The 52,500-nt window shown below is 41.1% G+C and overlaps 2 protein-coding genes across 2 annotated transcripts; one reads left to right on the forward strand and one right to left on the reverse strand.

The window, feature by feature from the left end:
• Nucleotides 1–2,337: 2,337 nt before the first annotated feature.
• LOC139652046 (GTPase IMAP family member 9-like) lies at nt 2,338–7,867 on the forward strand. Its single transcript, XM_071528980.1, has 3 exons — nt 2,338–2,347; nt 5,966–6,799; nt 7,258–7,867. The coding sequence occupies exons 1-3, from the start codon at nt 2,338–2,340 to the stop codon at nt 7,653–7,655; spliced, it is 1,242 nt and encodes a 413-aa protein (XP_071385081.1). The 3' UTR covers nt 7,656–7,867.
• A 3,508-nt stretch (nt 7,868–11,375) lies between these two features.
• Nucleotides 11,376–32,699, reverse strand: LOC139652047 (dual specificity testis-specific protein kinase 2-like). Its single transcript, XM_071528981.1, is given in 14 exon segments — nt 11,376–11,435; nt 11,438–11,726; nt 11,728–11,870; nt 11,872–12,081; nt 12,166–12,602; nt 13,737–13,830; nt 15,152–15,238; nt 16,049–16,132; nt 16,505–16,595; nt 18,901–18,983; nt 20,239–20,385; nt 21,557–21,605; nt 22,318–22,439; nt 32,496–32,699. Coding segments are annotated over 14 exon segments (2,100 nt in total).
• Nucleotides 32,700–52,500: the final 19,801 nt, after the last annotated feature.

The following is a 52,500-nucleotide window of genomic DNA, read 5'->3' on the forward strand; positions in this document are numbered from 1 at the left end:
CTGCCAAATCTGTCCGGGCACTGGGCTTTGGAGTGAAAGCCGGCTAAAATCATATATCTTTAAATTAGTAAATTACTGAAGTGCACTATTAAGGTGACGAATCTTCATCTGGGTTTGTGTAAATGACACTTTACATAGAACTCATAAACTCGTAAACAACGTAAACTGTGCAACATTATGCACATTCTAAACATTAATTTACCTCATTACAGCGTCCCGTTCCTATCACAGGAACCAAGAACCGATCATTTCGGGGGTTGTTAAGAATATTGTGTTCATATTTCGTAAAGGAAATATGCGTGCATGTCACGGAAAATTTAATTATGGCCATAGGCTGTAAACAAGCGCATATACGAGAACTGGAGGATTCCGAACAAAAATGTATCTCATTGTTCCACATGCTCGAAATACATGGTGTGTAATACAATATATCATTTATGTTATTTCATAACCAAATAATGGTTATTATAGCCTGCCCTCATTCTATTTCCTCAAAACGCCAAAAGCGCCTCAAAAGCACCACGAGCTGTTAAAACACTATAACGCTGATGTACACGTATCTAGAAATGTAGTTTTGGTTCAGAAACGTTGAGATTCTACATATCCGTGGTTTGCAGAAACGTAAAATGCCAACATTTTATTCTGGCGACTGGGTTGGAATGTAAACAAACCTTTAGTATACACAAATGTCTGGAAGAAGGTGACCTACTTCTAATTCCCTGAATACTTGAATTTTGTCAAAGCGTCTCTGCCGGGAATCGAACTCACGTCTCCTGCTTGAGCGTCTGCAGTCTAACTCCCTGCGGCCCATGTGACCCACAAAGTGGAAAATTAAGATATAACAAGATAAAATAATTTAAAAAGATACAACAAACACCATCAGTTAAGAAAAAGCCATAAGATAAAAGTGAGTCTTAAGAAGAGATTTAAAAGAGGATACTGAGTTTGCCTGCCTGAGATCCCCTGGCAGGGAGTTCCACAGCTGAGGGGCCCGAACAGCAAATGCCCGGTCACCTTTAGTGACAAGTCGAGATTTTGGAACCATTAGTAGGGCCCTGCTGGAAGATCTCAAGCAGCGATCAGGCTCACAGGGAGTTAGCAGATCACAGATATAGGCAGGAGCCTGACCATTCAAGGCTTTAAAAAAAAACAAGCAGTAAAATCTTAAAATCAATTCTAAAACTCACAGGGTAACCAGTGAAGGGCAGCGAGGATTGGTGTAACGTGGTCGCTTCTCTTGGTACATGTTAAAAGCCTGGCAGCAGTGTTTTGTATCAACTGCAGTCTGTGGATGTTTTGCCTGCTGATACCAGAATAAAGTGCATTGCAATAGTCAAGTCTGGAGGAGATAAAAGCATGGATGACCTTTTCTAAGTCTGCAGAGGAAAGGAAAGACCTGATCTTGGTTAGCTGTCTCAGTTGGGCAAAGCAGGACTGCACCACTTTGGTCACCTGAGCATCAAAAGACAACTCTGAGTCAAAAATAACACCTAGGTTGCGGGCCTCTTTTCGAACATTATTAGATAAGGCACCCAGACTAGAGGAGAGACAGGGTCTGGCTGGTTGCTGGAGCAACTAGACAGGGCCTGACACTGGAGGTCTGCAGCCAGACTCCTCTCCATATGCCCCTGCTGTCGCGAGGCTAAAAATACCCATGACTGTGCTACACAGACGTACCAACTCAGCGTACGCAAGTTTGTTGTGCTATCACCATATAGCAGCCTTTACGTATCATGGCTGCTGTCGGTTTGTTTGCTGTGAAAGAACTGCAGCCAGTTCTTGTAGATGCTGAAGGGAGGGGTGAGCAGGACGGGATGTTTAAAGTTGATAAGGACTGATATCCTGTACGTGCTGCTGGCCTCGGTAGTAAAGCTATGCTAGAAGATACAGCAAAAAGAAAGTCATAAGCAGGGGAGTGAATCAGTTTGTTTGTCGTTATTATTTCAACTTAACATGTTTTGTTTTATTGTTCAGTGTTCTGATTTATAATTCTTTTATAAAGCAATGAAGCAATGTCATGTCACCTATTATGCTAAAACAATCAAATGCCTGTAGACACATGCACGCATTCTTCGACTCAGTAAGTTCAGGAAAATACATGATGGAAACTTCATTATGACATGGTCACAGGTTCCCACTACAGAGGAGATGATCTGATTATCTGACTGCATGAGTTTGCATATTAATACGGAAAAGCTGATATTACTGAAACTGCTATAACTACTTAAAGCTGTAGAATATTAATACTGCCTGTGTGTTGTGGGATAGACAAGTAGTAGTAGTAATAGTAATAGTAGTAATAGTAATCACTATGCTTTGCTGTCCATACACCCATATATGGGCGTGGGTTGGTGGAAGAAGCCATTATATAAACAGGGAGAGCTGTAGAGAGACTCTGAACTCTGCATCTACACCCCAGCAGCACATCTACTCTGCACTCCCATATGGCCAGTAAACATGCCCAATATGGTAAGTCAATATGTTACTCTAGTCATATTGTTCTTTAACAAATATTCTAAGATATATTAACTGAAACTTTTATTATGTTATGGTTTTACATCAATGACGGGCAACTGGTGGCCCACAGGCCACATCTAGCCTCAGCATCTCTTAAATAAGAAGAAGAATAACCCAGATTAAAGGAGTAGTTCACCCAAAAATGAAACTTCTCTCATCATCTACTCACCCTCATGCCAGTTGAAACACAGGTGAAGTTTGTCCATATAACACACAGGGAGGTTGCCAGCACAACTCCATAGCAGCCTTCTCCAAAACAACTAAGACCTACAGTATATTTACACCATCATTTAGTGCAAATCTTAACTACAGCTGATTGATTTGCAACAAATAATGGTGTATAGGTCTTTCTATTCACAGTGTGATTGTTTGGCTGTTTTTGTTTTGGAACTCTAAAGAACAGGTCCCCATTGACTTCAGTTGTTTTGGAGAAGGCTGCTACCAAGTTGTGCTGGCAACCTCCCTGTGTGTTATATGGACTAACAAATTTCATCTGTGTTTCATTTGGCATGAGGGTGAGTAGATGATGACAGCATTTTCATTTTTGGGTGAACTATTCCTTTAATTTCTTCCCTATATGAGCACTAATAAGGATCAGTGGCAAAACTGTGATCTCTGGACAGACACAGACTTGCAACAGGCATGTACAGTATTGCATGGTACTTGAAAGATACCTTTATTGCCTTTTGTTTCAGACCTGATCTCTTTCACATGAGCATAATGGACATCAGATATGCAAGTGACCTTCCCTTATTTTATCTCCTCTGTGTTTGCCTGTGCTCATCTGGTGACCACCCAGAATTTCACATACTATTATCTGGCTACTTACTCTGGGATACTTACATAGCTCTTGCATTTTGAAGGGAAGGTGAGTTGAGTTTTTTTGACCAATGTAGTGTATGGTAAGGATTTTGTTCACTTATAATGCAAAACTGATTATTGCAACAAAAAACTATGAACTCTGCGAAATGTAGTATGTAGTCTTTGTATAGCACTCTATTTAGTGTGCAAAGACTATGTATAGTCTTTGCACACTAAATAGAAAATTTTGATATGAACCAATGCAATTCATTTCAACGTGTTCATTGCTTCAATCTATCTCTAATAGCCATTTAATTCCTCATGCGCAAGTCATCATTTTTGGTTGTCCTCCTAGGAATTAATTTATACAGTATTATTTCAGAAATTCACTTCCTTTACCAACTTAGAGTAAAACAGCCATATTTCTTATAATTTATTTATAAGAATTCATTGACGTATAGTCTTTCACTTATTAAAGAAACTCTGATAGATAGCAACTGTCACTTCATTCTGTGGAACCTTCCTCTAGACTGCAAGTTATCAATTTTCATAAAGGAACACAACAAAATATACTAAATAAAAAAACTTAGTTAGTCAGAGTAAATAACTGAAGAATAAAACTGAAATAAAGACTATTTTTCCATCAGCCGATTCAGTGTTCTATTTAATAACAATAATAATAATTTTATTTATATAGCACTTTTCTTAACAGTTACAAAGTGCTGAACACCAGATGATTAAAATAATGACATAAAATAAACACAAGAAATAGCATAAAAATACATTCAGATAATAAAAGCCAACAGAGAATAAAACAATTCAGAAAAAGCATGTTTAAAAAAGTATGTTTTCAATTGTGATTTAAAAGCAGTGACAGATTCGGCCCTTCTAATATTCTCGGGTAAACTATTCCACAACTTGGGGGCCCTCACCGAAAAAGCTCTGTCTCCTTTGGTCTTAAGTCTGGACTATGGAACTGACAACAGAGCTTTTCCAGTGGATCTCAGTGAGCATTGTTGCTCAAGGGGAGTTAAAAGTTCAGAGATATGTTGAAGCCAAACCATAAGTGGATTTAAAAGTCAGTAAGAAAATTTTAAAATTAATTCTGTACACGATAGGAAGCCAGTGGAGAAAGGTCAATATGGGGATAATATGCTCTCTCCTCTTTGTTTTAGTTAGCAGCCTGGCAGCAGCGTTTTGAACAAGCTGTAGACGAGACAGAGCTTTTTGGCTTTACAGTGAATAGCAATAGTCCATACATGAAGAAATAAGTGCATGAATCACTTTCTCTAAATCAGAAAATGAAAGGAAAGATCTGATTTTAGAAATATTCCTTAACTGACAGAAGCATGATTGCACAACTTTTTTAATTTGTTCTTCAAGTCTGAGTCAAAGATAACTCCAAGATTTTTACATTGGTGGAAAGGGGGCCAAGAGATTCATATTAAATAGTTTGGATGTTATTGGGTGGGCCAAATATCACCACTTCAGACTTGTCATCATTCAACAGCAGACAACTGTGTGACATCCAAGATTTAATATCTGCCAGGCAACGTTTTAGGGAGTCAACCAGCAGCATTGGGCTTTACCGGTAGATACGACTGAGTATTGTCAGCGTAACAACGGAAAGAGATATTATGTCTTTTACTTATATGGCCAAGAGGGAACGTGTACATTGAAAACAGAATGGGGCCCAGGATGGAACCCTGCAGTACGCCACAAGTAACAATGCTGATTTAGTGATGGCATTGCCCAGAGAATCTTCTGTCAGACAGATATGACATGAACCATTCAAGAGCAGTGTCTGTGATACCAACAAAATTCTTTAGCCGATCAATTAAAATATTGTGATCAACCGTGTCGAATGCAGCACTATGGTCAAGTAATACGAGTATGGAGCAATTGCCTGCGCCCCTTGCTAACAGTAAATCATTTGACACTCTTACTAGTGCCGTGTCAGTGCTGGAAACCTGATTGAAACTTTTCGAACATTTCATTATTGCTCAAGAAGAAAGTCAGCTGGTTATACACAACCTTCTCAAGTACTGTTGAGAGAAAAGGAAGCTTAGAGATTGCATGTGGAGGTAATGAATTTGTAGTTTGCTTGACTAATGATACATGCCTGGAGAGAAGTGCACAGCAGAAGTACTGATACAGTTCTTTGAAAAGGAGTTAAGAGTTCATAGAACTCTCCTTTCTGTGATTAGGTGCACATAAAATCACATGAGGATACATAATAGACACATGGTAATCAATATTCTAAAGAAAGCAGATATCCTAGCCTAAAGCAAGACATTGAATGCAACTTTTCTCCACAATAACCAAGTGTGGTTGTTAAACCGTTTTTTCAATACTGCTAATTTGGGTGTTTCACAAAGGGTTTATGTAGAACCATTTGAGCCATTGGGTGCTATAGAGAACATTTCTCAAAGGGGTCTTTTCTGATACTAATATAGAACCTTTTTGTAAAGAGACCAGGAATATTTTCACCCATAGGTCTATGCATATTGTCCCTACATGTTCATTATATACATACATACATATGTCTCTTCTGTCTTCTCAAAGCAATTGGTGTAGGTGTATGGTACAAAATCTTATGAATACCTAGTGTTGATTCTTAGCTAATGTTATTCATTCTTCCCCTCAGAACACACTAGCCATTATAATGAGGAGCTCAGGATCGTCATGGTCGGGAAGACTGGAACTGGGAAGAGTGCCACTGGAAACACCATACTGGGGAGAAATTGCTTTGAAATTGCTTCCCCTACGTCTCTGACTGAAGACTGCACTAAGGCCAGAGGTGTGGTGGATGGACAGAAGGTTGCTGTTATCGACACTCCGGGCTTGTTTGACACCAGGCATTCCCTGGAGAAGACAGTTAGAAATATGACCCAATGCATTTCTTTTGCTGCTCCTGGACCCCATGTGTTCCTGGTAGTGATCATGCTGGGCAGATACACAGAAGAAGAGAAGCAGACGGTGCAGAAGATTCAGGAAACCTTTGGAAAAGATGCCGACAAATACAGCATGGTTCTCTTTACTCATGGTGACAACCTTGATACCTCTATTGAGGACTTCTTGATGGAGAGCGAAGACCTGCAGGAACTCGTGGACAAATGTAACAGCCACTATCACGTCTTCAATAATAAGATTAAGGATGGCTCCCAGGTCACTGAACTGCTCAAGAAGATCAGAAATATAACAGAGATGAACGGAGGAAGCCACTACACCAACGAGATGTTCCAAGATGCTGAGAGGGCAATCGAAGAGGAGAAACAACGAATCCTGAAGGACAAACAGGAGCAAATATGCAAAGAGCAAGAGGAACTGCAGAAGAAACTAGAGGAAAAATATGAAGAACAGCTGAGGAAAATAAATGAGCGAGCCCAGGCTGAGAGGGAGAGGGAGAGGAAGGAGAGAGAGGAGGAGAGGAAGATGGAGAGGGAGGAGCGGGAGAGGGAGAGGGAGAGGAAGGAGAGGGAATGGAGGGAGATTGAGGAGGACAGGAGGAGGGAGATTGAGGAAGAGAGGAGGAGGGAGAAGCAAGAGAGAGAGAGGGAGAGGAAGGAGAGACAGGAGGAGAGGAAGATGGCGATTGAGGAGATGGAGAAGGAGAGGAAGGAGAGAAAGGAGGAGAGGGGAGAAGGAGAACGAGGAGAGGGAGAGGGAGAGGAAGGAGAGGGAATGGAGGGAGATTGAGGAGGAGAGGAGGAAGGAGAAGCAAGAGAGGGAGAGGGAGAGGGAAGATGGTGAATGAGGAGATGGAGAGGGAGAGGAAGGAGAGAAAGGAGGAGAGGAAGAAGGAGGATGAGGAGAGGGAGAGGAAGGAGAGGGAATGGAGGGAGATTGAGGAGGACATGAGGAGGGAGATTGGGGAGGAAGAGGAGGAGATTGAGGAAGAGAGGAGGAGGGAGATTGAGGAGGAGAGGAGGAAGGAGAAGCAAGAGAGGGAGAGGGAGAGGAAGGAGAGACAGGAGGAGAGGAAGCTGGTGATTGAGGAGATGGAGAGGGAGAGGAAGGAGAGACAGGAGGAGAGGAAGAAGGAGAACGAGGAGAGGGAGAGGAAGGAGAGGGAGGAGGCGAGGAAGAGGGCCAAGGAGAGGGAGGAGAGAGAAGGTGAGAGAAAGAAAGAGATAGAGGAGAAAGAAAGGGTGATTGAAAACATGAAGAAAACATTAAAGGAAGAGCGTGATAGAGAACTCACAGAGAAACTCAAAAAGTTGGAAAGAAAGCATGAAATTGAGGCTAGAAAGAAGGCTGAAGAGAAGAATCCAATAAACAAAATTGTGAAAGGATTGAAATTAGTGTGGTCTGGAATTAAATGCATTTTTTCATAATTTCTGAGACTGATAGAACCACTCGCATAGTGTTGAGTTAAATTAACACTGTCTTGCTGTGTGGAAGTGAACTCCCATTGGGAAATGTCCGGCAATCGCTCTTTTTTAATTATAGCTTTAACTTGTTGTAAATCCTCACATTGTCTGATTCAGTTTTCCTGTAGGTCACAATATGTAATCACATCAGTGAGTTCATGGGTGTTAGCAATAGAGATGACTTACAAATATACATTTGTGCTATACAGATTTACAATAACAAGTATGTGTTACAGTGCTTAAGCGATCTTGCAATAAAAAGTGATATCTTATTGAATGTGTAATCCTTTATAGAAGCCATAAGGTTGAAATGTGAATAAGTCTACTACAGGGTTCAAAGGTCATCAGTCTTTGAGCCTTAGAGAGTTCTAGTGGTGAACGTGCTGAAATAAAACAGCACTAGTTATAATTAATTTGCCAAATTACACACACATTAAGGCCACCTCTGAAGCCCCAGTCCCATTACTTCCAAATGGCTGTAGATCAGGAAGCAATTCCTCCTTCAAGCTCAAATATCAAGAGGAGCAGAAGTATTTAGGAAAGTGACTAACACAACTTCTCTGAAGGGATAACAAAGTCTGCGCACACACACACTCACTGTACAAAGGGGTGATTGGGTCACAAATTTTCTAATGACCTTTCCTAATGTTTGGTCTCTAATTAGCTGTAATGTTAATTCTCGTTTAACCAACTCCTGCGTTTATTGGCTGAGAAAAGACTCAATCATTCCAATGACCAATAGGAATGCCCATTTACTACACTGAGTGCATTGTTCCTACCTAATTTTCTTTCTAGTTAGTAGCACAAGTTCAGGGGTGTTTTTTTTTCTCCCTTTTAATATGTTCTACCTGTATAACTCATAGCATTATTGCTGAGATAATTATTTCTATCCTAGTGTGACGTTGTAAAGCCTTTTTGCAGTGTTTTGGAATATCATTTCACGGCCTGACGGCACCTTTCTGCTCCACTTGCTGCGTGGTACTGAATTTACACCTGTCTCCATCCCACTAGGCCACATTATTAACTTGCCTGTTAAGCTTACTTTGCTCCTTTGTGAGTATGTCTAATGTCATGTATAAGAATTATACATGACATTAGCCATTGTGTAGAGCTGATATTATATGAGCTCTGCATTCATTGTTGCTGGGTTTGTTTTCAAGTTAGTTGCCAATTTTGATGTGCTAGTAATTGTGAAAATAATTCACACACTGATTTGTCTGAAAACGGACAGAATTATTGACTGATAGATTTCTGTCCATTGGGCTGTTGAATGTGGAATGTCAACATGGTGGGAGAGGCAGAAATACAGTAGCTTTACTCATAACGGTGCTACTTCATGGAAAAAAAGAAGAAACAAACTATACAGTATAAATTAAATAAGAAACTGACCCGAAAACCTCCAGCCATCCCAACGATATACACCAGGTTTCCTCCGTTTTATATTTGTTTGGTTGTTCAGTTGTGTCTGTGATCGCTGCTATTTTTTCCAAAACAAACTCTCTGATTGGCCTTTGATTGGCCAACAGATGGTGCCGAATCCGTCCGTCCCGAAAAAGTTAAACTGGGTTGAACTTTCTGTCTGTCAAAACCGATGGAACTCTGACGGAGACGGACGCATCATCAGAACTGTACGGACAATGAATTGAAAATGAATTGAAATGAACGGAGACGGACAGACACAACGGATCAGTGTTGCCGTTAACGTTTGTAGGGCAGCAGGAGACGTGTGTGTCTGTAAATCAACGGCGGAGAGTGTGGCTCGGTGTGTTGGAGCAAGGGTCAGCGGATGTCTGTTAAATTACCTATTCCACTACGTATTCCACTAATGTCACCTAAATACCACAATAACGTTAGGGTTAGGGTTAGAAGTCTATAGAATCAGCCGATTGCCAGTTCAGTACCATAACATGCCAACCTAAACTTTGATGTGCTTTAGCCCCTAAAAGATTGAAGGTGCAAACCATGTAACTGCAATGTCCTGGGTTCGAATCTGGCCCAGGACCTTTGTTACATGTCATCCCTCTCTCTCTCTCCCAGTCTTTCCCGACTCTCTCCAATTTTGTCTAACAAAGACAAAATACCCCCCCAAAAAATGCAGGATAGGTTATGCACAACCATATTTCTTTAATATCAGATTATTGCACACAGGTTTCTAACCGAACAGAACAGAACATGGAAATGACCAGAAAATCATGGTTTAACATCTGAAATGATGGGATAAATGTTATCTTATGAGTATCCATCACTCTATCTTTCTCTCAAATACACATACACACACAGTGTGTGGAATGATCTGTACAATAAATAATCATACCTGCTTAACATGCCATTTTTAAAAGTTACAACAATGTAATAAAAATGTGCACACATACGCGCGCACACACACACACACACACACACACACACACAATACACATGTGAAGGAGAGTGGATGTTAAAGGATGAAAGGCTTGTTGTTTGATGGGTCAGAAGCACATACTCATAAAGCACCAGTAGCACATTATTGTATAGCAGCCCGGTGTTTTAATGCAGTGCTTCAAACACAGGTGCAAACATGAATAAGTTAAATGTGACAAAAAAGGTTTCTTCCTTTAAATCCCCCAAACACACTGAGATCACACACACACACACACACACACACACACACGCTGCTATAAAAATGTAGGAAGTATATCATCTTTATTAATATTATAAACATTTCTCCTGTAGCTACTGTTAATCATAGAATATTAAATAGAATCAAAAACAGTTACAGTGTATCCACATATGGTATGTACCTGCACATACTGTGCCGGATTTGTCCTTTTTCTGCTGCTCAGATACACTGAATGTGGGACCAGGCCATTGCAGTGCAGTGCAGCAGTGTTTCCATTATTTTCCACGAAGCAATGGTGGGCCTGCAAAATGTCACTGCCATGACTGCTATAGAAAATTTGCACCCATAATTACAATGATGAAAATGTGTAAATAAGAGGGCTTTTATCACTGCAAACCTTTATTAGAACCATGACAAGCAGCGGAAAAAAGTTCCTCATCCACCACTGTATAGAAAACACTGCAGTGCATTACAGATTAGTTCAGTCTGTCCTGTTCACATGCTGAATAATGTTAGATCAGCTCTGGTCACGTTTTGTTCTTTTCCACTGCAGCTCCAGAACTTAACTAAAACATGTGATCAGGCCAGCACAGTGCAGTGCAGATCAACTTCAGTTTGATTTAGTTCAGTAGAAATGAGACAGTGCATCACTAGAAGTTCATCTAGCTGCTCTGCTTAGGTCAGCACCATGACAGTGGCCGTACTCTGTTGTTGTCCCTGACTGTTTCAGATCAGCTCAGTTCAGCCCACTTCATTCTTTAGCTTTGTGTAGTTTAGTTCAGCTGTTTTTGGCTCAGCTTAGCCCCATTTCAGTATTACACAGCCTTGACTGTCAGTGTTTTTTGTTGTATTTAATCCACCAGCCCACCAAGTGGCGCTCTCTAAAATGGTGATCGCATTGACACACTACCCCACTGTTGGCAATTTGTGATTTCAAAGGATTAACAGCACAAGTGTTGCAAGTGTTGGGAGTCAACATTGGGTTTTCAATAGTAGCATAGCAACAATTCTGTGTTTAGTTGCTTGCTACCAACATTTAGTGCTGGTGCATCTCACAAGTTCAAAGCCAAATCCATTGCGAGCTTCGCCTAAGTCTGAGCCTCTGGCAGAGACCGGCCAGGCTCACAGGGCACTGAGGGAGCGGCCACTACAAGTCCATTGTGCTGCGACACAGCAGGGCTTTGGTTGCTGTGGCAGCTGTTGTTGACGAGGAAGTGCTGCCGCCAGTGACGGTACCGTTGAGGTTCCGGTACGGTCGCTGTCGTGGTAACGAAGCCCGTCGCCGGGGGGCAGCCACGGCGGCCGAACCACGGAGGCACACAGAGGGAAAACTCAGACCCACTAGACAGCAGCCCGGACAGGAAATGACCTCGTCCTGTTCAGGAGGGCCGGGAGGGTCAGAGGCGAGGATCTGGGCTCTTCCGTAACCGTAGCCCGTCCCCCTCCTCCCACTGTGCCTGCCGTCCAATCACAAGGGCCGAGCCGTTGTTGTTGTCCAGTCGCGGCAGGGGAGGCAAGGAGGGTGGTCCGTTGGAAATGGGAAGTCGCCAGCCATTGGTCCGTAGCAAGGAAGTGGAGGTGGAGGGTGAGCAGAGGTCTTCCTGGTGTGGAGGCAAGGACTCCCTCTACTGGCTCTGGGGACTTGGTGCAGTCCATTGGCTCTGTTAGACATACACCTTCCTCCTCTTCCTCCTCCTCCTCAAGCCGTTCCAGAGACACCATCTCCAGCTCAAGCGGAAGACCCGAATCCTCTCCCATCACCACCTCCTCTTCCTCCTTTAACAACGCTCTTTTCTCCTTCTGCTCTACCTCCAACCTTATATCCCCCCTCTCCACCTCCTCCGATCTCCCTTTCATCTTCCTCAAGTCATTCTCTACATCCGCCTCTATCCTTGCTTTATCCGCCACCATCTCATCTTCCTCCCCCTTCCCATCCATGCCTCCTGGCGAGGCTACAGTCCGGCCAAGCTCCGGGGTACAGGGGAGCGACTGACACCTCCTCGGGGGAGCTCTGGTCCCCGGGGTCCCTCTGAGGAGGTGGGGCGAGGCACAAGGGTCATGAGGAGCTGGGAGGGTAAAGGTCAGGGAGATGACAGACTTGCTGGGCGTGTCTAAGAGTTTACAGCGGCCGCCGTTCAGGTCCTGTCTAAGAGAGAAGGGATTGACCCGCCCAGGGGTCCCGAGAAGGGAAGGGGTCAGGGTCGCCGGGGGCAACATGTCCGACTGGCTCCTTGACAGCCGTTGCTGGACGCGGTCGCCGGCATGACAAGGAGAGCTGCGGCGTCGGTACGGACTGACTTCTGCCGCCATCGGTGCTGAGAGAGGGAGGAAGGGAGAGAAATATGGGAGAAAGGTGGAGATAGAAAGAAAGAGGCAGTGAGAGAGACCAAGGGAGGCAGAGAAAAAGAAAGTGGAGGTTGTACAGGACGTGTTAGCAACAGTTCAGCAGCAGTCCAACAAATAACCTCAAGTCGCATTACAGCTGGAGACACACTATGCAACTGAAACACACTGAAAACACTGGACAACACACACTTAGAAGAGTAACTAAACCTGGGTGATGTCACCACCTGTTGTACTCTATAGAAGGTGACATCACCTGGCACCAAAGACCAGCCAATAGCAGATGGCCACTTCAGTACCCCACTTTTCACCATTAGATGTCAGGCTTCACCACAGATTTGGGTTTGGGGTTTAGTTACTCTTTAATGACTGGCATTTGCAGACTATTCATCTTGTGTCGTTGAAGAGAGACAGTTGGTGACAACCAGTTAGATTTGGGGATCACATGCTTGACGACCAATTGGATTTGGGAATCACAAACTACCTGAGTTCTTTAGTCATGCAACCGTCCAATCAGTTGAAAACATGAGCTCTCATGCTCCTATAACACACCACCATGGAGTATTTTTCTTTTCACACTTCCTGCATTTTTTATTCTCTGGAACTCGGCTCTCATTGGCTATTGCCAGTCTCCATTCAGATTTGAGTGGTTGGCCAGCTCACACTACAGAGGGGGATCAAGACTTGTCTAGATCTGGCTTTTAAAAATCAAACATGTTTGAAAGAATGGTGATGGTCCTGACGAAATCAAGAGGCAAGAGATTAAAGTCTTGAACCCTCACACACTACTAGATCATCTGTACAACTAACCCAAGCTAGTGCCGAAGTAAATTAGTCGTTATGACAAATCTATGATCTACTATGATCAACCTAGTGATCTAGTGTGTCCCCAGCCTAAGGCACTTGTTTTATAAGGCAATGCAAACAGAAACCATGTCATCAAAATGAACACTTTCCTAAATATTTCAGCTTCCCAATGCATTTGAAACCCATGATTAGCAGTCATGCTGCCTTAGCTAGCTAGCTAATAGCTGTATCAATAGCACTGTAAAAATGTCTCCAATTCAATGATTTCGTTTTCCACACCAATAACCTGATCCATTTACCAAGAGTGATGGGCTTCTCTCTCTCTTCTCCTCGCTCCATCTCCTCCAGTGTAAAGACGATGTCAGAAAATGAGGGACGCCTCACTGCACTCATCTGAAAAAATGCAACCAGGGGAGAAAAGATGAAAACATCATTTAAAGGTGCTACATGTAGCATTTTAACATCAATGAATCATAGTATAATTACTGTTAACAAGACTATCAATGAGAAGATTGTCAGCCTCTACACTGAATTGTACACTGTAGCACTGGGTTGGATATGGAGGGAAATTGTTAGAGATTGCTTTACAGCACAAAACAGGAAGAGGGCGCTGTTCTTCCAGTGCAAATGACCTAAAGCTTTCAGAGTTTCTGGCAATGGCAGATGCTGGAAGGAGTGAAAGGCTGATGGAAAAATCACTTCCAACATGTTTACCTCTTCAGTAAGACAAACCATTTGACATTTGACCAAAGAAACAAGTAGCAACGTTCTCTTTGCAACAGGAAGCAACAGGGTTTATGGGAAATGTAATTTTAATTTTGAGAAACACTAGCACCAACTCTCTCGACCATGGTCTCATTTGTCTATGGTAATTTTACCAAGGTATCACAATTAATCTAGCAATGATATATTTATGTTTAAAAATGAAACACAGCACCTTTAACTAAAAGGAACAAAGGATTTTAAGGTGACATAACACACCCTCTGGGGGCCATATTGGAGGTCCACAGCTCTTCAGCAACAGTGGCTGTGAACAGCTGATTGTGTATGACGCAATGATCACTTCATCACTGATACATTTGATATTTTTTTGTGTTTAGATAATGTCAGCTTGATAGCTAATTAAACCATAGTATCTGGCCAGCTAACCGTCACTGTCCTGTTAATACATCTGATGTGTGCACAAGCTAATGTATTTAGGAGCTAGCATTAGTAGATAAGATTACATTACATGATAACATTAGTGTCTTTGCTAGAGGAGCCTGCAGGCTTTAAAACCAAGTATTTGTTCAGGTTAACTGCGCTGACTCTTCTCAAGCTACAACTTAGAGTGTTTTGGAGTAGAGACTAGGGCTAAAGACAAGACAGTTTACTGTGTCACAGTAACCTACATTTGGAAACAAATCCACCTTATCACACTATTCACTTTTACTGAGAACATTACGGAATGAATCTACAGCTACACAACAACAATCTTATTCAAACATCTTTATTTTTCTTGCCTGGTTGTACATTGAGACATTATTATATAGTCCACAGCCAAGTCTCCAATGGACTTCCATGATGGAACCACTTGTGGTTGCTAGGAAATTTGTGACACAACTGCAAAGCCTCTAGGCTTTTTGCAACCTTGAATGGAGCGGCTGTGTATGGATGAGAAAGCGTGTGTGTGTGTGTATGAGTGCACATGTGTGTGTGTGTGAATGTTACTTACATTACAGCAGGTGACAGCCAGGCTGAAGAAGGCAGGTGGGCAGTCTCCAACCATGTTCTCAAAGGCCTCCACATCCAGTCCAAAGTCCTACACACGTGCATACACACATGCACAAATGCATGAATAGGTATATGCACATGCACACACACACACACACACACACACACAATACACATATACAGACAAAACAGAATTTACATTTTCTAGACATACAAGAAATGCTCTCTCTCTCTCCCTCTTCCTCTCCCTCTCACAGAAATACTTGTGTTTCACTTATTCCAACAGTATAATGTATTCATTCTTTATGCATTGATGCTGTGACACAAACCTGGGATCAAAACCGCAAATCACAAATGTGACTATCCAGAGAGCATAGTATAATGGCTGTGTAAAACCAAACTAACATGTAGTTCACAAAAATTCCACTAGGTGGGGTAACACATTGCATTATCCTTATAATCAGACATCATGCACGTGCACACACGCCCGCCACTGCAGTGATTAAATATTCAGGTCTTTTCACCGCAGCAGAGATCATAAGTTAGGAAGAAGAGAATTCTATCTTCATCTGGGTCAACGAACTACAACTACTGAGTTAAAGTTTCCATGGTTTGCTCTTGTTGTTCCCATTTTCAGCAAATCATTTAACATCTTGTGTTTCCCTCCAACACAACATACAACATTCGTAACATGTTTCTATGTGTGATCCTATTAACGCATGTTTGTATTGGTAAAAGTTATATAAGGGGGTTGCGGGTTGACAGGTAAGAGTGTCAGAGAGCTGATTTCATCTTCCCTTTATTATTCCCTTTAAACATCCCATGTTTGATACATTAGTCTGAATCCACACACACACACACACACCAACACACACACGCACAAGGTGAAGATTCCTACCTCCGTCCTGGGTAAAAAGTCAGGGTCGGCTTCAATCCTGGCAATGATCTCACACAGGATGATGCCGTATGCAAACACATCCACCTATGGAGAAAAGAGGGAAGAAGCATGTTAGCTCCGTCCTGTATATTAGCTCTGACCAGGCTAGAACAGGTTAGGATTCAAACAATATGGGTATTTGAAGGCTGATAACGATACCGATATTCAGCATTTTTAACATTGAGGAGTTTCACGCCAAAAAAAAATCTGTATTTCAGTCAGCCAATATCCGATTTTTAATAAAAGAACAATATTGGCAAACATTATGCCGACATTATAGCAGACATTATACCCGGTCTTGGCATGAGCACAGGATGAAAGAGTCATAGTTTAGCATAGGAGTCTATGACAGTTGTACTGCGGTAGGTGTTCACTTGAGCTGGGCAAAGAGCAATGACCAAAGTGACCTAGGTTTACCTTCTCATCGTAGAGCTCTCCTCTCAGCACTTCTGGGGCCATCCAGTAGGGGGAGCCCACGATGGACAGAGGCTGCCTCTCCACACCATCACTTGGAAGAAAAAACAGAAGGTTTCCCATGATTTCAAGTGGAATGCTGCCTTCCAATACGACTGTAAATATCGTAATTTTAAGTGGTCCGCGAATGAACGGCCTAACAAAGTGATAAATGCAGCTGGGAAAGTCAGGATTTACCACTTGATTTCTAAAATAAACTGCCACCACAAAGCGACTTTTGTTACAGGGTCCATACCGTTATCATTTCTAACCAAAATCACTTGAATGTGCAACAAGTCATATTTACGACTTCTAAACATGGAAGTAGGAGCTTAGGAAGAGACCTTGAAGGCAGCAGAAGTTGCGCCAGAATGCCTGAACACGTCATACAAACAAGTGGTTAATGTAGTGAGATGAGCCTTCAAGCCTTCAAGCAGTGCTAGAACCAAGAAAAAGACCAAAACTGAACACATATTATGACTGACAGAAAAACCACTGTTATCCAACATTACTGCTATGCGGATGCCTTTTCTCCTCTTGGGACCTTTTCTGTTGGTCCCGCTAGAGAGACACTTTTTTTGGGCATCCCTCTAAACTTTTCCTCCCTCCTTTCCTCCATATCGCCTCCTTAAACGTTACCCTGTTCCCAAAATAGACTCCATTAGAGAATAGAGCCAGACACTCAGTATCAGGTTTCTGGTTTCTTTTACATTTCCGTAACAACTTCGAAGAAAAGCCGGGAGGCGGTTTATTTCGCTTGACTCGGCATTATTTGAAATGACCGCGACACCAAAAATGTGGTCACATAAATGTGACAATCATGGGGGTAAATTCAATGATACTGTGATGTGTGATATAAACGACTCAGTTATTTCAGGTGTTGGATGAAAACCCTGCATCTGCAAAAAGACGGATTTCAGTCATTCATACCTACATGTGTGATGCCCCAGACACGGAGCAAGACGAGTTAAACCCTGACCTTTGACCCCGAGCAGAGCAGAGTTTGACCCTGCTCTCAACACTGAGTTGACCTTTTCACACTGGAGGATCAACCTGCTGATTTCCCAGGTCACTAGTCCAGGGATGGAAGAAAAACGTCTTCATTTACCAACAACCATTTTCTTTTTCTTTTTTTTTAAACTGGGATTAATGGGCCCTGGGGTTTTAAATGGGTTTCTATTGTGAGTAAACACATCTCATGAATTGGGATGGTCTGATGTGGATTTTGGGGGCCAATACAAATTGCCGATCTTGTGTAAGCAGAATCAGCTGGTACCTTTGCACTCGATACTCTATGCAACAATATGGATTCGCAAAACGTTTAAACTGCCTGAAACGTGAGTAGGTGCAGAGACTCTGTGCTTTATACTGGCATTGTGTTTTAAGTGAGGGAATTGGGCTAATCAAAATTGACTCAAGCAGTTTTGTGAATAATAATGAGATCAATAAGATTCTGCACTGACTCAAGTCTAAGGTCTATACTTCTTACAGTGTCTTCTCTGGCAGAAACAAAAAAAATAAATTCTTGAGCCCTGTGCCAGAGTAGGAAACTCCCAGCACAAACAATTCTTTGGACAATAGTAGTTCATGCTACGCTATATTACATGCAAAAGACATTGGAATCATTTTGCCTTAAGCCTGCGATCTGCCATAATGCTTAGAACTTGGCCTTGAAAAGTCACTTTGCCATACTCAAAGTTCAGCTCTTTAACCAGAGTTGCTCTAGCTGATGAAGCGTTTGCTGTGAAAAGGGCAAACTGTTGGCAATGTTTTTGTAAAAAACAAGCGATGGAGCCCTTACGCCCTAATCCCCTACATCCTGAAAGCACTTAGTGTCAGAAACCTACTCACACTAAATCCACTTTGTGGTAGTTTAAGCTAACAATAGTTCATATCAAAGACATAGTACTATCTACCACTACCCAGAATGCCACAGGGTATACAATTGAAATCAGTTTTGCAGCAACCAGTACAACAGTGATTATATACTTTTACCACATGTACAGAAATTTGACTCACGTTTCTTACCACACATATTTTGAGTTTACCGATCTAATAATGGGGAATGAAAATCAGGCGATATGCATTTCAGAAATACATAGATCATATTTCTGTACTGGATATTCAATACCTCCCAGGTTTCTCAGATACTGATATACTCGAAGCCTATGGAAGTGATGAATCAGATATACTGTAATCTCCAATCATTGCTAAGAATGACACTGAACCTGCATACCAAAGACTCTATGGTTGTCCTTTAATTGAAGGTTCTGTTGTGTGGCTGTTATATGGTGATTATGGTTGCATCATTTCACTGTTCAGAAAAGGCACTGAGCCTCTCTGGATATCATCCTACTCACCTGTAATCAGGGATCTTCTCTGCCAGGCCAAAGTCTCCCACAACAGCAGTGAACACACCGTTGTCACAGCGAACCAGACAGTTCTACACAGGAAAACAGTAGGAGATCTGAGGTTAGATCTAGAACCAAAGAAGCAATCAGAGGACTACAAAATTCTATGCAGCTGCAAACCCCTTGAAAAGGTCCTTGAAACTGCAAAATGAGTGCAGGCCTCCTGTACTTCTAGATATGTTATTTCATTAGGTCAACGCTCTGTTGGTCACTGATAAAAAGCAAGTGTGTAGGGTTTACTCCCATTTTTAACTTTCATAAATCAAAAAATGTTATCATAAAACTGCCAGACATACCCATATATCATTTAAGATAACTTACTATTTAGCTTTACAAGTTCTCATTTTCTCCCTTTGGAGATTATGCTAGTGGCCTACTATCACTCAACTTAGTGTATGCTAAAATGTTAGCATGAAGCCTTAGTGTATGATAAAGTGTTAGCATGGAGCCTACTATCACTTAACATAGTGTATGCTTAAGTGTTAGCATGACGCCTACTCCTACTATCACTTAACATAGTGTACGCTAAAGTGTTAGCATGGAGCCTATTATCGCTCGACATAATGTATGCTAAAATATTAGCATGGAGATTTACTATCACTCGACAGTGTATGCTAAAGTGTTAGCATGGAATCAAAAAAACAAAAGAAAATTAAAAAAAAGTGAACATGTTAAGAAATCTAAGCAAATATGTTTTGTATCAAGCAATGTTTCGCCGCAATTAGCCTACCTCCTGGTTTTACCATTTGTTCACAAAATCCAGGTTTTTCATGTAATTACTTGACACAATGAAAAGCATTTTATTTTTATGTATTTTGTCCAACACACATTTAGAGCCTCAAAACCTTCCTCTCTGCCCCATAGTTACACATAAATGCTGAAAGTCGACTTTTGCTCTTTTACTACCCCAAATATATTCTTAAAACTCTAACCTTATGCAACTTTACCTTTAATGTAAAAAACAAGATTTTGGACATAAAAAAAAAAAATCACGTTTTGAACTTTACAGAGATAAATACTTTAATAGATCAACACTATTGACTGCAAAAGATACAGCACAGCTTAAACTCTAAGACTAAAATCAACTAAAAGTCCATCTGACGTAAGTGACAGAAATCGCTAAGTGTTGACAGAGATCTGACAGTGTTGACAATGGACTATTAAGTAATTTTGTTATTTTAATTCTTTTTTTTTTCAATCCAACGATTATATACTGTAAACCTTACAATTAAATAAAACCTTGAAAATCATCAAAATATACTGTGTGTCCTATACTGCATGCTGTACCTTGGAGGTGAGGTCTCTGTGGAATATTCCCTTGCTGTGCAGGTACTGCAGCCCTCTGGCAATATCCAGAGAAAGATCCATCCTGACGGCCCACGACAGGTACAGATCACTGTCCAACAGCTGCTCCAGGTTCCCACCATTTATATACTACAGGGAGAAAGAAACACAACGAAAGAGACAATACAAGAAAGACAGATTAACATCGGAGAAAGAGGAGCAGACCGCATCAAGTGCACACATCAATAAAGAACGGCAAAAGACAGATATTCCAAGTCAAATTCATCAAGAATCTGTGTACATTATACATCAAAATGTCAACAACAAATCCCAGAATGGGGCTTTAGCTGATGTGCTACACTGCTGAACAGATACTACACAAACCTGCCACCAACATCCGTCAAATTATATTTTAATAGTTTCAAAACCGCTGACGCTGCCATTCCATCAAAATGTGCACACTCACACACACTCACTTGAATGATTTATTTATAGCTGCAATGCACAACAAATGCACAACAGTCAGAGGCAGACACAAAAACACATTAATCATTTATTACCATTTGCAAGATACGACCATAATCGCTACTGTCAGTTATCGGACTTGTCTTATGGTGTTGCCATGGATACCACCCTCTCCCAGAAAGTATAGGGATGGATGTATGTATATTGGACTCATATTGGCATTTTAAGGCTGATATTGGTACTGTGTGAGGGAAAAAGTGCGCTTCAGCAGTGGAATTCTTGTATAAGGAGACACACTATAAAACACTAATGCATTTCAACAAGAAAAGCCTTCATTAGAGCATTCAAGCATATTATTACTTGACTGATATTTTGGATTGAAGCTTCCCATATTTTGGGCTGATATTCAATATATTTAAATTTGACTTTAAATTAAAATTTGGGCATTTTCATGGCCAAAAATTCCCCAAAATTAACCTTGTCAGGGTGGTAAATCCTCTGAAACTGCATTTAGACCCAAACTCTCTATTTATAATTCAGATCAAAATGTTACATTACAATCAATTTAGGTTCCCATTGGGGGTGCACTGATCGATCAGCCACAGATCATAATCAGCCAATTAGCATTCAAAATAGGTCCTCAGTGATCGGCTGATTACCATTTCAACAGCCAGAAAAGAAAAAAAAGTGCTGTATTAGGAAGGAGGTTAAACCTTTGCTATGGCTACTGGGATATAAAGAGAAAGAGGGAGAGTTGAGAGAATGAGAGAGAGGTAAAAAAGGGACAAACATAATGAGAATAAGAGAGATAGGGAGAGAGGAATAAAGTAATATCGTTTTTGTTTTGTTTTTTTACCTCAGTCAGAGCGTGGAGTTGACCTTCGTGGACACAAACCCCAAGAAACCTGAGGAGAGGTAGAGAGAGATACGGGTAAGATATTCCATGCGTTGGAAAGTCAAAGTGTCACCATCTGTCATCTATCCAGATTCCCATATCTCTCACATTGTTACATACTACATGTATACTGATACTTTCATACTGTATACACATTGATCTCTCATTGGCCTTTGCCTCAGCGGGTCCTCCTGCTGTTCTGCATTCATACATTCTTCTCAACAAATGTCAAAATTGTCGATTTGCTATGTCTAACCCCCATTTGCTAGTATATTCTATCTTTATGTGTACAGTCTATTCCATTTTTCTTTGTTATATCCTATTACTCTGCTGCTGCAACAACCCAAATGTTAAAGTTTCATGGGTTTTTGGATTGGAACTGCCAATAGTGGTGTTTTCCATCTTAAAATTTGATAATTTTCATGCCAAACATTTCAAAAAATTCCAAGTATTCAGTGTTTGCCCCAGAGTTTTATTCTTGTCAGGATGGAAAAGCCTCTGAAACAGCATTTAGACCATCATGGGACACTAAAAACCTCCATTGAAACCAGACTAATGTAATTTTAGTTTAGTTTCAGGTGGGTTAGCAGCTCCTTAAGGCAAAGTGAGGCAGGTTTCACTGCAGATTTTACACACTGCTGAGTAAAATCCTCCCACACCACACTGGAATGATTCCTCTGGTCAGAGATCTGATATAAAAATGACTAATAATATTTACATACCTGAGGATATTGGAGTGGCAAAGCCTGTTCATCAGCTGCACTTCCCGTAGCATGTTCGCCTTGTTGCTAGCCAGCGTGTTCATCTTCAGCGCCATCACCTGCCCCGTGATCCTGTGCTGCACCTGGGGAGCAACCAGAGTGTATTTCAGAGTGCTTCACCTACAGGACACAGTAAACAGAATCAGAAGATGGCACCTGCTGCCTCCTAGTCCCGCACAGTCTCCTCACTTTGTTTCAGTGTTTCCGTGATGCAGTGGCAAATGAAACGGTGGTTAAACTATGACCTCCAGTGGGTGACCATCATAAGACAACCACCCACAGAAGTCAATTATTTTCTGCTTTCTATGCTCATATGAGTTACATCATCAGTGCTTCTGCTTAGTATGATGTATAGTAGGAGTTTCAACGTTTCATGACAGCCTAAAAAAAAGGGGGTAAACTCAGTTCAACTCCTGTTGTCAAGTGGGAATAAAGGCATACAAGTCCTAACAGTATTTGTATTTCCTCAGCCAATCAGCGCTGCATTCAAAACAGACTGATGGTCATTGTCTTGTATGTATGCCGTGAACTATAGTAATCCTATAATCCCTTTTAACATGAATACTGTGAAAAATATTACAGCAGAAGTTGTTATATAGGAGAAAAAGAATCCACAAAGTACAAAAGTCACTCTGAACTCACTATATACAGTAAGTGCCACAGACATACTGTAGGTCCCTATAGGATTACTATGAGATACTATAGTGATACTACAGGAAATAAAAAAAAAACCCATTAAGTATGATCACTACAAACTCATTATTGAGTACCACAAACACAACATCCCTATAGGAATATTATAGTGATACCTTAGGGGTGGCAGGGCCACATAAACTCACTATTGAGTACTATAGACATTCTTTGAGTACATATTGGAATATTATAGGAATATTACATTGGTACTATAGCAGATAAAAATACCACAAAGTACAATGACATTTTGAATTTTGGCTTGTCTTTCTTATTCACAGGGAATGTGTCAGACTGCAGTGGCATTATCATGTCAGTTAACTGAAAAACAAGTAAAGGAAAATTAAGTTTAGTAGCTTTGTTAGCATGCCCATGCCAGCAGCTAGATGTGACAAGTGCATGGCAAAGAAAAAAAAAGAGTTAAATTCAAGATGGTAAGGTATTCCTTTAAGGTTTTTTAGTCATCCTTGCTTCATATATTTGTGATTGCTCCAGCGATAGTCCTATATAAAACATACATCAAAGAACATGTACATATTAACATGCATACAGAGCATCTGGCTCTTGCACGGTATAACTGAATGTGATTTAACAGGAACCCCTCACTAATAGTGCACTTTAAGTGAACAAGGGACCTGGTCAGTGTGCACAGGTGAACAAGAGAGGCAGAGACTGAGACAGAAGGAGGGGAAGAGAGATCTGTCTTGACAACCCTTGCCTTGTACTATTTGGCATGGTATTCGACACGTGGCATTTCAAATATTACATGATTTTCACTGTAAAATTTACTTCAGCACAGATTGTACCGTTAACATTAGATGCTTTGGCTCTAGACATGTTGGCACCAGAAATACCCCCCCCCCCCCCAACCTAGTAACAATTTGCTGAGCATAGAGAAAGGAGCACTAAAGCAGTTAAAACAAATTAGATGAACCATCAATCATAAACCATCAAAATGACACTCCTCGCCTTAGAAATCCCTCGCAAGCTTTTCCGCGCCGAATTAAAATCGCTGCACCGGATCTTTAATATCGGCTGTAACATCACAGAACGAGACATATCTAACAGAGCAGAGATAAACTGGACAGCAACAGCAACATCCATGATTCCTTTCCAGATGAAGTCAATTACTATGGATCAAAATAATGGATTTGGGACTTGCAGTGTGTTGCTAGTTCTGGCAGGTCAAAATAAGAACCGCTCCAACTTGGCTGAAAAAGTCTAAGAACCCAGGATATAAACAAAGCAGATGATACAATGCTATGAAATGATATCAAATGAATCACAGTTAGACAACGGTAGGCACTATGAGCTGAAGAAGACCTTTTTTTTTTTTTGCTCTTAACACATTTTATGCTAGCCGAAAGGGCCAGCATCTCCATGTGCTGATGTGTGAGAGGCTGTAATATTTTCATTAGGTCCTCATTGAACTGTCAAACTAAAATACCTGTAGTGACCTTTATAGAACAGCTGATGAACGGTGATTTACCGCTCCTGCTTCTCACACTAGTTTTCACTGAAGTTGCACTGAGAGATTGCTTTTTCACATTTCACATTTCTCTACATTTAAAACTACTTTTGGAAGTCTTACGCTAGTTCTGGTTTCCTGATAAGGTAAGTCATGTCATTTGTACATTAAATTGTTTGATTTAGGTTTTAGTGTTTTGGACCTTTGTTTTAAGTGGGTTGAGGATGTAACGTATGTAATACATTACATATGTAATGTATGGGAGTCATTCCTATGTTCCCAGGGTCCTATGTTCCCCAGATTTATATGGCACATAATGGGAACACGACAAAGGGTCCTATGTTCCCAGGGTCCTATGTTCCCCAGTTCTAGGGTTAGGGTTAGGGTTAGGGTTAGGGTTCGGGACCTTCAAAATCAAATAAAATGATAACCATTGGTTTTGTTGTGTTTATATAGCTGTTTTGAAGCCTTGTTCCAATAAAAACTGGATAATATTTATGAAATATTTTAACTTGAAACGGGTCAAATTTGACCTGAACACAATAGGAGGGTTAATGTGTGTTAACAGAATATTGAACTGGGGACATAGGACCCTGGGAACTTAGGACCCTGGGAACTTAGGACCCTGGGAACTTAGGACCCTGGGAACATAGGACCCTGGGAACATAGGACCCTGGGAACATAGGACCCTGGGAACTTAGGACCCTGGGAACTTAGGACCCTTAATACTGTAACCTGTCTACTCGTTTAGTCTACTTGTCGCTACACCTGAACATGTGCTTAACATGTGATGCAGCCGGTGGTCGTGTGTGTGGGCGGATGGGTCATTGACTGGCAATATGTGCGTGTGTGTGTGTGTGTGTGTGTGAGTGTGTGAGACTGCACAAGATAGCTCAAACACTTTCCCTGTCACCAGCTCTCATGTCATTCTGTAGCAGCCTGGCTAAGTTGAATGCAGTAGGCAGTCTCGGCTGTCTAGTTTAAAACACACTGATTCCTGATACAATTTGAAGGATTAGTAAGCTAACAGTGCAGCTGTTTTGTTCACCACTATCAGAGCAAGCATGTCCACTTAGAGAAAGTGTTTATAGGAGGAATACATAAGGTAATGTTCATATGTGGATTCAATGGCTGTTTTAAGTGTGTGTGCCTGTTTATAATGTATGTGTGGGCATGTCTTTATAGTCTGTGTGTGTGTCTGCATGCGTCGGCATACTGTATAGTGTGTGTGTGTGTGTGTGGTGTGTGTATATTGTATGTGCATGTGTGGGTGGCGGGGTGTTTATAATGTATGTGGTGGCATATATACTGTGTGTATGTTTGTATGTGTGTGTAGTGTATATTGTGTGTGTATATCTCTACACTGTGTGAGTTTGTGTGTCTCTACGTGTGTGTGTGTGTGTGTGTGTGTGTGTATTAATAGCAGCGTAGCACTAATAGGCTTTCTGGATTTCCCATCACTGCTCCTGATCTGCACAAATCCACTGGACCATTACTGTGGCATCACCCAACTGCAGACAGGAGGGAGGGACACTAACACACACACACACACACCCACCCCCACACACACACACACACAACAGAAAGTTAACAGAAAACAGCATGCGTCTTGATCTGAATTCTGATCAATCCATCATTGATTTGTACTCCAATCCCACCTTGAAGCCCTGATAGCAACAAGGTCAGCTGTTAAGAATCCAATCAAAAATATCGAAGAACACAAACTACTGACGGCTAAAGGAGAGCTATTGATCAAGCATAAAATGAATATTGAAACCAGGATCTAATGAATATTTGCAAGGTCGGCCAAAAATTTGTAGTTTTGTTCCACCTTTTACAGCAAAGTCCACTTGCTGTGTGGGTCTCGTCTCTTTCCAGTCTTTCTCCATACTTAATAACACACTTCCACCTCCTAACTGCTCCAGTGAAAAAAGACCAAGTGTCCTCAGTAAACCCACTGCAGAAATAAAGGTTAAAAAAAAAACAACAACTAATCAACTGACCTGTATTGTACCATTGTAAGTCTATCAATCAGATTTGCCAGTCAAACAAAGCATAATGCTGTGAAGTGGCTTGCTGTATTTAAGAAATTCCACCCTATAACACATCTTAGCCAGCTCAAGCAATATTTTTCTTACCCTCCCAGCAAACATTTCGATGTTGGGTAGATGTTGATACGATGGCCTGCACCAAATCTGTGTAAATTTAGCACCCAATGAAAATTGAGACAACTCAGACAACTGATCTGAACTGTCATCAAGAGACTAAACCTGAAGCTGCCACTACTGAGAAATTCACTTTCAAGAGTGCTGGCTCACAGGAATGCGCAAGTTCTGTTTTAGGGTGGATTTTTCCCTTTACCCACGTGGGTTTTGGGTCACCCCTGACTCACGCCTCTTATCTCCAATATAACAGAGAGAGTAAATTTACATTCCAGGCTGGAAAGTTTGCTGACCCAACTATACGGTGGTGAAAGCACACATGGAAAACAATTTCATTCCACAATGAGATATGTACCGTTTGAAAGAAGCGACACCTATTCTTAAAATCAACATTTACTCTCATAATTGTTAGCACAAAACCAAAAAAAATTGACCTTTTTGAAAGATTGTAGGTGATTTAAATCATTGGTTGACTGAACTGTAAGACTTTTACAATCTGGATGCTCTGTATTTTAGAGGCATTGAATTATGAACTCCTGGTGTCACTTTCTTTCCAAAAGGGATATATAGTGTTTTGGAAGTGAACTCTTCAGATAAGGCTCACTGCAGCAAAATTGTGGACCAGTGATTAGTTAAATGATTTTGTGAGAGAGTGTCATTACCTACACCACTCACTCAAATTTATATTTTAAATAAAAAGAGCGATGACAAAACGCTAACGCCCGATTCCTTTCACTTTAAATGACAGATTTCTTTGTCCTGTTTTGTCTATATCAAGTAAAACTGTCAGAGAAATTTGCATCTCTGCCTCTTCTACAATGGATTTCTCTCTGTATGAAAATGGTGCAAAATGGCGACTCTAGAAAGAAGCCCCTTGCTCTTTGATTCTGAAGGACGGACGCCAAAACCTGACGTTTACCGATGATGATTTAGGTAGCTGAAAGATTCCACGGCAAGAAGAAAAATACACCAGTAAACAACAAAATGGACCCAGAAATGCAAGGTAGCCTAGATCACCAATACCTGCTTTTTTTTAACAGTGTTTTAGGATGGAATTTTCCTTTAACCTGAATTGATTCTAATGCAACCTTTTGATTGGATTCCATACAAGTATGCAAGAATATGTTTTATTATTATTTATGTATGCTGGATTTCAATGCTTTCAATGTTTTAGTGTACCATGATGGTCTAAATGCTGTTTCAGAGGCTTTTCCACCTTGACAAGAATACAATTCTGGGGGAAACACGGATTACTTGGCATAAAAATGGTCAAATTTAAAGATATTGAATACTGACTTAAAATATCAACTATCAGCAGCTACAATCCAACAACAGTATCGGCCTTCAAACCATTTAAGATCATAAGAGCCGAGGAATGTGTGTGCTCCGGCATTCACTTTGCATGAACCCTCACCCTGAGCAAATACACCAGCAACCTGATTAAATGCCTTCGCATGGTCAATAAGCAGTACATGTGGATGTTTTACTGTGCCTTGATTGTGCTGATAATAATAACGCATTTATCAAAACAAAATGTGCTTTGCAAAATAAATTCAAAAACATATTAAAAATCCAAAAATCAAAAGCACATGTGCACACACGCCCACGTTAGGTCAAAGAAATGTAATAACTAGCCACGAAGCAACAGTTACCTACTACTAGAAGATGAGAGAAAAGCAGCATGATGTCCACACACGTGCACGCACATACACACACACACATACACACACAGGTGGTGTGCAGGTAATCTACTTAGTCTAGGCAGTGGGAGCAACCTGTCCTCCAATCAACCTGTCGCCTCACATACACAAACAGACAACACATACGCACACGTGTGGCCAAAACACACATAAAACACCACAAACCACCAAACATACAAACATACACCTACATGTATAGAGAAAATACAACACATATTCAGCAGACAAACACAAACAACAACACAAACAGAAACACAAGCATATGTACGAACCACAAGTACAACACAGTAAAATACATGTACCGTACAAAACAATAAAATAAAATACAGGTACAATACGTGAGCAAAACTACAGTTCGGACTGATCAGGAATCAGTGATTGCTGTTCTATCTGCCTCTGCAGCATACTGTACTGATGGGATGGAAGATGAGCTTTACTCTATCCTCCAGTTTAACTCGTCAACACGACAATACTGAGGTTGCTCAGAGATGGCTCCAGTCCAGACTCTTGAGTGTCTCTGCATTAGTAGTTAAGCAGAGATTGGTGGTTGATTCTAAACAGTGTAAAGCTTTGGGAGAAATCTCAGTCCTGGTTGGTACCCATATAAGTACCCATACTGGCCAAAGTGAGATGCACCTTTAGCCCAGTTAGGCAAAATCGAATAAATCAAAAATAAATCAAAATCCTAAATCAAAAACAAGTGGTTTGCTTAAGTTCTATATGGGTATAAGGAGACGGATGTTGGCATCTGATAGCTAGAAGTTCCTCATGCTTGGAAAGCTTAGCATAACAAAAGGAAGTGAGGACAAACCAGTCTGGACTCATGCTCATATTCAGCTATTTCCTCATGTGTTTTTAACTGGTATGAACACCAGAGAAGGTAAATTACATCAAAGAAACAAGTCCATCATGCTTAACTAAAGTTAAGGGGACTGGAATCAGATTATCTTTACCCTCATTTGAGTATTCAAATGGAACAGTGTACCATAGTTATACTGAGTAGGATGAAAAGCAAGAAATAAGTTCTGAGTATGATGGAGCATGCACATAATTCCTAGGGGAGAAATTGGCGTGGTATGCAAAGACTTGTGCGGATATTAGGGCTGGTGTAGGATTATGGACACAGCCTTGGGTAATAACACATAGGGTGGACTTAACAGTCACAATAGGTTTACACACAGTTCTATAGGGGGAGGTGGAGGAAGGAGTCCAAAGATTGTATGGGTGTAGGGGGGTTGACTCTTAAAGGGGCTGGTTCAGTAGGGTGGCAGCTCTTGGGAAGAAGGAGGCAGGTGGGTCTTGGTCTCGAATCAACTGGTACCATCTCCTGGACCAGCAAAAGGACTTTCAAGTTAGGGGTAGAAGCCGTGCTGTTGTATAGTTGTGTAGTTCTATCAGTCTGCATCTGTATATGCTATCCAGATAATGAACAAGTCGATCACGCCCTTGCATTGCCACCATGGTATACATGTGTTCTCTGTCTGCATTCTGTCCGCTTTGTGATCGAATTTCATTTTTGGCTAAGCAGGTGGGGAGGTGGCAACAAAACAAAAACATGGCAGTAAGTAAGTTTCCATCCTTTCAACTTATACGATCTAATGACTGGATACCGCACCGAACAGTCTGAGTGCAGTGGCCGTACTACGATGGTGTTACTCTACAACCTGGACTTGCTTTTCCTTTGCTTCGGAAGGGCTCGTCTTCTAACACTCTCTATTTGGAGGCAACAGAAACAACAAGAATCATCCATTTTTGGTGATGACGTTCCTACCCATGGTGATGTTGTTTCTACCCACAGCAATGACATTTCTACCCGCACTGATGATGTCTCTAACCACAGCGACAATGTTTCTACCTGTGGTGATGACATTTGTACCTGCAGCGACTATGTTTGTACCCACAGTGACAATGTTTGTACCCACAGTGACAATGTTTCTACCCACAGTGACAATGTTTCTACCCGCAGTGACAATGTTTCTACCCCCAGTGACAATGTTTCTACCCACAGTGACAATGTTTCTACCCGCAGTGACAATGTTTCTACCCCCAGTGACAATGTTTGTACCCACAGTGACAATGTTTCTACCCGCAGTGACAATGTTTCTACCCACAGTGACAATGTTTCTACCCGCAGTGACAATGTTTCTACCCGCAGTGACAATGTTTCTACCCCCAGTGACAATGTTTGTACCCACAGTGACAATGTTTCTACCCCCAGTGACAATGTTTGTACCCCCAGTGACAATGTTTGTACCCACAGTGACAATGTTTCTACCCCCAATGACAATGTTTGTACCCACAGTGACAATGTTTCTACCCGCAGTGACAATGTTTCTACCCGCAGTGACAATGTTTCTACCCCCAGTGACAATGTTTGTACCCGCAGTGACAATGTTTCTACCCCCAGTGACAATGTTTGTACCCGCAGTGACAATGTTTCTACCCCCAGTGACAATGTTTGTACCCGCAGTGACAATGTTTCTACCCGCAGTGACAATGTTTCTACCCCCATTGACAATGTTTCTACCCCCAGTGACAATGTTTCTACCCGCAGTGACGATGTTTGAACCTGTGGTGACGATGTTTCTACCCAGAGTGACGATCTTCCTACCCACAGTGACAACGTTTCCACCTGAAGCAACGTTTCCACCTGAAGCAACGTTTCCACCTGCACTGACTATGTTTCTACCTGCAGTAATGACATTTCTGCCACATGAGTGGATACGTTCTCACTACTTTCTTACTTTCTCACGGCAAACAAACTGCCCAGATTGCATTCCCACCTGGCTGACTCTGGCAGATCCCATCACATTCCCATCCGAAAATGTGTTGGGTTCATTTGCAGCTTGCATTAACATTGGGTTTTCCTCATCCAGATATCAGGTACAGATCGCATTTAGGGTGTAAATGGGGTCTTAATGATACTCTATGAAGCAGTGATTCTCCCACTGAGATCCGGGGGACCTGCTCTCCGGGTTGTTGCCTAGTGGCCCGTGGTCTGGTTATCTGGTATAGCAATTAACTATTTTCTCTTATTAGTTTTAATGTAAACAAGGAATAGCATGAACGTAAACCAGTATTTGCTTTAGAGAAAGTGGTGCCTGAAGCTGGTAACACCATTACTTGTTGATTCCCAAGACAAAGACAATAACCCCTTGACCATGGTCATGCTGAAGACAGTGGTTACACCTTAGACATCTAGCTCTTTTCTGCCTCCTAGCATTTTTCCATCTAAAATTAGGCTTGTTTGAAGTGTAAGATAGGACCAAAAAATTACAATCACCTGCTTAGCTATGCTTACCAAAGTGGAACCATTCAGAGCACATGCTACTTCTTTTTTCATCAAAGTAGATGATTTCTTGTGATTCTGAGTTGATAATAGATTCAGAGGTTTGCGTTAGAGACTCAAAGCCCCATGATCTACACACTAGGGTGAGACCGATATGTATTAGTTTGCTGATATTATATGATATTATATTTCATTAGTCTGACTTTCAATGGTCTAAATGTTGTTTCAGAGGCTTTTCAACCCTGTCAAGAATGACATTCTTGGGGAAACACTGAGTTTATGACATGAAAATGATCAATTTTAAAGTTACTGAATACTGGCACAAAATTTTGCTTCAGTACAAAAAAAACTTGTCAGCCAAACCCTACTTCACACCCCCTGGCCACTGGAAAGAACTTAACTCATAGTATCTTTGCTGTCAACAAGCAGCTAGTGAGACACTCAGGTGTGGAGTTATACATTGTAGCCAAGCAGCAGCTTTCCTTCATGGGATTGGGTTCCACTCCAGGGGATATGATGCAGCCTAGATAACAACAGAAGGGCTGAGGAAGGGGGACCTTCAAAACTATCAGTTAGGAAGTAGGGGTAGCTCTTTTCAGGAGCCACAAGTAGGGGACAACAGAGTAGCACTGCTTGGGACCGGTTAAAGATAGAGACGTATTCACTGGTTAGAAAATGTCTCTCTTTTTATTCATTCATTTGTCTGTCCATCAAACGCAATCAGACACCACCGATTGGATTTTGGAAGAATGAACCGAAGATTGATCATTTGACACTTTACCAGTTATGATAAACCCACTGAGACATGTTGCAATCCCAGAGACACATACCTTGAAGACCTCGGAGAAGAAGCCCGAGCCGATCTTCTCGCAGAAGAAGTCGTCGATGCGGGCCAGGCTGGACACGGCGCTCCTCAGGGCTCGGTACGAGGACGGGCGGATCCGGTTGGGCGCGTGGATACCGTGGAGCGGCGGCTCCTCGGGGCCCCCGCCACCCTCCTCCGGATCACAGATACAGTCAGCATGGTAGTCCATTGCGCTGGCAGACCGCCACGTTATTATTGCTCCTTCCCAAAGGGTAACCAACACGTACGCCTACCGACGGTTAACGGTTAAACCACACTAGTCCTTAAGCACAGGACGATGGTGGCTCCCACCACCATGGTGTCAGAATGATAAATGCATTTGTTGTGCAGAGTAGAGGGGTTAAACTAATGTTAACTGACAATAAATCTATTCTACATACTGGTTGTGTCTACTTTCCAGGTTGCACCTTTACAAAAAGGACTATAGGCCTAGTAATCGTATGATAAATGTTAGAAAGATACGATTCAAATATCAAAGAAAAACTATAGTTAATACCCTTTAGAAGGCAGGTAAGGGAAATACTAACACACACTATAAGCCCCAATAGGAATATTACTGACACACTATAGTGTTGCTATTGTTGTTGTTGTTGTTGTTTTGGTTAAAACGCTCCCTGTAGTAGTTATAGAGTCCGTCCTTCAACCATAGGAACCAGGTTCAAGCATCCATCCAAAGCCAAAGGAGGATTCACCCTTCAATAAAAGATCACTAGTAAACAGCTGATTCACTGAGATCTTCGGCGGTCCTCTCTCCCAAGTCGCTTCCAGGCCGGGCCGGGCCGGGCGGTGCTGCGGATTCCTGCGGTCCGTGAACGTCGCTTCAGCGTGTCGCTGCGTGAGGAGGCTCGGTTCCCTCCGTCATCCCGTTAGTTTAACAGAGGGGTAATGATGCTGCGGCGTTACTGAACGGTACCGGGAGACGGGAGGAGGGGCGAACAGCCAGGTGCCATGCATACGTCCCTGTAGAAATATTATAGGAATATTACTGGGGTGCCATAGGGGATAAAAAATATATATATATATATGCAGGCTATATAGACTAGTAGAATAAGATCATTCTATTACAGTAAGGCTAAGTCCCCATAGGAATATCATAGGAATATTACAGTATTTTTCTCATCAGGGCTGCGATGTTCGCTCTTCGCCAGATTAAAGAGCATGATGAGAAATTACCATCAACAATGTTAATAGTAGGGAGCCTCATTCCATAAAGCCCACTGCATTAATCACATTGATTTTTGTCGCATTTGGCTCACATCCCCGCTGAGGGCAACAGGCCTATTACATTGCCTCAAAATGCATCATTCCATTGGCCGTGTATGGTGGCCATGAGGCTAGTAGCCACAGCGAATCACCTTGCAGTGCGATAAGCCATAACCTCCATAGAATAAATAGACAGGGACAGCAGCCGCTCTGTTAGGCTTAGATATAGCCTAATTACGGGCCTCGAGCAGCCGTTATTTCAAAACATTTTTTCTCAACTGTTTATCGCTGATAATTATTTAACCAAGGCTATACAAGCGCGAAAAAGCAGCCCTTTGCAATCTCGTCATTTATCCTAGGCAATAAAAAATCTAAATCAAAATGTTATCACCGGGAAGTCTCGATGACAGGCGGGCAGCCCACAGAGAGTCGACGGCTTACCTCTCTTCTCACATCGGCTTGTACGGAAATGTCGATTTGGTCCAAGTCTTCATGTTAAATTACAGGCAGAAATGTTGTCCACCAATTCGGCGGCGTCTGCTGTTGGTAATCCCGTCTGGATTCCCTGCTTCATGAGCGGCTTGTCGGGGCGACCATCATAATAAAATAGACCGGAGTCAAGTCAGCAGGAATGACGCAGAGCACTTCCGGTCGGATTTTTAAAAAATAAAAGTAGCCATTTTTTTCTTTTTCTTTTTTTCCTTTTTTTTAATCTGTAGTAATTTGTGATAAATCAAAATACCTTGCTATCCCAGGATGCATTTGGCGGCATGCAGGGAGACACCCTGGACAGGTCGCCAGTCCATCACAGGGCTAAAACAGATACACATGGATATGGATCTATATTTGTACGATTGTAAGTTCAGACTGTTGGCTGTTTGTTTCCTCACTTGTAAAACATGATTCGTACATAGACAGCATTCTCCTGATTCTGGTCCATAAGTAATGCATAGGGTCTATTTTATGTGAATTTTCACATAAATCTTAGTGTGAATAAAATTCAGAATTGTAAACTGAGGACTGTACCTGTAAAATATGGGTTACCCTCCTGTTTATTGATTTCACTTTTTTTTTAAACTTGAAGCATTTCACAATGTTGAGTTTACGTAACATTTGTTTTGGGGGAAATATAGCTCTGGCAGTTTAGAGTCTCCAATCCACCTGACTGACTGAAATTAATGCTTCTTTTACAATTTTTGTTTCTATTGGTGGTTGTTGATCACCAACTGGAGGCCATAGTTTACCTTGCGTTTCATTTACCACCACGTAATCGCATACACAGCATAGAGGGAGCTTTTATTTTGAAGGCAAAATCGCGTACCCTCCTTCATGTTTCTGTCTCACTCTCTCTAGCTTGACGCCCCGGTCCGCTGGCTGAGCGGCTCTGATTGGAGCAAATGAGAAGGCAGCGTCAAGCCCTGAGAGCTGGTCTGGAGTCAGTTTCCTCTGTCCGACCGTGCAGCTCAGGTAAAGAGATAGACAACCGTAGACGCCGATCTCAGACCAGCAGCCGAGCCGGAAGTGGCACAATGGCAATGACACACATCTTGGGAAAAAAAAAAAAAAAGAAAGAAAAATTAAATAAAAAATATTAAAATAAAAATGAAATGAAAGATAATAATAATAATATAATTTATAACAATTTTCCTTAGAAAAAAAAAAAAAAAAAAAGACAGGTCTTCCTCTGGTCTCCTCCTCTTCCTCCTCCTGCTGTGTGCCACTGACATGATTTTGTTCACGTTGGAGGAAATGATGAGGGAGCCTGAGCCTAAAGCATATAGTATAGTATAGTGCCATGGTGCTATGGAAGCATAACCCAGTCAATATTAAGCCACTATATATTTTTAAACTGCTATTTGTTATGTATCTGGAAAAAGAATACATTATTTCAATATTTAGAATGGGTATTTGGCACTACTTTTTGTTAATTGATACAATGGTCAGTATACCTTTAATTTATATCTAGGATTGTTTTTAATTTATTTTATTATTATCTTATTCTTTGATATACGTCTTTTATATTTCTTATACTTGTTTTATGCTTTTTATATCTAGGATTGTTCTTTATTATTTTCAATTTATTTTTATACTTGTACTTGTTTTATGCTTTTTATATCTAAGATTGTTCTTTATTATTTTTTAATTTATTTTATTATTATCTTATTCTTTGATATACTTGTTTAATATTTCTTACACTTGTTTTATGCTTTTTATATCTTAGGATTGTTTTTATCATTATTTATTGACTGAAAACATACACAGGTGAGAGACACAAGTGAGGTCAATGCTCTGTGTGTGTGTGTGTGTGTGTGTGTGTGTGAGGGGGTGTGAGGATGACATCATCGCTTGGTTTCATCCGGAGGAGCAATAATTCTTTCATCTTTTTTTCTTTATTGACACCATAATCATTCATAATCTTGATCCCCTTTTTTCCCCCTTATCTTGGTTAACTAATGCCGTAATGTTTCATTTCATGGATAAGTAACTTTCCTCAAATTATTCATAACTGAGTTGAGTGACATTTGTTAGTTTGTACCTTGCTATGTACAAAATACATCTTGATGTCATTTGAAAAATGGTTTAGTAGGTAGTTTTTGTCCAGTATATATTATAGTATATGCTGTGTAATATTCATATTATACTGTTTCATGTGAGACTAGCATACTTTTGGAAAACACAAAATTTCTTTATGATGTAACTATAATGTCATAATTCCATTGTGTGTGTGTGTGTGTGTGTGTGTGTGTGTGTGTGTGTGTGTGTGTGTGTGTGTGTGTGTGTGTCTGAATTTGGAATTAGGGGGTGTGAGGATGACATCATCATTTGGTTTCATCTGGAGGAGCAATGATTAATCAATAATTCATCACCTCTTTTTTTTATTGACACCATAACACAATTCAGAATACAAAGTGCCAGGGTAAAACTAATTATTCATAATCTTGATTGCTTTTTTATTCCTCATTTTGGCTAATTATTTACTATGTTCATTAATAAAATTTAGGGTTTTTTTCTTGTGTAACTTTGCTAAAATTACTTCATAACTGAGTTAACAAATGTCTCTCTCTACCTTGTTATGCACAAAATACGTGTCATAATCACAATGCAACAGAAAGGTTTTCATATCATTCGGAAAAAAAAAAAATCTGCATAAATAAAATAAGATATCATCATCATCATATTCCAACCTGATTTCAACACGCCACCCTGATGAATCACACAGGATGACATCACTCCCTGTGAACCAAATATGGAGATTTTTCTTCAGTACCTATGCTGCATTCAAGTCATATGGGAAAAACTGGTTCAAAGCAATGACTAGGAAGTGTTCATATGCTTATACTCATTTGAAGCCATTCACCATTTTCTAGTAGTATTTACATCTGAAAACTGAGGTGAACGATATTTTCTAGTAGTATTTACATCTGAAGGCTGAGATGAACGGTAGGCCTATTTTCTAGTTGGGAAGCTCATATCTACCATCTTTCCCATGGGACGTGAAGGCAGCATCAGTCCAGCTTTCAATTTCCTGGGAACGGAGGAAATGACTGTATATGGGGGCTTCTGTGATGACAGGATGGTGCTGACAGCTGTGAGATACTGCCCCCTGGTGGTGATGTTGGAGAAAGACAGGTAAAAGATTGAAATCCTGTAAACACTGAACTCAAGTAAGAGCAAATCTGGAGCAGCTTTCAATTACAGCTTCTAATTTTGCTGAGTGTGAAAATTAGTGCAAGTTAGAAAGTAGCAAATGTCTCTGGTTCTATTAGGGATCTCAACAGGAAATGTTTTGTGTGTCCAAAAAACACAGACAGAATGATAATATACTGGACAAATGACATGAACTTCTCACTAAAGCAAAGTGTATATTATCCATTTCATGCCAGTTGGTCAGACAACAATAACAACAATAATAATAATAATAATAATAATTACAGTACAACTAGTACTGCTGCTACTACTGCTACTACTACTGCTGCTGCTACTACTGCTACTTCTAGTAAGTATAGATAAGTAACTTTACTATAATTATTCATAACTGAGTCATTTCTACATAGATTAATCACAATGCAACAGAAAGGTTTTCACATCATCCCCCCAAAAAAATAAAATACAATAAATGAAAAATACTTTCTTTGTCCAGTTAACAAAGTTCACATGAGTATTCAATATCAAACTCATATTTCAACCTGATTTCAACATGAATCACACAGGATGACATCACTCCCTGTAAACCAGAGATTTTTCCTCAGTACTTATGCTTTGTGTGTGTATGTGTGTATGTGTGCGTGTGTGTATGCACATATGTATGTATTTCTTTCCATGTTAGCTATTGCCAGTTGAACCCAAATGAAACCTATTGATTTCTACAACATCTTATGCACTTATTATTTACTAGCACTTTGAGATTTACTTGTAATGAAAACTGTATTACGAATAAAATGTATTATTATTTACAGGTTAAAGAAGGAGTTTTGACAAAATTGAGACTTTGATTGTGACTTATAGAAGGAGGACTTGTGGGCCCGTCAAAAGTTTGAACACATTTTTCTTCATTTTTACCATTTTCCACATTTTAGAATAATAGTAAATTCATCAAAACCATGAAATAACACAAATGGAATTATGGAATTATTAAACAAATCAAAACTAGCTTATATTTTAGATTCTTTAAAGTAGCCGGTAGCCGCCCTTTGCCTTGATGGAAAGGCAAAGGCTTTGGAAAGAAACTCATACATAGGATCAACTTCACTATTGATATTTATCTAAGCATTTAAGCATAAGCCTTTAGATCAAAATGGCTTTAAGATCACGAACAATATCGTACATTCCGTCCGTTTCGAAGGGCAGTGTATGTGGGAATTACTCTTACACTTGGGGTTATAGTCCTAATTAGAGTTAAATGAAGGGTTTAAACAGTGATGAGCGGTGTTGAGGGGCTAATAGTGGTGTTGAGGGTTTAGGAGGTTCAACTACAACGCCGTCATTGCCCAGTAAATCCTCTTGGTGGCGCTGCTGTGACTGCTGCAGCAGGAACTGACTGGGCTGTGAACGCTGAAACGCCTCAGTTTAACCCCTTGCATCCTGACTTTCCCCTTAAATATCCTCTTAAGTAGCTTCAAAGTTAGAAAAAATAAACATCTTTTCCATATTGTATGACAATCCATCCATACTCTCTATCTGTTCGTTCCAACGCTTCACAAAAATCTACATGTCCTGCGCATCATTTTATACACATTTCCCTGTAATTCAGCATGACACATTTGGTATCTTTGGAAACTTTGAGATCTTGACTACAGTTTAAAATAAAGTTCTGTGGGTTTGGAACAAAGCTTGGCTGCAAAACATGTGTTTGTAATGATGGTCCCGCATGCAGGACCGGCAGTGTACCAGACTGATGATGATATAACATCTTCTGCTACTCTTTGGTCTTAGGGAGAGGAGTCCGCAATGCTAAGGTCAAACACAAAATCATCCATGTGTCCCTGCTAGATCCTTGGCTCCAGAGTGTCCTCTACCATTGGATAAGTGAGATGGGTCATCCTGCCATAAAGAGCTGCTAATCCTAAAAGAATTTAATTAGTCTGAGTTTTAATGTCAAATGATGGTCTAAATCATCAGACTACAAAGCAAGGAATCTCTGTCTGTCTGTGTGTCCGTGGCATATCTCGAGAACCATTCGTCCGATCGACTTCACACTTGGCGGGTGTATTGCTGGGGACCCAAGGAAGTGGGGGACTGCCCATTGTTCCGACAGCCCATTATTCCGAAACCCCAGTAGTCCGAAAAATGTCCACCCATTGGACCGAGAAGCCCATTTGTCCGATAGCCCGTTATCCCGGAGGTGGTTGGGCTGAGGCATGGGGTCACTGAGGTTAGAGTTAGAGCAAGCTTACGGTCAAGGCTGTCAGAAGCCACGGTTGTGGATGGAGCCAGGCATGGAGTTTTCGGACTATTGGGGATTCCGAATAATGGGCCGTCAGAACAATGGCATGGCACCAGGAAGTGCAGTGTGGGATTTGGTGCAATTTTGGGCACAAACGGGCACTGCGCTAATGGTTATTCAATTCCGGATATCGTGGGCCATGTCCGGCAGGTTGTTTTCCTCCCTGGCAGATAATGAGGCACACCTGGTCTCAGTAGACAAAGACCCAGGTACAGGCACACCTCAGGCTGATCATCAAAACCAAGAACGCCAAGTCGATACTTGCGTCCTTGCGGAGAACGTTCTTCCCAAGTCGTCTCGGGGAGAATGATCTTCTCATGAAAGTAAGCACAGAGAAGCTTCCTAACAGTTTGAGATGAACTGCGTGATTAATGAAGACACACAGCTGTTCATTTTCCCACCTGTTAACCGGCTCTGTACTGTAGACTGCAGCGCTGCTCGCCGTTGCCGCAATGAATCTTGGGGCTTTCATTTTGTTCCCGTCGGTCAAGTCACCATCTGATGCATCCTCGATATTTTGAGGTTGGCGAGGAAACTTCCGGGTTTTCTACACTCTTAAAACAGATGTGTTAATATCAACACAAGTTGTGTCAATTCCCAACCCACTAATGTGTCTATATAAGGACTACACATTTTGTGTTACTTTTAACACAACTACTGTGTTGAGAGTTTTAAACACATTGATTGTGTCAAATATAACACAATATGTGTGGTCCTTATATAGACACATTATTGTGTTAAAAAATTTGTTAATTCTATCCCTAAGGATTTGAATTTAAATAAGCAGACAAACAACTTTAGAAAAAAGGTTAACATTTATTGTACAATTTATTTGAACAATTGTGGTAATGAACATAAAATATTTCATCAATAAAATGTTACATGCATATGGTCATCAACATTTTTTTTTTTTTTTTAATCATTCTAAAATTCCTCACATGCGTGGTCATTAAAATACATGTTCCCATTCTGTAAAACATTTCTTCAAACCGGTCATCAACAAACATTCTGTATGAAATTTGTTCTCATATATGCATGTGTATTAACATAAGAAACAACTATTTATCACATTCTGTAAGCAAAATATGCACCAGATTCTGAAAGGTGCAGTCCAGAATGACTTGCACAGTTTTGTACCTGGGATTTAAGTAAACTCTGTCTCCCTGGAAACATGACAACAGGCTTAATGGTCTGACATCTGCAAGGTCATTTATGCTAACCATTTCAAATACATGGCAGCGGTTAGATATTAGGTAAAACGCGGATTAAAAACACATCAAAGTGCTTTTCTGCAAACATATTGTATTTCCATCGTCGGTGGTCCTGCCAGGGGCGGACAAAACAATGTAAACAGCCAACAATATGATTATCAAGTGAGGCTACCCTTTGCCTCTAGAACAGCTTCACTCCTGCTTGCTGTGCTCCTGCTGTTCCCCTTGACACATGAATAAATCATTTTGCAGGTTTTGGGACTGATGCTCCTAGAATTCAAGCACAGACTACTTGGCGTCTGTGAACTCTGTTAGCTGCCTCGTGTTTCTCTACAAACTCATGCATAAAAGTTCATTTGTGCCTTGTGGAAGGAGCTGTAGCCTGGTTATATACTGCACTGCACATGGCCTGTACATATGTCTGCACACGTTTCAGTACAGATGTTACCTGTAAAACTTGATTATGTGAAAAGCTAATAATGCACATTTGCGCTTCTGGACACATTTCTTTACAGATCTTATTTCCATCAGCAAATCCGACAATGTGTACAGCTAATAATGCATATCTGCACGTCTGGACGCTTTTCTTTATATATATTATTTCCATCAGTAAATCTGATAATGTGAAAAGCTAATAATGCACATTTGCCCTTCTGGACACATTTCTTTACGGATCTTATTTCCATCAGCAAATCTGATAATGTGAATAGCTAATAATGCATATCTGCACTTCTGGACGCATTTCTTCATATATATATTATTTCCATCAGTAAATCTGATAATGTGAAAAGCTAATAATGCACATTTGCCCTTCTGGACACATTTCTTTACGGACTGTATTTCCATCAGCAAATCTGATAATGTGGATAGCTCATAATGCATATCTGCACTTCTGGATGCATTTCTTCATATATATATTATTTCCATCAGTAAATCTGATAATGTGAAAATCTAATAATGCACATTTGCCCTTCTGGACACATTTCTTTACGGATCTTATTTCCATCAGCAAATCCGATAATGTGAACAGCTAATAATGCATATCTGCACGTCTGGATGCATTTCTTTATATATATTATTTCCATCAGTAAATCTGATAATGTGAAAAGCTAATAATGCACATTTGCACTTCTGAACACATTTCTTTACGGATTGTATTTCCATCAGCAAATCTGATAATGTGAATAGCTAATAATGCATATCTGCACTTCTGGACGCATTTCTTTATGGATCTTATTTCCATCAGTAAATCTGATAATGTGAAAAGCTAATAATGCACATTTGCACTTCTGAACACATTTCTTTACGGATTGTATTTCCATCAGCAAATCTGATAATGTGAATAGCTAATAATGCATATCTGCACTTCTGGACGCATTTCTTTACAGATCTTATTTCCATCAGCAAATCTGATGATGTGAATAGCTAATAATGCATATCTGCACTTCTGGACGCATTTCTTTATATATATTATTTCCATCAGTAAATCTGATAATGTGAACAGCTAATAATGCACATTTGCACTTACATTTCTGTACATGGGTGATTCTACCAAAATGGTTCAAATTGGGGGCTGAAAAAAAGTTGAAGTTTGTATTCTATTTTCCCCAAACTCTGACCATTAAGACTCACTTGTGTGCATACGTTTAAGTTGTTCTGTTGGTGTTGAAGAGACAAAAGGCGCAAAAAGTATTAAGCCTAGATTTTATTTATATTGGTAAAAGATGTACTGAAGGCCTTCATAGCTTTTATTAAATCAGTTGCATGACCTGATGCACATTTTCTCCTTGTCATTCTGCCACCGCAGCTCTGTACCACTGTGAAAAAAAACAACAGCCACTAAAAAAATACTTTTGTCACAGGGTCCATTTTGTTATTACTTGGAACCGAAAGCACTTGCATGCACCGACAAGTTGAATGCATGAACTCGTAATTACAGTTCATGAGGAGACCTGGAAAGCAACATTACAGGTTTCAAAAGGAGTTGCAGTTTCACCCTTACCAGTTTCATGTCACTGAAGTCCACAAAAGCCATCGGGCAGTTACATTACATTTGCTCAGAGATCTGTCCAAAAATGACCAATTTTTCTAGTGTATTATAGCCTTGTGGAGAGGAGAGATGTCACTTAGGCTTTGCCATCATGGATAGCTGTATGTCATATATCATAAACAGGGGGCAACTCACTTCCAATACATGTTAAATTTTGTAGGTTTTCAACAAAGGCAACGATATCGTGAAATGTATTGAAGCTATATGTATTGTCATTGATGTTCAGATGTACGTACTTGGGTATCCTAGGCCATTGTAGTGAAATAATATGACTAATAATAATGCATATATGTATTTTTTTATTTAGTACAAAAGAGTAATTCAAACAAAATATCCATAATGTATACCAACATCATAAAGAGCATGTACAAGGCCAAGTACCATTTATTGGAAAACACATTTCTTTGTTCACCCTTCTATGTGAAATAGGTCATCATAAAATGAGCCAATGTTGTTGTTTTTAATGCCATGATTGCCCCTTTGGTTTATGGGCTTTATGCATTCACATGCCAACTGCCATAGGGATTTAACACACACACACACACACACACACACACACACACGCACACACACACACGCACATACATACACACACACAGTGAGCCACCTCAATTCCATGTGTGATTTCCTGATTGCAGGATTTCAGATTTGTTATTATTTTGGAGTGTGTGTGTGTGTGTGTGTTTGTGTTGTTTAGGAGCTAGGCTGTGTGGGCTTATCCCCATAGCCCCTGCTGTCGTTTTAATCTTCCCTTTGTGTGTGTGTGTGTGTGTGTGTGTGTGTGTGTGTGCGCGTGCTTGTGCCTGTTTAGTTTATTCTCATTCTGTGTGCATGTCTATGTTGGCACTGATTGCTGGTGGCACTTATGCGAGTGCTCGTGTGCATTCACCACCTCGCGCACTTCACACACGCACTAACACACACACACACACACACACACACACACACACACACACACACACACACACATTTAGTATGTCAGTGTGTCACATGAGAGGATTAAAACCTCATGTTAGAGACAGCTTATGTGCCAATAACGCTAAGCGAAAACATTATATTTTGCCAAGGCTTTATTATCTATTGCAACTGAGTCAACAAGTCTTTCACTGTTTCTTTGTATTGGGGAATAATCATTCAATCATGATTTAGTGCAATCATGACGTTCACTGTTACGGGGGCGGGTTCATGGCATCTACCGACCTCGAGAACCAATAGAATGTGCTTCCAGTTTGATTGGCACCCCGCTCGTTCAATCAGCGCTAACTTTATTGCGACAATTCTGCTGTTGGCCCTTGTGGTATCGGAGTTTTGTAGTGCTGAGAAATATGTCGGCCTCTGGGACACTCTTAGCAACCAATATTATGGATATATGAGAAGATTTCATACATGTCTTGGGATTGTACTCACTTGGACTTCTTCTATGTAGCTTACATTTGGGCGGATCGGGCCACTGACGCTAACATAACTAAGTTACAAACCAAGCGGTTTCCACCCCTAGCTAACAGTTAGTTAAGCTAGCTCCCTCTGTTTAGTAGCAAAATAACGTTAGAGGTGGCTAACGGTGGCAGGCTTGCTAACCAACCATTTATCTGAAAACCAGCTCGGCACTAAGGTAACCACCAAAGCAAGACCCGTGCAGCTTGCTAGCAACGCAAGTGAGCCTCATATGGATATTATTGGATGCGACGAGTTGCCTCTGCCATTTATAATCCCAAACGGAAAGAATACGACCAAGACTGCAACATCGTTTTTGGAACCGAAGCCATTGTGAACCCATTTTACAGGTGAGATTAATTGCGTTAGCCTGCCGCTAGCCAGTGCTAACCAATAGAAAGCAGAGCAAAGCTAATGTTAAGGTAACCTCAGATGCAAAATGATGCAAGTAACGTTACGTTAATGTTAAATAGCGAGCGAGTGTAACGTTGGCTAATGTTGACATACACTGCGCTTGACTAATACCGTTATCTAGCACACAAACCATGAAAAATCTTAATATTGATAAAATGCTTATGTTTAACGGGATTCTTCCTCATATGTAACGTTAGCTCACATTAGCAGTAACTAAGCTAATGTAGCAAGCAGTAGCATTATCTTGCTGCTGATGTACCTCAGTAGTTTGCTATCCCCGCCCCAGTTTCACTCGGCTAACCAAAGGTTGACTACTGACTGTAAAAGTCTGAAAGGTGTCACTTGACGTGTACAAGCTAACTTAACGGCGGTTGTTAAACTGGAGGCTTTTTGCTGCTCGTGATAGATGCCTAACGTTACTACCGCCCCCACTCTGCGTCCCCACCCCGGCTTCAATGTTACGGACTGTCCAAGATGGGCTGAATCTAGCCACGATACGAACCGTTCTCTCGTGTGGGCAAAACGCCACGCCAAACTCCATTGCAAAATCGTACAGTTAATTGCTGCCTTGATTATCGGTAAACGTACATACCTGGTAGAACATGACTTACGTGTATATACCCATCTTTGAGATCTTCTGATAAATTCGGCATGTAGATGATCTACTTAGCAGATCATTTGATGTAAATAAAATCTCATTTTTTAGAATTGGTTCAGGCTGCTTGCTACCGCCCATTTGGGTGTATTTCGGTGGAAGATGGTTGTGGAAATAACAGGCGAACCAATTACTGTACGGTGTATTGGATGCATGCCGAATTGAGGAGTAGCTCCTAACGATTCAGAACAGGTCTTAAACCATGATCTTTCAGGTACGTACATTTGCCCATTAGAAAGGCCACACTAAGCTGGCAGATTTTGAATGGAGTTTGGCGTGAGGTTCTCTCCCACACGAGAATGAGACTGGCACATATCGTGCCCAGGCTGAATCGTGTCAACGGAGCTGTCAAGCCGAGCTCTATAGGGCCGTTTGACAGAATCGATTGGGGTTTGTGTGGCAACTGGCTTCTAACCGGCAAGGGAGTAAACGCACTATCTGTCAGCGTCTAATTGTGAAATAAGTGAGATTTCACATTCAAAGCATTTTTCGCCAAAGGCACTCAAAAATTAGAGACTCTCGGTTGAGAAATGAGGTTGTTCACATCTGTGGGGGGAGCCATCCTCCGCCGGTATAGAGCGGATGGGGAGGCCTTGGCTGCCGTTAACATGGAGAGAGATGCCTGGACTGCAGCGAACTATACACACCCAGTATCACGGCGCTGGCAATGCTATAGGCTCGTTTAATTACACTGGGCGTCATTGTGTGGGGGGATTCACTAGCACTTACAGCACCGGGAGGTCTGTTAGATTGAGAATGCACTTACAGTGCTCTTGATTGAAGGAAGCATGCCATAAATGTCAGATAATAGAAAATGGAATGGGCTCATTAAGATTGAATGAGAGAATAACTTTTATTTTATCATGAGCTTCAGGTAGAGCAAATAAAGTTCTATGCGTTTGGAATTTCACTCCAATACACTGGCAATGCTCATTATTAAGGGAAACCACACCATTCTGTGTGTAGCATTTGACTGTGATAGGCATTCAGATTTACTGAATGGAATGGGTTGCTTCTGATAATTGCAGTTGTAGCCCTGTATGGCACGCAAAAGACAGATGTACTCCTTATCGAGCAGTGTGGAAAACACAGAGTATCCATTGATCAGCATGTCACAGGAGCCCATGTTGAGTATTTGGCACCATGCCACATATCACAGTGAGTTATGAACCTAATTGTTGGTTTTGACGTGTCGTAACTGTGATCCCTATGTGGCAGCCTGCCAGGTGTAGGGAAGTACTGGATACAAAAACAAGGAGCAGTATCCTGCATTACTCAGAGTCCACATGCGTGCATGTATCAGTTGTCGGACCTTACAAATCCCCTTCAAACTTTAACGCAGGCTGGGATTAGTTCACCCAGGCCAGTTCAGAGAGTGGACTTTCTTTGAAATTCAAATAGTGCAAAATGCTTTGGCTTGAAAAGGCTACCATGTCCAGCCTATGATTGGAAGTGGATAAGAAGTGACAGCAGATGCTGCTTATGCTACTAAGCGAGCTGTACTCTGGACTGTCAGGTTAGAGGTGCTGATCAGGAATCTGTTTGCCGCTCTCATCCCAGTAAGTGCCATGGTCAAGGCCAGGGGATCTGGCCAATCATCTGAGATTAGCATGGATGAAAGAATAAAGGATCATCTCCTATAGTAATGTCCAACCATATGCGTTTAGGTTGCCAATGAACTAAATCTAAAGATCTGATTTGTAAATATGTTTTATGAGCCTGTCATGATGTCAGCTATATTGACTCAAACATCTTCAGCAGTCTCTTCTGTCAGCAGTATATAAGAGCATTTGATTCCTTTGCAGTGGCTGTAGGCATAGAGAGAGACTGATAGCAGTGCCAGCCAGCTGGCTGTACCCCACAAGTGCCCAGATGGACTGGATGTAACTATAAGTCAGCATGGACAAGATAGGGGGGAAAGGAACAATTACACTAATGGGCTGAGGAAGGAAACGGAGTGTTTGACTTGGCCCAGTGAGGTTTGCAAGTAGTTTATTACCCTGATTTGGAGTAATCTTAGATATTAGATATATTGGGATTCGAAAGCATTTGATCAAATCTGAATCCAGTATCGAATCTGCTTATTGAATCCGAATCCTTTTGAATCCCTTATCAACTCTTTTTAGGTAATTTGTTGTGCTCCTTATCAAGAGACAATTTCTTAGTTAAAAAATAGGTGTTGTTTTTTTGCACTCTGTGCAGTAACAAAATAGCTTTCAGCAATGTTAAGTAACACAACAAGGTTATAAAGAACCTTCTATTTAAGAACTAAAATTCTGAAATCGCAATAAGCAATAAACAACGTAAGCTGCGTCATGTAATAAACATGACGTGCAAATAATATTAATTCTGTTTTATCATTTAGCCAATGTCAACTACAGGGCAGGAATTATACCACGGCCAAATGGCCTGTCCCGTGGATGCCCTGGAGTGTGTCTGTAATGCCCCTTCTAAAATGAACTATCCACACGGCCAGTTTGGCATGCCCTGTTTTCAACTGGCCGTTGTGCCTTAAAAGAAAGTTGCAGATTTCCTCATTTAAAACTACATGCGACGCAGCAAATAAACAAACTCACATTTCCCAGAGTCTCCGTCATCACGCTGGACATCAACAGTATCACGAGATTTCTGCCACTCCCGCAAATATATGTGTAACGTTAACGTAAACATTAACAGCTAATTATGAATTAAACTGAGAGGGAGAGAGAGAAGCCATCGCTAACTAAGCTATCGCTAACTGCTAAGCTAAGTAACTAGCAGATCTGAAAAGCGTGTAAACAACTGTGGGATTAGCGAGAAAGTCGCTAAAAGGAGAGAGCTATGAGTGCTTGAGCAGAACTAGAGTCAGTTTAAATGTACAGCGGGTAATTAGCTGCTGTAATGAAGAATATAGCAAAATGAACCAGGTTGAGAGCAGCAAAAACGCCTCATATAGTAGCGTGCATATGAGGCGTTTAGGGAACATCGGTAAATTGTAGCGTCTACCGATAGTCTGTATATGAGGCGTTTAGGGAACATCGGTAAATTGTAGCGTCTACCGATAGTCTGTATATGAGGCGTTTAGGGAACATCTGTAATTTGTAGCTACAGAAAATAACCTGGGTTACACTTACGTTGTCGTGTGTTACTGGACATGTAACTAACTTTGCAGTCTGAGCCATCTTACATATGAGCTGTATCACACTGCAGCACTTCATTTTTCTATTAAGATATTTAATTTGTTGAGGAAAAAGGACTGAAAAAGGGATTTTAATAACCATTGGTTTTGGCCTTGGTGCCCGAAATTTTGGCTGTGATGCCCCAATAAATTTGTATTCATCAAAGGCCAAAGTGGCCTTTGCCCTAAAAATGACTTAATTCCAGGCCTACTAAACAGATGGCTGTCATTGTTGGACAGCCACCACTTTCTGTGGTCACAAAAGTATCAGTTAGCCTACTTTGTTGTTTAAAAAAAAAATGTGCGTTTGGTTTTATGGGTTAGAATCTTTTTGTACACTGACTGGTAAGCCATGAAGTACTCACTAAAAATACACCAAATTCCAAGACATAGGCTAAAAGAAATGAGATTTAAATATATGACAACCAAACATTTTTTTTTTTTGTGACTTTAGACTTGAGGGCAACCACTTCTCCTCAAAGATACTGAATTGCAGTGATTTAAAAAAAAAAAAATCTCTAGAGACCCATATATACCCAAGTTTTTTCCCCGTGAACCAAAGTGTACGATCATACAAAACGTGGATTATCTTTCAGGCAACTGACCTGCTGACAGAGAGGATTTTATTCAGTTTGCGTGACTTTGTACCTCGGCAACATAGCCGTTAACTTCATACAAGACTGAGCGAGTGAGATAGATTAATGCTGACGAATGGGGGGGTGGCGGTAGACCATTCGTCACGCCTGTCCAGAACAGGCGGGGGGGCTTTGTTAGTCAGATCTCTCATCTGCCTATCGATTTGAGGCTTGAAGTCTTGAGTCCACGGGAGTGTCCAGCTTCACGCAGAGACTCTCTCCCTTTTTTTTTTAGAGAGAGGGACAGAATTATAGCCTCGGGGCGAAGAGAATTATAGCCTAGGGGTGACTTTTGAAGCCAATAAAGAAGTGTAGGCAGGCGGCAGTTCCTCTAACGTCCGCTAGGGGGCCGGCTCCAAAAAGACTCCAAACCCGGCCCGACTCCATGCAAGTCAATGGGACCACAACCCGACTTCTCACTCAAAATATAAAGTCAGTATATTTTTTCTACAAGAGGTTATGGTCTCAGTAGTGAATTTCACTTCTTCTCACGTGTGTGCTTATGGCGATTTCCAAACGAATTGTGTCATTAACAGGATATAAAACGAGGTGACGGCCGACCCTCAGCTAGAGCTGGGCGATATATCGATATAATATCGATATTGTGATATCACACTAGAGATCCTCTGGGATTTTGGTTATCGTAATAATTGCGATTATAGCTTAAATATTGTCTTTTCCCGGTCTTAAAGGCTGTGGTACAGTTCTCTTTTACAGTAAGAAAATTTTCCGAACTTATTTAACTGTTCTAGAGTGAAATTAAGCAATATTACACGAGAGGGTGTGCGTTACCGTTATTATTGGCACGACAGTGATGCGGTCAGGACCGAGGCGCTTGCGCCGAGGTCCGTAAGCATCACTGAAGATTATACAACAGTTACCAACAAAATAAAATATATAAACAAAATGTAGTCATATTGTGGGGCAATTCGCTCTCAAAATAAAAAACCTTTTGCAAGTGTTATCTCCGTTTCCCTGGAAATACATGGGGTCTGACTAATAACTGGAAAACAATCAGTCACGTCAGTAGACTCCTATGTAATGGAACCTAGTTTACTGCTCCAGCAAGTAGGCGGAGCCTTAGTAACGACCTGCAACAGAGACGAGTTCTAGTCCCTGTTGAGTCAGCCAGCCAACTTGAGCTAACGCTTTCTAGAGATCGTGGGATTTCCCAAACTGAATAAATACCACACATATAAACACAAAACTGCCTTGCTAGCTCAATCTGGTTGTAACTAAGATATCTGCTGAAAAAAATAATTTTTCCATGGACAGATTTAGCTACTATGTCCGCGAACTTCACATGTATTTTTAAGCTAGTAGCGCCGTGTCACCGACTCACCGGCACAGCTGATGGAGGATGCAGAGCGTCTGGTAACATCAAGGCTGAACAGAGTTAACGTAGCGTTATATTTAAATATATTGTATGATAATATGGCGGAGTAATATTTAGTGATGAGCACGGCTAGGTGTGCTGTCATGCTGATTTGAGCATGTTCTAAATGTCTAGTTGACCAATCAGATCGCTTGGTCGGAACTACCTGTTGTATAATGAACAGTGAATGGCTTGACCCGCTTCACCATCATATCCACATTAGCCCACTAATGATTGTTTTTCAACATTTTCTTGCGTAAATATCTCTCCTGAAAGCACCAATATTCAACCCCAAAATATCGTCCCATTATCGATATCGAGGTATTATGTTGTGATATTTGATTTTGTCGATATCGCGATCGTAAACCCAATCTTTTGGCTTCAGAACGGCCCTTGAATGATGTCACACGCGCTACGTCCATCTTTTTTTTTTTTTTACAGTCTATGCGCATACCACGCAATCACAACGTCCTGGGTTCGAATCCAGCTTGGGAGCTTTTGCCGCGTGGTACCCCCCCCCCACCCCCCCCCCCCCACCCCATGCCACTTTTGGACTTCATGCAATCACAGACTAATTAACCCTAATCCTACCAACATATTTAACATACAAGGACTAATAAACTACTGTAAGGAACAACCATTATAGCAACATGTTAACTTATTTCTTCTCAAAACATTATTAGTTATGTAATTAATGTCATCTGAAAAAAAACCCACATTATTATTATTTTAGGAAAGTTACAGTTAATTAAATAATGTATTGTAGTTCTGACTTTGAACCTCATCTTACCTTAGGAAGAGCAGTGTTTAGGGTCACAGAGCACATGAGGAAATCTGTGTCTGCTGCATCTGTGTCTGTCTCCTTCAAAATGACTGACAGAGTGCCCCTACCCCCCCCCCCTGATAGTGTGTGATACTTTAAATTAGGACCCATGGCAAACATGAACTCAGTAAATAGTTCCATCTATTAAAACTGCATAGGCGGAATTGGGTGCTTTTGACCGGGGTCCCCCAGGACTCTAATACATTGGTATTTTTAAAAAGCACTAATTAAAACAGAAACAGAAAACAATGATATGAAGTCATTAGGAACAAATTGATTGACAAAGTCATGAAAAATTGGAATGATAGAATAAAGCACCTGTGAGATATAGGGGTCTGCAGGTACCCCAGAGGTAGGATAAGGGTTAAGCACTTACAAGCTACACTGAGCTGCGCACAGTGTGTGTGTGTGTGTGTGTGTGTGTGTGTGTGTGTGTGTCTGCGTGAGTTCATGGTGCTCCTCTTGGTTTTTTTTTTTTGAATCAGAAATGTGCCCAAACATCTGCCTTCAGATTATCTGGCATCAGGGTGGGAAATTAACACCAGCCACCAGCCAGATTGCCGGATGGATTTTGGCTGTGGCTGATCATCTACTGTACCAGACATTCCAGCTGTTTAACAACCATGGGCTAAGGCTGACAATAAACATGCCTTTGATGCTGCTGACTGCATGGCTGGTAGCTTAAAAACTTTCTAAAACCCTGGCTGGCACATTGTATAGTGTCTTTTGAACAGTGATTTTTTTTTTTACACTCTGCCTGTCATTCCTTCCACCATCTGCCATTGCTGAAAGCCGGGGTAGGGAATTTTTCTTTCGAACAATTTCGGTAATATTTGGTCAAACTGCTTCCTGACTAGCTATCTAATAAATCAAACGCTCCCAGGCCCTGTAATCAGCCACTCCACGGAAAATCTCAGGGGCGCCCGAATCGTAACAGCCAATCGGGACGGCTCTCTGTGTGAGCAGGCGTCCCCCCCCCCCCCCCCCCCCCCCCCCCGGTCCTGACTAGGGTTGCAAAATTCCGGGAATTTTCAAAGTTGGAAACTTTCCATGGGAATTAAAGGGAATT

This window comes from Centroberyx affinis, unplaced genomic scaffold (genome assembly GCF_046629955.1).
Source record: "Centroberyx affinis isolate AG114_WGS23_722 - 3 ecotype Tasmania unplaced genomic scaffold, CSIRO-AGI_Caff_v1 ptg001747l_1, whole genome shotgun sequence".
Classification (NCBI taxonomy): domain Eukaryota; kingdom Metazoa; phylum Chordata; class Actinopteri; order Beryciformes; family Berycidae; genus Centroberyx; species Centroberyx affinis.

Excerpts from the sequence above, each read along its gene's own strand:
- LOC139652046 (XM_071528980.1), top strand. Across the intron at positions 6,800-7,257 it reads GAGGGAGAGGAAGGAGAGGG|AGCAAGAGAGGGAGAGGGAG; the intron begins AATGGAGGGAGA and ends GGAGGAAGGAGA.